This window comes from Salvelinus namaycush, chromosome 14, assembly GCF_016432855.1.
Source record: "Salvelinus namaycush isolate Seneca chromosome 14, SaNama_1.0, whole genome shotgun sequence".
Lineage (NCBI taxonomy): Eukaryota > Metazoa > Chordata > Actinopteri > Salmoniformes > Salmonidae > Salvelinus > Salvelinus namaycush.
Window position 1 is genome coordinate 1038778 of NC_052320.1, and position 70485 is coordinate 1109262.

Below are 70485 nucleotides of genomic sequence, written 5' to 3' on the forward strand. Positions count from 1 at the left end.
CTAGGTCAGCAAGGCACTGTACTGTAGACCCCCTATCACTATAGCAACCTCACCTCTATAACAACCATCACTAGGTCAGCAAGGCACTGTACTCTAGACCTCCTATCACTATAGCAACCTCACCTCTATAACAACCATCACTAGGTCAGCAAGGCACTGTACTGTAGACCCCCTATCACTATAGCAACCTCACCTCTATAACAACCATCACTAGGTCAGCAAGACACTGTACTGTAGACCCCCTATCACTATAGCAACCTCACCTCTATAACAACCATCACTAGGTCAGCAAGGCACTGTACTCTAGACCTCCTATCACTATAGCAACCTCACCTCTATAACAACCATCACTAGGTCAGCAAGGCACTGTACTGTAGACCCCCTATCACTATAGCAACCTCACCTCTATAACAACCATCACTAGGTCAGCAAGGCACTGTACTGTAGACCTCCTATCACTATAGCAACCTCACCTCTATAACAACCTTCACTAGGTCAGCAAGGCACTGTACTGTAGACCCCCTATCACTATAGCAACCTCACCTCTATAACAACCTTCACTAGGTCAGCAAGACACTGTACTGTAGACCCCCTATCACTATAGCAACCTCACCTCTATAACAACCATCACTAGGTCAGCAAGGCACTGTACTGTAGACCCCCTATCACTATAGCAACCTCACCTCTATAACAACCATCACTAGGTCAGCAAGACACTGTACTGTAGACCTCCTATCACTATAGCAACCTCACCTCTATAACAACCATCACTAGGTCAGCAAGGCACTGTACTCTAGACCTCCTATCACTATAGCAACCTCACCTCTATAACAACCATCACTAGGTCAGCAAGGCACTGTACTGTAGACCTCCTATCACTATAGCAACCTCACCTCTATAACAACCATCACTAGGTCAGCAAGACACTGTACTGTAGACCCCCTATCACTATAGCAACCTCACCTCTATAACAACCATCACTAGGTCAGCAAGGCACTGTACTGTAGACCCCCTATCACTATAGCAACCTCACCTCTATAACAACCTTCACTAGGTCAGCAAGGCACTGTACTGTAGACCTCCTATCACTATAGCAACCTCACCTCTATAACAACCTTCACTAGGTCAGCAAGGCACTGTACTGTAGACCTCCTATCACTATAGCAACCTCACCTCTATAACAACCATCACTAGGTCAGCAAGACACTGTACTGTAGACCCCCTATCACTATAGCAACCTCACCTCTATAACAACCATCACTAGGTCAGCAAGGCACTGTACTGTAGACCCCCTATCACTATAGCAACCTCACCTCTATAACAACCATCACTAGGTCAGCAAGGCACTGTACTGTAGACCTCCTATCACTATAGCAACCTCACCTCTATAACAACCTTCACTAGGTCAGCAAGGCACTGTACTGTAGACCTCCTATCACTATAGCAACCTCACCTCTATAACAACCATCACTAGGTCAGCAAGACACTGTACTGTAGACCCCCTATCACTATAGCAACCTCACCTCTATAACAACCATCACTAGGTCAGCAAGGCACTGTACTGTAGACCCCCTATCACTATAGCAACCTCACCTCTATAACAACCATCACTAGGTCAGCAAGGCACTGTACTGTAGACCTCTTATCACTATAGCAACCTCACCTCTATAACAACCATCACTAGGTCAGCAAGGCACTGTACTGTAGACCTCCTATCACTATAGCAACCTCACCTCTATAACAACCATCACTAGGTCAGCAAGGCACTGTACTGTAGACCCCCTATCACTATAGCAACCTCACCTCTATAACAACCATCACTAGGTCAGCAAGGCACTGTACTGTAGACCCCCTATCACTATAGCAACCTCACCTCTATAACAACCATCACTAGGTCAGCAAGGCACTGTACTGTAGACCTCCCATCATCTTTATGACACCTTATATATATATATTGTTTTTTATTGAACCTTTATTTAACTTTATTTAACGTGGGCCCTGCTCTTTATCAAGATCACTCATGAATTTACTGCAGGTCTGATGGCATTACTGCAGGTTACCACAGGAGAGATGTGAGGAGCAGAATTTTCTACATAAAATATCTTGGTGGTCAAATTTAGAGTAAATTTTAACGGTGAATGTAACAGATTAAAGGCATATTATTTTTAAAATGAACTATTTGCGTTGTGAAAGTAATGTAGATTTGCTTATAATATGATTAATACTCCCAACTGTTATTACTTTTTTGAAGAAATAAATTCTAAAATAAATATTTTTGTGGACCACATTCAGTAACCCCGCTGACCACAGGTTGAAAACCGCTCTCCTTAGGTGGCATTAGTTAAAACCAAGAGGATAATGTTGAGGTGCGGTTGCATCATCGTTCTCTTCTCTTGTTTTTTATCCCTCCATCTTTTTCATGCTGTTGAATTTGGCCAGCTGCCAGTTCCATGTATTATGCTGCATCAGGTAGTCTTTTTTCATTATCTTCCGTCCGGATCGCTCTCTCTCTCTCTCTGTCTCTCTCTCTCTCTGTCTCTCTCTCTCTCTCTGTCTCTCTCTCTCTCTCTCTCTCTCTCTCTCTCTCTCTCTCTCTCTCTCTCTCTGTCTCTCTCTCTGTCTCTCTGTTCCTCCCTCCCTCCTCTTTTCCTCCCTCTCTGTCTATCTGTGCACAGGAGGTGTAATTGTAGCAGCACTCTCCCCCATATTGTGACTTTTTAAAAGCTTTTTGCCTTGGCAGGGAGAGTGACTGCTTCATCATTTTTCGATTTCCTGACATGGTGTTGGGGGGATAAAAGGAGAAGATGAATGGCCATAGCAGTTCAGTAGCACAGTGCTAATCAGCCAGGGACCGTTCTGGGACCAGGGCCCGTTTCTCTCTCTCTCTCTCCCCACAGCCTCCGTGCAACGGCACACTGCTTTGATATCTCTGGCTCCTCTACAACCCATTTCATATTAACACTAAAGAGAAGGCCTGTTTCCCTGGTCCCCTCCTTTAGACCATCTGCCAAAACAAATGGTGCTTGAACAGCACTGTTGGCAGTGTTATGTCTATTGTACATTGGAGATTACAGACGTGTCTAACAGAGACAGGTGGTGCATCAAGATCACTGGGGATAGACTTGTATGTGATAGACTGTGGTGTGTCAATGTTAAGTGATTGTGATTGTCATCACCACTATCTTTGCCCTCTCCAGGACATCGGGTTGGATGAAAATGGCACTCTGGACCTGAGCATGAAGAAGCCCGTCAAACGAGAGGGTACCAGCCCTGAGTTGTGCTCCCCGGACCCTTCCTCCTCTTCCTCCCTGCACCATGGAGGCAGCAGTGGCATGACCTCGCCCCACACAGGCCACGCCTACAAACAGGAACACTGGGAGGAGCCTCTGGACTACACGAAACCCAACCGCCAGCGAGAGGAGGATGTAGAGGAGGTCTGTTCTCTACTATCTTCGTCGTCCTTCCTTTCCTCTTCTCCTCGTTAAGATCATGGAGGCTCGTTGCCATCTCTACACTCATGCCTAACAATTCAAATGTACCAAAGGATCGGATGTGTCCTCTAATCTTCTCATTTCCATTTGATTGCACAGCTGGAGCACCACACAGCGCGGTCGTTTGCCTCGTCCGACCCTGAGGACATGGACCTGATGCAGGACTACCCCCAGGAGAGGAAGTACCCTGGAGAGGTCACCACCCCAAACTTCAAGGTCCAGTTCCAACAACCCAAGGACTGCAAGAAAGATCTGCTCCTGTAAGTCAATGATCTATAGTCCTAGAAATAAAGATGTTATCTAGCACCAGAAAGGGTTCTTCGGCTGTCCCCATAGGGGAACCCTTTGAAGATCCTCTTTTGGTTCCATGTAGAACCCTTTCCACAGAGGGTTCTACTTGGAACCAAAAATGGTTTTCATATGGGGACACCTGCAGAACCCTTTTGGAACCCTTTTTTCTAAGACTTTGTCTATTCCCCCTGGAGGAGCGGCTGCACAAAGCATCCTTTTAGTCTACCACGTCTCTCTCTCCCTTTCCCCTGAGATACTGTCATTCACCATTCCTCTCCTCTCTCCTTCTCTCTGTTCCCCTCCTCCCCTCTCTCCTCCTCTCCTCTACTCTCCGCCCCTCTCTTCTCTGTTCCTCTCTTCTCTCCTCTCTCCTCTCCTCTCTTCTCCTTTTATCTCCTCCTATCCTCTCCTATCTCCTCTCCTTTCCTTTCCTATCCTCTCTATTTTTGTGTCCAGGTGCCCCACTCCTGGCTGTGACGGCAGTGGCCACATCACTGGAAACTATGCATCCCATCGCAGGTATGGTATGCCCCTCTATATAGCACAGGCCCTGAATGACCCTGAATGATGTAGTCACACTGTATACAGGAAGCACGGTGGCTACCTACTGATTTAGACGAAGATTGCATCAATAATAGAACATTTTCCTTCATGGCTGTTTTCTATTTTCAAAATACTTTTCCAATGACCTTGAATTATATTCTATCTTTGATTTGACCTCCCTCACGCTTTCTCTTCTCTTTCTCTTCTCTCTCTCTCTTTCTCTCTCCTCTATCTCCCTTCAGTCTGTCTGGCTGTCCTCTTGCTGATAAGAGTCTTCGTTCCCTCATGGCGGCCCACTCTGCTGAGCTCAAGTATGTCCGTTTCCAACTGGGCTTTCCCCTTATTCAAGTCATTGGCTCAATGCTAAATTCTATTTCCTTCTATTTCTGCTGTTTTTACTGGGACTGCTAACGCTACTGTTGCTGCATCTGTCCTTGTAATTCTCCTGCCCCCATCTCCACATAAAAAACACTACTCCTACACCCTCACACACATCGGTTGCTATGGTGCAAGTGTAACGGTTCTATTTGTCGGTGCGCTGACATTTAACCCGTTCCCTTGATTTCCCAGGTGCCCCACTCCAGGATGTGATGGTTCAGGACATAACACTGGAAACTACGCCTCCCACAGAAGGTACAGAGCTCATCAGTGAACTACCAACCTAAGTCCACCATCCCTACCTACCTTCCATCTTGTATGAGAAACAGTCGCAAAACGACCTTCTCTCCCTCTCCCTCTCCCTCTCCCTCTCCCTCTCTCTCTTTCTCTCCCTCTCTCTCTTTCTCTCCCTCTCTCTCTTTCTCTCCCTCTCTCTCTCCCTCTCTCTCTTTCTCTCCCTCTCTCTCTCTCTCTCCCTCTCCCTCTCCCTCTCCCTCTCCCTCTCCCTCTCCCTCTCTCTCTTTCTCTCTCACACACACAGACACACAAGGCCAGTGAAGCTTAGAAAGAGATCACGGTAGTTTCAGGCAGGACTCATACACCCAAACACAATTGTGAAAATTATTATTATATATATTTTTTTTATGTATATGCTTATGTTTTTTTGTTTTGTTTACTATTTTGTTGGATTTCAAATAGCTGTTTGGTTTCTTTTATTTTTTTATTTAAAAAAACATTGCACTTTCTTTCGGCATTCGAATCAAAACATTAAGATGCTTCCATATAATGTTCCATCCTTTTTGTCAAACAAAAACGTCACCACCATAACAGACGATTGTTCAAGGTGTTTTTCCACCCTTTTTTTATCGGCTTCATACTTTCTGTTTTCAGTTTGTCTGGGTGCCCGCGTGCCAAGAAAGGTGGATTAAAAACATCTCCCACCAAGGACGACAAGGAGGACTCCGAGCTCTTAAAGTTCGTACCACTAAAGAAAGCCACGGCCCTTTTTTCTTCCAATTAAGATATACGGTAAAAGTCACTTTCAAAAAGTTAAGGCAGTCACCCTGACCTCCGTGCAGAGGCAGGATGACCTGTCCCCAGTCTGTCTCCTAGAGATGACATCACACCTGCCTGAGACGCACTGCGCTGCCTGTGCTAACTCATAGTACTGTAGTTCATTGTAGTGTATTGCAGTGTAGATCACATGCCCCCCCCCCCCCCCCCCCAAAAAATATTACATCTCGCATTTCTCTGAAATTGTCGTCAACTCTAAATGTTTGTTGACGACAGCCAATAAAAGACCTTGGCGTCTGTGTTTGTTGAATGTGCTTGCTTGGTTATGAAACCACAACATGATGCCATGCAACAGGTAGAGTACCTATAGTGGGGTACCTATAATGTCAAACCTACTGCGGAGAAGTAACACTTTGTTTTTGAATCTGCCATGTTTTTGGACCCATAGTGAAATAGTACCAGCTACTGTAATGGCAGTCTTACATATATGTACTAAATATATGACATTATGTTATACCTATATGTATCGTTCACCTTGTGCTTTCCATCCCATCTCTCTCTATGAGTCTCATATCTATAGATATACTAACGTTACACCTCCCTCTCTTCCCCTCCCTCTCTCCCCTACAGATGCCCCGTGCCTGGCTGTGACAGCCTGGGTCACATCAGTGGGAAGTACGCCACTCATCGCAGTGCCTATGGGTGCCCGCTGGCTGCCCGCAGGCAGAAGGAGGGGCTGCTCAACGGTAACCCTTTCTCCTGGAAGGCCTTCAAGACGGAGGCCCCCAACTGCCCCACCCCCGGCTGTGATGGATCAGGACATGCCAACGGCAGCTTCCTCACACACCGCAGGTACGGACCAATCACAACACAGAACGCAGGGCAGCTTCCTCACACACCGCAGGTACGGACCAATCACAACACAGAACACAGGGCAGCTGACAGACAAATGATTACCACTGATTGCGTTACAATTGTAAATGTATCATTGCGTGGTTCATTCATAGTTTTAAATACTCAACTTGATGAAATTGTTCTTTCTGTTTGTAGTCTCTCTGGCTGTCCCAGAGCCTCCTTTGCCAGAAAGAAAGCCAAGATCCCTGGAGATGAATTCCTGAGCACCAAGTTCAGGGCCAGCGATGGTAAAAGCACAACTGAATAGGGAATACCTTTATGTGACAGTCAATGTCTAGTCAATACCCAGCTAACACATTTAGTTCCTTGGAGGTTATGGGAACGTATGCTTTTGGTTTTACATTGGTTGTGGGAACGTATGCTTTTGGTTTTACATTGGTTGTGGGAACGAAGTCATACATTAATCTGAATGTTGTTGTTTTTTGCGTTCTGAGAAAAGAAGTGAACATTTCCTATGTTCTGGGAACGTTTATCTTTGGTAGCAGAGAGGTTCTGAGAACGTTTTACTCTGGTTCCTTAAAAGGTTTTCTGGGAGGTTTTATCAATTATAGGTCATTTAGAGGTTTTTGAATAACTTCCTTAAAACGTTCACTGAATGTTTCATTAAGACTTTTATAATAACACTGCTAGCTTATTTTGGGGTTAACTTTTTTTAAACTCCAGGCACAGATAGGACCGATGATGTATATAAACTCTGGATTGCTGATGCTACTGTAGGTATTGGCCATTGAGAGGCTTTGAAACCACTGGTCGGCCATATTGGTACTCCCCAGTAGGAGCAGTCCTTCAAAGGAATGAATGGAATTCTACAGACCCCGTTTTTAAAGGAAACAAGCACTCATTAAGATCAGGTGTGGTCAATTAGTGGGCACGGCCAACACACCTGAACACACTTAACAAGAGAGAGGATAGAGAGTTTTGTTGATTCTGCGACAGGAATGTATATATTTTTAAATAATATTCTTAGAACTTTCTATGAACGTTACTAAAGTTTTCTTGTGGTTTTTATGGAAAGTTTTCTTATAGTTCTCGGAACAATTTGAGAACAGTACTTTAAATAGAACCATGAGGGAACGGTACACTGAAGTACTCAAATTCTCAAAGGAGAACGTTGTTTCTTAACGTTCTCTGAACTATTTGAGAACATTCCCAATGTCAAACCAGTTGCAGAACGTTCCTAAAACATTACCAACGTGTTAATTAAATGTCACCATATTTGAACTTTTAGGAAACGTTCTGTTCAAGTAATGAAATATCAAGAAAATATAAATGATAAATAAATATAAAGTTCCTTATACGTCCTGAGAATGTTCCAAAGCCAAGCAACTATCCTGCACCATTCTCAGAAAGTTGTGGGAAGGTTGTATGTAAAATAACCATAGAACAACCACGCTCTCGCCAAGCTTTAAGAAACATATGGTTCTCACTACATTATGTGCTAGCTGGGTACAGTTTATCAAACTAGGATGGCCCATTTCTCCTGTCCCCTCTTATGCATCTCAATCCTCTCTTCCCTTCCATCCTGTAGTTCTGAACAATGACGAGGACATCAAGCAACTCAACAAGGAGATCAATGAGCTCAATGAGACCAACAACGAGATGGAGACAGACATGGTGAACCTGCAAACACAGGTGTGTGTGTGTGTGTGTGTGTGTGTTGTGTGTGTGTGTGTGTGTGTGTGTGTGTGTGTGTGTGTGTGTGTGTGTGTGTGTGTGTGTGTGTGTGTGTGTGTGTGTGTGTGTGCGCGCACGTGTGTGTGAACGCTCATGTTTTAAAACCTCATACCCCCTACATTGTGATTTATTGTAAAATGCCTGAGCTCAAGTAAATGTATATACTGTATGTGTAAATAACTGTTGTGCTGTGGTGCAGATCTCATCCATGGAGAAGAACCTGAAGAACATTGAGGTGGAGAACAAGCTGATTGAGGAGCAGAACGAGACGCTCTTCATGGAGCTATCTGGCCTCAGCCACGCCCTGATCCGCAGCCTGGCCAACATACGCATCCCACACATGGTGAGTTATAGGCAATTTATATACAGTTACATACAGTACTGATAAAGCTGTGGCCCGAGTCTCGAACATGCAGACACACACTAATACACACACTGAACAGAAACTAACACAAACACACAAACACACACACACTAACACACAAACACACAAACACACTAACACACAAACACACAAACACACTAACACACTAACACACTAACACACTAACACACTAACACACTAACACAAAAACACAAACTAACACACACACACAAACTAACACACACACACACACACACACACACAAACACACACAAACAAACACTAACAAACACTAACAAACACTTACAAACACACACAAACACACACAAACACACACAAACACAAACAAAATCCCTTGTTTTTCGCATCACAGCAGGAGCCAATCACTGAGCATAATTTCGACAGATACGTGAGCACCCTGACTGACATGTACACCAACAAGGAGTGCTTCCAGAACCCAGAGAACAAGGCGCTTCTGGAGAGCATCAACAAGGCTGTGAAGAGCATCAAGGTGTGAAAACCTCCACGAGGAAGAAGAGTGAAAACATGTAAAAGGAGAGAGATGGCGTCAAGAGACTAGAGTATATTTAAAGAGAATACGAATACAAAAAGGGCATTCAGGTTTTATAAACGGCAACTTAAATTAAACCCAGGGAGCATTCTGAAAAGAAGAAAACGTTACTAGGACCAAAATCCAAACATGCTGCTGCTGGGATCGGAAGGAGGAAGTGGAATGGAACCAAATCCTTCGGTTTGAATTGATGAACAAAATATATATCTGGGGTTTTGTTTCTTTGTTTTATGTTACCTTCATGTATGTCCTGTTTTGGAGGCATCTCTGTTTTGGAGGCATCTCTGTTTTGGAGGCATCTCTGTTTTGGAGGCATCTCTGTTTTGGAGGCATCTCTGTTTTGGAGGCATCTTTGTTTTGGAGGCATCTTTGTTTTGGAGGCATCTTTGTTTTGGAGGCATCTCTGTTTTGGAGGCATCTCTGTTTTGGAGGCATCTCTGTTTTGGAGGCATCTCTGTTTTGGAGGCATCTCTGTTTTGGAGGCATCTCTGTTTTGGAGTTATCTTTTTGACTGTCCCAATTCATACTGTAATTCAAGCTTTAGTTCAGCAACAATTTGGAGAAGAAAGAGAGAAAGAAGGAAGGATGGAAGTAGTGGTATGATGTCAGATAAGACAGAGGGTATGACCTGCCGACCTGAGGTGAAGAAAACCCACTGGACAACTGTCCACATTGTGTCCCAGAGAAGACACGAAGGCTTCAGAAATGTTGTTCTGGCGCAGGATAAGGCGAGAGTGCTTGTGTATGAGTGGGTAGTGTGTGATAGTGAGCACTGCAGCACTCCTGTCGAGTAGAAGTGAATGGAGAATCCCTGAACTCTGGGTGCTTCTTGAGCAATGGTTCATGTGCTTCTTGAGCAATGGTTCATGTGCTTCTTGAGCAATGGTTCATGTGCTTCTTGAGCAATGGTTCATGTGCTTCTTGAGCAATGGTTCATGTGCTTAGTGCTGTTACTGCAGCAAGATGTCAACACGGCTCCATGTCGTGTCTCAATTCAGAGGAAAACAGCTCTTCAAGCGAAGATTAAGTCACAAATCACTGGTTTCCTTTTCCTCTTCTGAAAATCAACAACCTTGTCTATATATCTGATGGAAGATCTGAGAGCAACAGATGCAGCCTCCTTTCTTTGAACTGAATGAGGATGGTAATAGAGTGCACACTTGTCTATTCCTGTTAGTTTGTGGTACAATATTTATTGTTATATAAATTATTTAAATTTGTGAATGCGCAAATTGTAATGTATTGTCATTTTATGTGTATTTATTTGATTTGGTCTATTTATTAATTTTTTTAAAATTTATATTTAGTAAATCAAAAAATGCAACCCTGCTGGTCTATCATGGCCATAAAGATTTAAAATAGGGAGTCTTCTACATCAATATTTAAAAAGCTATATAGACAACTGTCCACACTTGATTATTTTATATATTTTATTTTAAATAATTTGTAAACATTTTTAATTACAAATATTTTATAACTGACAATGTTTTGATAATTTTATAAAAGTTTTCTCCTTCATTTATGTTATTTCCTTTATCTGTAAAGTATCTTCAGATACCCACGGCTTAAAAAGAAAGTATGTATTTACTATTTATTTAATATTAAATATTGATATGATTGTATATTTATTTTGTTATTTATGTGTGTGTTGTGATGGCTGAGTATCAGTAGTCTTAAAGTCCATTGCTAATATTTAAATTAAATAAAAAACCATGCTCAGAAAGAATAAATAGATTATTGTTTGATTACTTAGGCTTTCCTGGATATACCAGCAGTTGTAAAAGCAAAATAACCAACGAAAGCAATCACTGTTCTGTTGGTCTCAGTTGCTTTGTGTCATCGATGATTTATAGACAGATATAAGGATCAAATGTTACCTCTCCAAGCGCTTTGTAGCGGCCAACACTGGCTTACCCAAAACATCTTTAATGTACCAGAGATGTTTTAATGCCTTTTGATAAATTATTTTTCTCTTTTCATTATTTTTCTCAATGTGTTGAGCAGAAGCTCCATAGAGCTCTGTTCCAGAGTGTTCCATCTAGACTGGATGTCTGGGTCTAAAACACTTAAAGGACATCTTCAAGGAAAAACTAAACCATCAAGGAGGATGACCTCTTTGACAATTTATATCACATCCACTTCTACGCCCTTGTAGCCTTATTCTAGATGACATTTGTTGATGCACAAAGTGCCACTACCACTCAGTTTCTTTCCTGATTCTTTGCATTCTGCAATGTACGATGTCTGGTCACATGACATGACCAGGGCGTCACATGACATGACCAGGGCGTCACATGACATGACCAGGGCGTCACATGACATGACCAGGGCGTCACATGACATGACCAGGGTGTCACATGACATGACCAGGGCGTCACATGACATGACCAGGATGTCACATGACATGACCAGGGCATCACATGACATGACCAGGACGTCACATGACATGACCGAGAGTTGGGATTGTTTCAGATGCCTTTATTTCTTTGCCAAGATGGCCATAAGTACACTATATATACATTCTGTAGAAATAGAGTTTAAAATGCTATACGTATATATATATATATATATGAATAGAAACATACATATATTTTTCCAGTGTAATTGTTGACTATTTTTCTCTTGTATTAGCTTATCAAAGGAACAGTAGTTGTCTGAGAGTTGTGACGACTAGAGGTGGTTATGACTGTGGTTTTAAAGATACTCAACAAAACTGTCATTGTTTTTTAGGTTTCCTTTTCTTCTCTATCCTTGATCCAAACATGATGATAATAATAATAATAATAATAATAATACATGGGACTTATATAGTGCTTTTTCAAGGACCCAAAGTCGACATGTTGTAAATGCTAATGTCTGTTGTAATGAATCTGAAATGAGTGTCGTTTTAACTAAATGGTTGGCTCTTTGTTCAAGTGTCCTGTGAGTGAGTTCATGTATAGAGGACTCTTCATGGTGGTCACATTGGCTCTGTATTGTGCAGTACTGTGTCGTTATGATAAGGTTATGATCATGTCAGCCCACTGAGAGGAGTTTTTAAACACGGATCGCAACGTTAAAAAGCCAATAGGGAAAGTGTAGTATTTGCTCTGAGTGATCTGTTGCAGCTAGTGGGAGACCCTGTGATAATATGATGAGGTAGCCTAGTGGGAGACCCTGTGATAATATGATGAGGTAGTCTAGTGGGAGACCCTGTGATAATATGATGAGGTAGCCTAGTGGGAGACCCTGTGATAATATGATGAGGTAGCCTAGTGGGAGACCCTGTGATAATATGATGAGGTAGCCCAGTGGGAGACCCTGTGATAATATGATGAGGTAGCCTAGTGGGAGACCCTGTGATAATATGATGAGGTAGCCCAGTGGGAGACCCTGTGATAATATGACGAGGTAGCCTAGTGGGAGACCCTGTGATAATATGATGAGGTAACCTAGTGGGAGACCCTGTGATAATATGATGAGGTAGCCTAGTGGGAGACCCTGTGATAATATGATGAGGTAACCTAGTGGGAGACCCTGTGATAATATGATGAGGTAGCCTAGTGGGAGACCCTGTGATAATATGATGAGGTAACCTAGTGGTCATGGATGGTGTAATTAGCTTTTAGCCAGTGTAACGAAACTCTCTTGGGCACTTTTTTAAAAACCATTGAAAATGCGAGCATTTGAGTATGGACTTTTTAGAACACACTGGGTTATGGTCACTAGCAAAGTACCGGTATTCACCCCAGCAGAAGAAACAAAGAACTGCATATTTGACCTGTTTTGTTATATATAATGTAAATCTAAACACTGATATATGTAGAATGCCCTTTGCATCAGTGTCCGGGGGTTGATTCAATTGATGCTATCAGGTTTTTATACATGCCAGTAATACTTTTCAGACCAAACATTTTGTCCTACCCATCTATTATTTTTATAGATGGGAAACAGAGTTTGTCTCGCAGGTTACTGGAAAGAACGGACTAAATCTGCATAATAATACGATACTAGGGCATTAGCCAAAGCTTGCGGCAATAGCAGGGATTGGATCAAGCCCTCCAAGTGAAAAGAGAGGAACGTGTGGGAGTGGAGATTGATTTGCAGCATTAGAGGTCTCCCTCTTGGTTTGGAAGAAGTGTTTGTTGCATAAATATGTGTCCATTACTCAGAATGTCAAAACCTTTTAATGGCTTCTCCCTTTCTGTATTGTGTAACCTTTACTCAGGAAGGAGTTCTTGATGCATTTAGTTAAGAAAGTAGCTTATTCTTCGTCCTCCCTTTAATGCATGAGCATACAACACTATGAGAGTATTAAGGTTGTGAGTATTATCGTATCTTATTTGATATGGCATGACCGCTTTTAAACTAGTTGAACAAGCACTGAGATACTGAGATTAAAATAGCAAAATGACAGTCCAACACATTTATAAAGATAGGTACAGAACTCAATGTAATCAAGAGTGTTAACAACGACAGCTTGTCCATTTTGATAGTGAGTGATGGACATATTCTTCATATAAGGAGTTGATGTCTTCCGTATTTGGTAATGGTTCAATATTTTCTAAATGGTCGATTGTGATGGGGATAGAAGCACTGAAGCTGGACTGTGTCCCATAGGCACTGACTAGGGTGTTTGACTGGTCGGTAAAATACATGGTCACGTTACTCCAACCAAGGTAATGCTGTGTTGACACTACATTTGACTAAATGGATGATAACGTTCATGTCTGCGGATGAAACGTGATGGAGGAACATGGATGACATATTGTACCACGGCATGTGATTGTACCACGGCATGTGATTGTAACACGGCATGTGAAACCATCCATTTCAGTTGATAGTTGTGAATGATGTGGTCTCATGTAGTGGTTGTGAAAGCACAGTGTGTCTGTTTGCTCTGAGAAACAATGATCACATACCTGTGAATCTCCCTGGATAATGGTACATATAAAAAAAAAAATATCAATGACCCAATATGTCAGTCTGTGATAGGTCAGGATACACAGAGATCCTTCTCTTTCCTGGCCTCCTCCACCTGTTAAAGGGAGGACAGGCAGGGCCACAGTCGAGTACCCTGTGAACACGAGGGAAGATAGCCCAAAGTTCCCTATTCCGAGCTAGGTGCTGTACACATCTGGAGGCCCCTGAGAATGGTCCCCTGATTCTGTTCTCTTCAGGGAAAGACAAGGGAGGGACCCAATCATTAGGTGCCTATACTTCAAAACATTCTCATCCAATTCAGAAACTCAAAAATGTAAAAATAAAAAATAAAAATAAAAATGGAAGTAGATCACATGAAAGGCAGAAAGGCATGTCTAGTAGAATGGTATAACATGTTATTGAGCTAATCGAACCAAACTCCCTCTGTAGGTACTGTAGCTTAAAGCTGTGTGCTTTTATCATGTGTGCCTTTCTCGCTCCACTCATTGCAGGCAAAGGTATGTTTACATTTGAAGAAGCTGGCTCAAATCCTGCTCAGGAGGTTGGCAGGGGTGAAGACGCCTTTTTCAGAGGATAAGGGAGGGTTGGGGGGCTATTCTTAAAAAAGCTGATTAAATATGTCTTTGACAGGCAGGCAGGCAGAAGATACTACTACTGTTGCCGTGGTGACACATTCATGCTGTTACAGAGACACAAAACATCAATATGTTATAATGGTAAAGAAACTGTGACCTAATTACGTTGATTCAGGTACCGAACTGCATGGACAGTTTCTGTGAAGGAAAACTCAAATGAAAATAAACTTTATTATAGATAATGTGTAGGGTATTATTTTTTAAACAAGTTGAAGCCTCTGTACATATTTGTATTAAAGAACAGTGTTATTGTTGTTGTATTAAAGAAAAGTAAAAAATTAAAATTAAAAAAAGTACATAGAGTTAGTGACAAAATGCACAGCCAAGGGTTGTCCTGCCAGCCCATTTTTACAGAGATGAGCTATTTCTACTGGCCATTTTCTAGCCATTCATATTATTAAAATCCTTTTGGAAATTACAAACTTCCAAAATTACAAGCACTTCCACAATGATAGATAGTAAGGATTGTTGTTACTTTTGTAGAGGTGGTTGTTCCTCTGCTACCATGTTGGTGTAAATCAGGACAACCATTGGCTGTGTGTTCTCTGGGTCTCCTGTTATCTTTTGGAAGTTAACTCTGTAGTTGGGCTGAAATTGTGACTCTGTGTTTGTTCCCATGTTCCTGTGTCAGTGTCATAAACTAGAGAAGTGATGTCAGTTATTGTGGGCGTATCAACCATTTGAATGTTATCAATAAAAAAATTAAAAAACATGAATAAAGAATTATAGACAATAGTATCTGTCGCTTTCATTTATTAGTGTGTGTGTGTGTGTGTGTGTGTGTGTTTGGTTTCACTATTCTTGTGGGGACCAGAAGTCCGTCTTCACACGAATAGTAAAACAAGAGAAATTCAGACAACTGGGGACATTTCGCAGGTCCCCACAAGGAAAAATGTTATTTTAGGTTAAATCGTCTATTGGACTTTTGTCTTTCATACTTTTCGAATTCTCAGCGTAGCTCAAGCAATTTCTCTAACTGTCAACACCTTCAAATGAATAGAGGACGTTTACCGGATTGTGGAGAATTGCGGGTTCGGGCTGTGCGTCCCCTGTGCATTATGGTCTCAGAACCCTGTAGCTATGTCACAATGGGACTCCGGACTTTCGCGCTCTAGCATCTGTGGACTATGATTTACGCTTAACGGGGTCAGCTTTAGGGTTACAATTAGAGTTAAGGTTAGAATTATGGTTAGGGAAAATAGGATTTTGAATGGGAATCAATTGTTTGGTCCCCACAAGGGTAGTAAAACAAACGTGTGAGTGTCTGTGTCTATATGTGTGTAGGTGCCATACACTGTATTCTATGTCTGTGTCTAGGTGCCATACACTGTATTCTATATGTGTGTAGGTGCCATACACTGTATTCTATGTCAGTGTCTATATGTGTGTAGGTGCCATACACTCATTGCCGATATTGGCATGTAAATCTTGGTGGGGCAAACTCAACAAAGAAAAATGTTTTAGATGCATGCCAGCAAAGCTACTACACAACAACATTTAACAATGCATGAATTGCACTATAACGGTGACAAGCGGTTCCCACAAACTGTTAGGGCCTACATAGATCTGTCCCAACAGCAGAGCTTTCTTTTTAGTACTGTGGAGGGAATCTTTACCACCGCTACACCTGGCTATCAGCCGGAGCCTTGTCTGGCAGCTAAAAAGTTAATTCAGCCTCCTCAGAACCAAGGGCTCTCTATGGTCAGGGCATGACAGTAGCGGTGGCGGTGGCGGTTCCGGTGTAGGTCGTAGCCCCCGCCCAGACCCCGGATGCGGCCATCGCGCCGGGCTGAACGCTGTGCCTGGACTGGGCATCGGCACAGAGGAGGGCTCCGGCCATTTAGCTGGGTTGGACGCCATGCCTGGACTGAGCATGGTGCAGAAGAAGGCTCCGGCCATGGAACAGGACTGGACACCGTGCCTGGACTGGGCATCGGCGCAGAGGGAGGCTCCTGCCATGGAGCTGGACTGGACACCGTGCCTGGACTGGGCATCGGCGCAGAGGGAGGCTCCTGCCATGGAGCGGGACTGGACACCGTGCCTGGACTGGGCACCGGCATAGAGGAAGGCTCCGGCCTTGGAGCGGGACTGGACACCGTCGCCGGAAGCTCTGGACTGGGAACCGTCGCCGGAAGCTCTGGACTGGGAACCGTCGCCGGAAGCTCTGGACTGGGAACCGTCGCCGGAAGCTCTGGACTGGGAACCGTCGCCGGAAGCTCTGGACTGGGAACCGTCGCCGGAAGCTCTGGACTGGGAACCGTCGCCGGAAGCTCTGGACTGGGAACCGTCGCCGAAAGCTCTGGATTGGGAACCGTCGCCGGAAGCTCTGGACTGTGAATGTGCACTGGAGGCCTAGTGCGTGGAGCCGGTACAGGGGGCACCGGACTGGTGACACGCACTTCAGGGAGAGTGTGGGGAGGAGGCACAGGACGTACCGGACAGGGGAGGCGCACTGGAGTCCAGATGTGTGGAGCCGGCACAGGTTTCACCAGACTGCTAACCTGATCCTCTGGTCGAATGTTGAGCAGAACACACTTGCACAACATCTCTCTCCTCTCTCTCTCCCAACTTCTCCATTGCCTCCCTGACGGTCTCTGGTTCTTCCCGCGGCTCAGCCGCCAGCTCCATGTGCCCCCACAAAAAAATTATCTTGGGGTTTTGGCAGCGGACTGACGACACGCTCCTCATGGCGAGTGCGAGGAACCGGCACAGGACATACCGGGCTGGGGAGGCGCACTGGAAATCTGGTGCGTGGAGCCGTCACAGATGGCACCGGACTGATGACTCGCTCTTCAGCCCGCCTGCACTGCAGCCTACTCCATGCTAACCCCTCTCTCCGGTATCCTTCCTCACATTGTTCCATCGACTCCCAGGCGGGCTCTGGCACTCTCCTAGGCTCGACCGGCCACCCTTGTGCTCCCCCGGCCACCCTTGTGCTCCCCCCCCCCCCAAAGAAAAATCTTGGGGTTGTCCTTGGGCTTTCTGTGGCCGCGAACCCTGGCGTCGTCGCTGTCCTCCATTATTACCTTCAGTCTGCCGCCAAGGAAGGGTTTCACATTCACCCATCACTTCTTCCCATGTCCAAAACTCCTTTCCCTTTTGGGCACGCTGCTTGGTCCTGGTTTGGTGGGATATTCTGTCACGATCTTCAAAATGAGCGGACCAAGGCGCAGCGTGCATTGAGTTCCACATCTTTTTAATATAAAGTGAAACAAAACAACAAAACTTACAAAGAACGTGAAGTAGTAGTGCCAAAACACACTAACACAAACAATCAATATCCCACAAACCACAGGTGGAGAAATGGCTACCTAAATATGATCCCCAATCAGAGGCAACGATAAACAGCTGCCTCTAATTGGGAACCATATTAGCACCAACATAGAAATAGACATACTAGACCACCCCCTAGTCACGCCCTGACCTACTACACCAAGGGCTCTCTATGGTCAAGGCGTGACATGACCGTTCAAAATGTTAGCCACTGTTACCGATTCCTTCCAAACCACTCAATGTTGAATTTGCGATTGCCAATTTGTTGTGTAATGTTTATGTCCAATGGCCGATGAACACCGATGCGTTTTATCTGTAATTTATTTTCATTATTTCTCTTCATATGACAAGGATTAACAAGGATTTGCCAGTAGATTGTTGACTTGATTCATGATGATGACTGCTAGCTAAGATTGTGAAAGTATGATGTTGACATGATCAGTCCAATCAAAGCTGCAGTACATATAACGTGATTTGATGTCATTTTATCTGTGGCCAATGACCATGAGCCTTCTTGGAAGGGCACTTCTAATGTAACTCTATGGCAGCACCCAAAGGGCTCACATTCTTGATGTCTATCCTTACTAAAGGCGGGTGACATTGTTCCCATGAGTGACAGAACACTTAGCCATTCACGGTGCAATGCTGAGCCATTCACGGTGCAATGCTCCTATTTTCTGCTGGCCTGCCCCATCACCACAGAAAGCACTGAGCTAAGCTGAAACACCTGCATTTTGGAGCTGCCTGTTTGTATGCGGCTTTATTAACTCAATGATATATCATTGTTTTACATTGTTTACAAACTGATATGTGACACGTATTAATGCAAAAATAACATGCAAAACAGGCAAGCCCCCCCCCCCCCCAAAAAATATGTGGGGCTCAAAACAGGTGGGGCTCTGCCCTTCCCTGAATGACAGGTCGCCACTGCATACACTGTATGCTGTCTGTGTCTATGTGTGTAGATGCCATACACTGTATGCTGTCTGTGTCTATGTGTGTAGATGCCATACACTGTAGGCTATGGGTTGCCAGAAATAAAACAATTAAAACATCTCTCTCTTTTTTTGTTGATTGCCAAAATGGAGGACAGTGTTTGATGACAGGTTGCGCACTGACCTGGATGAGCACTGACCTGGATGAGCCCCGACATGGATGAGCACTGACATCTGCTGGGCTACATGGAATCTACAAGTAGTAGAATCTCAAATGTTGTGTTTACTGGGATATTTGAATCAGATATTTCAGTCAGCGGTAGAAATCATATAGGATCTATAAAAATAGAAATGACCATAGGCAATTTTTCTTCGGCTGCTATACATACAACAGGACATCATACATACTGTAATCTTGGGGTAGAGGTAGCCTACGACATCATTCAGCTCTTATATGATGTCCTAACTAACAACCCTAACCTTCTATATCAGGCGGTGTCAGAGTAAGGCCCTCTATATCAGGTGGTGTCAGAGGAAAGGCTCACTATATCAGGCGGTGTCAGAGGAAGGCCCTCTATAACAGGCGGTGTCAGAGGAAAGGCTCACTATATCAGGCGGTGTCAGGGGAAGAACCTCTATATCAGGCGGTGTCAGAGGAAAGGCTCACTATATCAGGCGGTGTCAGGGGAAGAACCTCTATATCAGGCAGTGTCAGGGGAAGAACCTCTATATCAGGCGGTGTCAGAGGAAGGCCCTCTATATCAGGCGGTGTCAGAGGAAGAACCTCTATATCAGGCGGTGTCAGAGGAAAGGCCCTCTATATCAGGCGGTGTCAGAGGAAGGCCCTCTATATCAGGCGGTGTGAGAGGAAAGGCCCTCTATATCAGACGGTATCAGAGGAAGGCCCTCTATATTAGGCGGTGTCAGAGGAAGGCCCTCTATAACAGACGGTGTCAGAGGAAGGCCCTCTATACCAGGCGGTGTCAGAGGAAGGCCCTCTATAACAGGCGGTGTCAGAGGAAGGCCCTCTATGGTCACGCTGTGTCAGAGGAAGGCCCTCTATATCAGGCGGTGTCAGAGGAATGCCCTCTATGGTCAGGCTGTGTCAGAGGAAGGCCCTCTATACCAGGCGGTGTCAGAGGAAGGCCCTCTATAACAGGCGGTGTCAGAGGAAGGCCCTCTATGGTCAGGGTGTGTCAGAGGAAGGCCCTCTATATCAGACGGTGTCAGAGGAAGGCCCTCTATATCAGGCTGTCAGAGGAATGCCCTCTATATCAGGTGGTGTCAGAGGAAGGCCCTCTATATCAGACGGTGTCAGAGGAAGGCCCTCTATACCAGGCGGTGTCAGAGGAAGGCCCTCTATAACAGGCGGTGTCAGAGGAAGGCCCTCTATAACAGGCGGTGTCAGAGGAAGGCCCTCTATGGTCAGGCTGTGTCAGAGGAAGGCCCTCTATATCAGGCGGTGTCAGAAGAAGGCCCTCTATGGTCAGGCTGTGTCAGAGGAATGCCCTCTATATCAGGTGGTGTCAGGGGAAGGCCCTCTATATCAGACGGTGTCAGAGGAAGGCCCTCTATACCAGGCGGTGTCAGAGGAAGGCCCTCTATAACAGGCGGTGTCAGAGGAAGGCCCTCTATGGTCAGGCTGTGTCAGAGGAAGGCCCTCTATATCAGACGGTGTCAGAGGAAGGCCCTCTATACCAGGCGGTGTCAGAGGAAGGCCCTCTATAACAGGCGGTGTCAGAGGAAGGCCCTCTATGGTCAGGCTGTGTCAGAGGAAGACCCTCTATACCAGGCGGTGTCAGAGGAAGGCCCTCTATGGTCAGGCTGTGTCAGAGGAAGGCCCTCTATATCAGGCTGTGTCAGAGAAGGCCCTCTATATCAGGTGGTGTCAGAAGAAAGGCCTTCTACCCAAGCCATTGACTGTACACTCTGCTACCATCCAGCAAATGGTACCGGAGCATCGGCTCTCGACTCAAAAGACTCTGAGACAGCTTCTACCCCCAAGCCATAAGACTTCTAATTAGTCAATGAATGGTTACCCGGACTATCTGCACTGACCTTATCTTGCACTGACTTTATGCACACTCACAAGACTATATATATACACTATACACACTATGCACACACACACACACACTCACACACACACACACACACACACACACACACACACACACACACACACACACACACACACACACACACACACACACACACACACACACACACACACACACACACACATACACACTACACTGACACTCTCACACAAAACCCACAGATATTCAAATAAACGACACACAGTCATTATTTCAGATGACTGGGAAAACAAACTATCCAGGAGGAATAGAGGATGTGGATGGCGTATCAGAGTCTCCACGTGAGACCTGGACAGGGAAAACATTTGAAAAATGAGCTCAGAAAAGCTGCAGATGGATCATAGGAAGATTGAGGTGAAGCCACGCCCACACGTCTGGAACACCTGTAACCAGCCCAGGTGACAGACCCAGGCCGATAGTGGTCAAGTTCCTAAGGTTCAAGGACAAGATGGCTGTTCTGGAGAGAGCCAAGAACTCCGATATGACAAGCTCGTTGTCCACCTTCCCTTCCAAAAGTCTGGGAGGAGTGAGAGAACCAAACTTCAGGTTCAGTAGCTTCAGCAAACATCACACACACACGCACGCACACATACACACACACACATGCACGCACGCACACATACACACACACACATGCACGCACGCACACATACACACACACACGCACGCACGCACACATACACACACGCACGCACGCACACACGCACGCACGCACGCACGCACACATACACACACACGCACACACGCACGCACACATGCACGCACGCACACATACACACACACGCACGCACGCACACATACACACACGCACGCACGCACGCACACATACACACACGCACACACGCACGCACACACGCACGCACACATGCACGCACGCACACATACACACACACGCACGCACGCACACATACACACACACATGCACGCACGCACACATACACACACACACGCACGCACGCACGCACGCACACACGCAAGCACGCACACATGCACGCACGCACACATACACACACACACGCACACATACACACACACACGCACGCACGCACACATACACACGCACGCACACGCACGCACACATGCACGCACACATATACACGCACACACGCACGCACACACGCACACACGCACACATACACGCACACACGCACGCACACATGCACACATACACATGCACGCACGCACACATACATACACTAACTGACACTCACAAGTACCTGATTGACTGACTCGATTAGCTAAGATTAGGCCTAAAGTAATTTAAAATGTCTTCTCAGGACACTTGTTGAAGACATAAAGAAATGTATGTTGGTCTGATGTGAATGAGGAAGTCAATCCAGACGCAGCACTGGAAGTATTTGTAAAATGATTCATGCCAATTGTTGACAAGCAAGCAGCTGTTAAGAAATGAGCTGTGAAAACTGTTTGAGCCCTCTGGATTGATGATTCGTTTAGAGCCTTCTGGATTGATGATTCACTTAGAGCCCTCTGGATTGATGATTCGTTTAGAGCCCTCTGGATTGATGATTCACTTAGAGCCCTCTGGATTGATGATTCGTTTAGAGCCCTCTGGTTTGATTATTCGTTTAGAGCCCTCTGGATGGATGATTCGTTTAGAGCCCTCTGGATTGATGATTCGTTTAGAGCCCTCTGGATTGATGATTCGTTTAGAGCCCTCTGGATTGATGATTCGTTTAGAGCCCTCTGGATTGATGATTCATTTAGAGCCCTCTGGATTGATGATTCACTTAGAGCCCTCTGGATTGATGATTCGTTTAGAGCCCTCTGGATTGATGATTCACTTAGAGCCCTCTGGTTTGATGATTCGTTTAGAGCCCTCTGGATTGATGATTCATTTAGAGCCCTCTGGATTGATGATTCGTTTAGAGCCCTCTGGATTGATGATTCGTTTAGAGCCCTCTGGGTTGATGATTCATTTAGAGCCCTCTGGATTGATGATTCGTTTAGAGCCCTCTGGATTGATGATTCATTTAAAAAAAGATATGATTCAAAGAAATTATGCAAAAGAGGTGGCAGGCTGCTCAGCTGATTGGTTGACATACTATCAAGTGAGAAACGGTGTGACTAAACCTAACAAAAAAGAATAATAAATGATATTCCCAAACCAAGATAAATGACATGAAACACAATGGAAAAATACTGTGGAGTACCTTAACTGATTTCATGGGCAGAAAACCCAATTCAGCTCCATCGTTCGTTGAAGTTATTGTTTCATTTATAACAAGACCATATTGCCAATCGTTTCAACGACTTTTTCACTAGTAAAGTAGACAAACGCAAAAGTGAACCATATTATTTTGTATGAAAGATCTAATAATGAAATGGTTTGAATTTGTTCAAATTAATGTGGGAGAGGTGCTAAACTGTTGTTATCCATCAATAATGATAAGCCACCAGGTATAGACAACCTTGATGGGAAACTATTGAGAATGGTAGCAGGCTGTATTGCCACCCCTATTTTCTATGTCTTTAACCTAAGACTAAAGGAGTCTGTTTGTCTACTGGCGTGGAAGGAAGCTGAAGTCATTCCACTGCTTAAAATAGTAAAGCACCCTTTGCTGGCTCCAACAGCCACCCAATCAGTTTGAGTTTTTCATTTTTATTTTATTTAACTAGGCAAGCCTACCCCGGCCAAACCCGGACGACACTGGGTCAATTGTGCGCCGCCCTATGTGACTCTCAATCACGGCCTGATGTGATGCAACCCAGGGACTGCAGTGACACCTCTTGCACTGAGATACAGTGCCATAGACCGCTACGCCACTTGGGAGCCCAAGTTTATTTATTCTTGCTCACAGATGAAACTGAAAAAATGCATAATTTACATTACTAATAATTGCAAAACACTCATTTAAAATACATAACACACAATACGTGACATAAATAAAATATTGAACAATTGTAAACATTACATGACATTTTTAATGATGGAAATTTAAATATTAAAATGTGATTTAAAAAAATAGAATTATCTGTTGAAGTTGAGACTTGTGTTTTGCGGGTACTGTTTTAATGAAGCTGCCAGTTGAGGACTTGTGAGGCGTATGTTCCTCAAACTAGACACTCTTATGTACTTGTCCTCTTGCTCAGTTGTGCACCGGGGCCTCCCACTCCTCTTTCTATTCTGGTTAGAGCCAATTTGCGCTGTTCTGTGAAGGGAGTAGAACACAACATTGTACGAGATCTTCAGTTTCTTGGCAATTTCTCACATTGAATAGTCTTCATTTCTCAGAACAAGAATAGACTGACAAGTTTCAGAAGAAAGGTCTTTGTTTCTGGCCATTTTGAGCCTGTAATTGAACCCACAAATGCTGATGCTCCAGATACTCAACTCGTCTAAAGAAGGCCAGTTTTATTGCTTCTTTAATCAGTACAACAGTTTTCAGCTGTGCTAACATAATTACAAAAGGGTTTTCTAATGATCAATTAGCCTTTTAAAATGATAAACTTGGATTAGCTAACACAACGTGCCATTGGAACACAGGAGTGATGGTTGCTGATAATGGGCCTCTGTACACCTATGTAGATATTCCATTTAAAAAATCTACTGTTTCCAGCTACAATAGTCATTTACAACATTAACAAAGTCTACACTGTATTTCTGATCAATTTGATGTTATTTTAATGGACAAAAAATGTGCTTTTCTTTCAAAAACAAGGACATTTCTAAGTGACCCCAAACTTCTGAACGGTAGTATATGTGTGCAGAGGATTCCACACTCTACATGTCAGCACCCAAAGCCAGTGAGCTCATTGAAATTCTAAATAAGTATTTACAGTCAGTATCAGAATGGGTGATTCATAATAAGCTGGTCTTAAATACATCTTCAACTAAAAGCATTGTATTTGGTTCAAAACATTCTCGAAGACATAAACTTCAACTGTTTTTAAATTTTTAAAAATATTTGGATAATTAATAGGCTGACACGTTACTTTTAGCTACATAATATATCACCACTGTGAGTTTCCATCAAATCAAATCAAAGTTTATTTGTAACGTGCGTCGAATACAACAGGTGTAGACCTTACAGTGAAATGCTTACTTACAGGCTCTAACCAATAGTGCAAAAAAGGTATTAGGTGAACAATAGGTAAGTAAATAAATAAAACAGTAAAAAGACAGTGAAAAACAGTAGCGAGGCTATATACAGTAGCGAGGCTATAAAAGTAGCGAGGCTACATACAGACACCGGTTAGTCAGGCTGATTGAGGTAGTATGTACATGTAGATATGGTTAAAGTGACTATGCATATATGACGAACAGAGAGTAGCAGTAGTGTAAAGAGGGGTTGGCGGGTGGTGGGTGGCGGGACACAATGCAGATAGACCGGTTAGCCAATGTGAGGGAGCACTGGTTGGTCGGGCTAATTGAGGTAGTATGTACATATGTACATACTATGTATAGTTAAAGTGACTGTGCATATATGATAAACAGAGAGTAGCAGCAGCGTAAAAGAGGGGGGCACACAATCTCCTCCTCTCCTTCATTCCTTTCTCCAGCACACAGAGCGAGGGGCTGTCAACAGTTTAATGAAATATGTTGCGTTGTTTAAACATGTTACTATCGATGTTCCTGAACAGTTTTCACTTGGTTTCCCAAATGAAGGCATTCTAAGGTTTGTATCATTCACAAATGAAGTTGCCAAATAGCTTTTTAAAATGATCACTTTTATGCTCAACATAGCCAGTTCATATGCACACTCTCGCTCTACAATGGAAAAAATATCCTTTCTATTCAGATAAGTTCAATAATATTCTTCTTACTATAAACTTATAGAATATAAAATAATGGCACGGGACTTCAAAAAATAACTTGTTAGTTAAATGAACAAGTCTACAGCCTATGGCAATAGAGCATAGGCCAATTCATATTCTGTTCTTCTGAAATAGATTTTCGTCATATCCGAATGTCTCTTTAGACCTGCCGAAAATAAAGAACGGATTTATTGTGATGGTGTATATTGATTTATTAGACCTTTTTAAATGTAGATGTTCCATCAGAGGCTTGTATGTGTGGAGGCCTGGAGACGCTAAACGTGTTTATGTTCATTAACGGTCAATTACCGTGAGACCGACAGTCTTTTGCATGACAATAACCGTCTGACAGAATTTCATGACCACCACAGCCCTAAGCACCCTGTCGTGTCTTTGCTATCGTTAAATTGAAGACTTATAGTTTTTATCATAGATTCCTGTAATTAGGGCTTACGCTATCACTTGAGTAATAACGTAACTAATTAACTATGAATTCGAGGGCACCAGGGAAAGTTATTAGATTACAAAGTTATAATTTCCCAATATAACCTTTCAGATATTTTCATATCTGATCAATAGTCTTCTGATTAATGATTTATTTACTGTACCTCACGTCAGTCTCATTCCAAACGTCGTAAATCGTTGATTATCTGCACGAACCCAGTCTTCACTATGAGTCATACATACATCAATTGTCTTAAATCATGTATTTATTACTAACTAATTAATTCACAGAAATGCATAAACAAACAAACAAACTTAAAATAGTTACATGAAATGATGGGAGCAATATGCCCTAGTGGGCTGAACCGGCATGGCGGCTTGTTAGACAAAAGGGATGGATGGGGGGTCGATTCAGAAGTCACTACAGAGTATACTCTTTATAACAATTGACATGCTAATCCTTACACATGAACGCTCACTCATTCGGGAACAATTGCAATCAATATATATATAGTTACGCTCATTGTGTGTCGTCTTGATCGTTGGAGAGAAGTTAGTTTCTGTTGGAGTGAAGTTAGTTTCTGTTGGAGATTCGTCGGTCTCTGTCTTGGCTATTGTGGATAGTTCAGAGTGACATTCGTTATAGAATGATTGTTTCGGCGGTTGTCTTTCTTCGCGTTCAATGATACCGAATTCCTAGCTGCAGACTAGTAGTCAATATCAAAGACTTGTTCTCATTCGTCTTAAGAGTTTAACCACGTGGTATGGTTAAAGATGCACCAATGGTACTTTAACCTTCGTTCTCCTCCTAATGGAGAAAAGCATGGTCTGAATGGTAATTTCTTAGAGTGGGCTTTTATTCAGATAGCAGAGAGGGGTGGTTCCATGGTCTCTGACCCAACTGGCTCAGGGGCGGTCCTTGGATTTAGTTCAAATACAACAGGGAGTTGTATTTTCCTTCATTAAACAGTTCAAAATCATATTACACAATTATACAAACAGTATCATACTCACTCATTCATTTTATACAACACACAGATGTAAACCTCATATCTGAGGTTATTATATAAACAGCGGTATGGTAATGTGGTCCCACAGTCTCACATGAGTTTCCCACGTGGTGACAAATGGACCGGTTCATAGCTGGACTGTCCACCGATCTTTCATACTTTTGCAGGAATATGAAATATGTTCGTACCCCAAGTTCTGTGAGGTGGAAGAGAATTCCTTTGTCCTGAAAGTTTACCCTCTCTCTTAATACTGTTTGTGGTGGGGGGATTCTCAGGAATTTACGACATCTCTCTGTGATCACCACATGGGTTGTGGTAGGAAAGGGAGAGGCAGAGAGAGGGGGATGGGGTTTGAAGTACCCAAGCAGGCAACATCATGACAACCCCTTGCCCTTAACTGAACATACAGAACTAACATCAACAATAGACAAGCCAGTCTTTCCTGGCTGAGGGTTGACAAGACATTAACTGCTTCTCTTCTAGTTTTAATGAGAAATATTACTGTGATGAAGATTCCACATTGTCTGCATAATCAAATAACATTCAGCTCGGACACCCATACATACCCCCCACCAGACATGCCACAAGGGGTCTCTTCACAGACCCCAAGTCCAAAACGAATTCACGGCAACTCACAGTATTATACAGAGCCGTGATCACATGGAACTCCCTTCCATTTCCAGTTACTCAGCAAACAGAAGAATTACCTTTAAAAAAAAACGGATTAAACAACATCTCATGGAACAGAGGGGACTGTGAGGTGACACACACACACACACACACACACACACACACACACACACACACACACACACACACACACACACACACACACACACACACACACACACACAGACAGACAGACAGACAGACAGACAGACAGACAGACAGACAGACAGACAGACAGACAGACAGACAGACAGACAGACAGACAGACAGACAGACAGACAGACAGACAGACAGACAGACAGACAGACAGACAGACAGACAGACAGACAGACAGACAGACAGACAGACAGACAGACAGACAGACAGACAGACAGACAGACAGACAGACACACACACACACACACAGATAGACACACAGAAAGACAGAAAGACAGACACACAGACACACAGACACACACACACACACACACACAGATAGACACACAGACAAACACACACACACACATGCACGCAGACAGACAGACAGACACACACACACACACTAACACACAGACACTCTAACACACACATTATATTTTAGATGTATTGTTTGTACATCGTTGTATTTTAATGTGACTGTCCCTGTGTATCAGTGTATCAGTGTTTTGCTACTTGTCATGTTTTTTTTTCTTTTGTGGAACCCAGGAAGAATAGATGCTGATTCTGCAAACACTAATGGTGATCCATGTGCATATCTACCTCAAATACCTCGTACCCCTGCACATTGATCTGGTACTGGTACTCCCTGTATATAGCTCTGTTTTACTATTTTTATTTATATTATAATTGTTTAACTATGCATCATTGGGAAGGCTTGTAAGCAAGCATTTCACAGTTTAGACTACACCCGCTGTATTCAGGTTGATCAACCTAACCCTAGTTTAATGTCCACGTCCCAGCTCAACCCTAAACCTAACCCTAGTTTAATGTCCACATCCCAGCTTAACCCTAAACCTAACCCTAGTTTAATGTCCACGTCCCAGCTCAAGCCTAAACCTAACCCTAGTTTCATGTCCACGTCCCAGCTCAACCCTAAACCTAACCCTAGTTTAATGCCCACGTCCCAGCTCAAGCCTAAACCTATAGCTTCATGTCCACATCATCCCAACTCAAGCCTAAACCTAAAGTTAAGTACAAAACTCGTATTCAACTGATTGGTGTACTATATTAATCAGGAGTGATGAAATGTGAGCAATCATACAGCCCTACAATATACTGAAGTTCCTTCTGTAAAAAGAAAGTTATTCTCCATCACATTCACTTTAGCATTGTGCTTGTTAAATTACTATTTTATGTTTAGGACAATTAATTTCAGAAATGGTATTAATCAATACCCAATCAGAACGTTTATTCGATTGTAAAAATATTATATTTGAAGTAAAAATGTGTCGGATTTACATAACGTACGTGTGACGTAAGCACGTCGACTGGTTGAACGTTTACATCTAGCTAGCAGTGCACTGTGTGAGCGTTTCCGAACAAAAGCCTGAAGACGAGCTAATCAATAGCAGCAATCGGCATTTTAAAACGAAACAATTGATTATCAAGTTGTAGGTAATTATATATTACAGTTATTTTGGTGTGTGTGTATTGTCTGTCGTCCTTGCCTTGTACCGAATCTTTGTTTTGTTGTCTGCGTGCGTGGAAGACTCAGATTACGATTGTTGTTGGCTGTTTGTCTTTTTTCAGATTTCCAATATGACAACCATTTTTTTTAAACTATGTAGATAGTAACTAAGCCATTTAAATGACATGGGTTTGCTCATATGTTGTTGATATATTCTGGTCAGAGTTGGATTGGGTAAGACTTTTCTCTTAACCCAAGGCACAGGTCCGTCAGGTTCTACAGCGCCATCCTATGGTCGTTTTTTTGTCATATCTGAAAAATGTGTACCTAATGTTATTCTGAAATAGTTATTACCATCGAGGAAAATGTTATCCTACATTTCACACTTTATTTATTGTGCTTGCATGAGTCATTTGGCAATCAAACACAATGTCTCTTGGGCATCAAAGGAACCAGGCATCATTCAAGTGGCCAGGCTCCTTCTCTATTGCTTTGACACAGCAGGCCCAGTAAACATTTGGCTGGTAGCCCTATCTCCCCATTGGCGTCGTTCACAGGGGCAAGCCACAGGTACACACACCTAATGTGTTGAGGAAGACGTTTTAGGTAGCTCTTTCAGTATTGGTCATTAGAATGTAAAAAGGGATGGCTGGTTTAATCTGAAATTTACAAAATATGACATGGAGGAGGCGGTTTTGTTGAAGTTTTTATTTAGTTAAAGTGGTCGCAATGCAAGAGACACTTTTGAATTCAATTACAGATAACTTAACCATTTCTCTTCTTCAGATAAAGGCCCAGAAGTTACCCTTCTCTCCAGCTAAGATGGGAGGGGCTGTGAGCGCTGGGGAGGATAATGACGAGTTGATTGACAACCTGAAGGAGGCACACTACATCCGTTCGGACCTGGTGGAGCGGGCCTTCAGGGCCATCGACCGGGCCGACTACTACCTGGAGGAGTACCGTGACAGCGCCTACAAGGACCTGGCCTGGAGGCACGGCAACATCCACCTATCAGCCCCCTGTATCTACTCGGAGGTGATGGAGGCCCTGGACCTTCACCCTGGCCTGTCCTTCCTCAACCTGGGCAGTGGGACTGGGTACCTCAGCACTATGGTGGGCCTCATACTGGGTGAGTTACTGTAGCACACGGTACCACCACTCTGGGCTTCATACTGGGTGAGTTACTGTAGCAGACGGTACCACCACTCTGGGCCTCATACTGGGTGAGTTACTGTAGCAGACGGTACCACCACTCTGGGCCTCATACTGGGTGAGTTACTGTAGCAGACGGTACCACCACTCTGGGTGAGTTACTGTAGCAGACGGTACCACCACTCTGGGCCTCATACTGGGTGAGTTACTGTAGCAGACGGTACCACCACTCTGGGTGAGTTACTGTAGCAGACGGTACCACCACTCTGGGCCTCATACTGGGTGAGTTACTGTAGCAGACGGTACCACCACTCTGGGTGAGTTACTGTAGCAGACGGTACCACCACTCTGGGCTTCATACTGGGTGAGTTACTGTAGCAGACGGTACCACCACTCTGGGCCTCATACTGGGTGAGTTACTGTAGCACACGGTACCACCACTCTGGGCCTCATACTGGGTGAGTTACTGTAGCAGACGGTACCACCACTCTGGGCCTCATACTGGCTGAGTTACTGTAGCAGACGGTACCACCACTCTGGGCCTCATACTGGGTGAGTTACTGTAGCAGACGGTACCACCACTCTGGGCCTCATACTGGGTGAGTTACTGTAGCAGACGGTACCACCACTCTGGGCCTCATACTGGGTGAGTTACTGTAGCAGACGGTACCACCACTCTGGGCCTCATACTGGGTGAGTTACTGTAGCACACGGTACCACCACTCTGGGCCTCATACTGGGTGAGTTACTGTAGCAGATGGTACCACCACTCTGGGCTTCATACTGGGTGAGTTACTGTAGCAGATGGTACCACCACTCTGGGCTTCATACTGGGTGAGTTACTGTAGCAGACGGTACCACCACTCTGGGCTTCATACTGGGTGAGTTACTGTAGCAGACGGTACCACCACTCTGGGCCTCATACTGGGTGAGTTACTGTAGCAGACGGTACCACCACTCTGGGCCTCATACTGGCTGAGTTACTGTAGCAGACGGTACCACCACTCTGGGCCTCATACTGGCTGAGTTACTGTAGCAGACGGTACCACCACTCTGGGCCTCATACTGGGTGAGTTACTGTAACAGACGGTACCACCACTCTGGGCCTCATACTGGGTGAGTTACTGTAGCAGACGGTACCACCACTCTGGGCCTCATACTGGGTGAGTTACTGTAGCAGACGGTACCACCACTCTGGGCCTCATACTGGGTGAGTTACTGTAGCAGACGGTACCACCACTCTGGGCCTCATACTGGCTGAGTTAATGTAGCAGACGGTACCACCACTCTGGGCCTCATACTGGCTGAGTTACTGTAGCAGACGGTACCACCACTCTGGGCCTCATACTGGGTGAGTTACTGTAGCAGACGGTACCACCACTCTGGGCCTCATACTGGGTGAGTTACTGTAGCAGACGGTACCACCACTCTGGGCCTCATACTGGGTGAGTTACTGTAGCAGACGGTACCACCACTCTGGGCCTCATACTGGGTGAGTTACTGTAGCAGACGGTACCACCACTCTGGGCCTCATACTGGGTGAGTTACTGTAGCAGACGGTACCACCACTCTGGGCCTCATACTGGCTGAGTTACTGTAGCAGACGGTACCACCACTCTGGGCCTCATACTGGCTGAGTTACTGTAGCAGACGGTACCACCACTCTGGGCCTCATACTGGCTGAGTTACTGTAGCAGACGGTACCACCACTCTGGGCCTCATACTGGGTGAGTTACTGTAGCAGACGGTACCACCACTCTGGGCTTCATACTGGGTGAGTTACTGTAGCAGACGGTACCACCACTCTGGGCCTCATACTGGGTGAGTTACTGTAGCAGACGGTACCACCACTCTGGGCCTCATACTGGGTGAGTTACTGTAGCAGACGGTACCACCACTCTGGGCCTCATACTGGGTGAGTTACTGTAGCAGACGGTACCACCACTCTGGGCCTCATACTGGGTGAGTTACTGTAGCAGACGGTACCACCACTCTGGGCCTCATACTGGCTGAGTTACTGTAGCAGACGGTACCACCACTCTGGGCCTCATACTGGGTGAGTTACTGTAGCAGACGGTACCACCACTCTGGGCCTCATACTGGGTGAGTTACTGTAGCAGACGGTACCACCACTCTGGGCCTCATACTGGGTGAGTTACTGTAGCAGACGGTACCACCACTCTGGGCCTCATACTGGGTGAGTTATTGTAGCAGACGGTACCACCACTCTGGGCCTCATACTGGCTGAGTTACTGTAGCAGACGGTACCACCACTCTGGGCCTCATACTGGGTGAGTTACTGTAGCAGACGGTACCACCACTCTGGGCCTCATACTGGGTGAGTTACTGTAGCAGACGGTACCACCACTCTGGGCCTCATACTGGCTGAGTTACTGTAGCAGACGGTACCACCACTCTGGGCCTCATACTGGGTGAGTTACTGTAGCAGACGGTACCACCACTCTGGGCCTCATACTGGGTGAGTTACTGTAGCAGACGGTACCACCACTCTGGGCCTCATACTGGCTGAGTTAATGTAGCAGACGGTACCACCACTCTGGGCCTCATACTGGGTGAGTTACTGTAGCAGGCGGTACCACCACTCTGGGCCTCATACTGGGTGAGTTACTGTAGCAGGCGGTACCACCACTCTGGGCCTCATACTGGGTGAGTTACTGTAGCAGGCGGTACCACCACTCTGGGCCTCATACTGGGTGAGTTACTGTAGCAGACGGTACCACCACTCTGGGCCTCATACTGGGTGAGTTACTGTAGCAGACGGTACCACCACTCTGGGCCTCATACTGGCTGAGTTAATGTAGCAGACGGTACCACCACTCTGGGCCTCATACTGGCTGAGTTACTGTAGCAGACGGTACCACCACTCTGGGCCTCATACTGGGTGAGTTATTGTAGCAGACGGTACCACCACTCTGGGCTTCATACTGGGTGAGTTAATGTAGCAGACGGTACCACCACTCTGGGCTTCATACTGGGTGAGTTACTGTAGCAGACGGTACCACCACTCTGGGCCTCATACTGGCTGAGTTACTGTAGCAGACGGTACCACCACTCTGGGCCTCATACTGGGTGAGTTACTGTAGCAGACGGTACCACCACTCTGGGCCTCATACTGGCTGAGTTACTGTAGCAGACGGTACCACCACTCTGGGCCTCATACTGGCTGAGTTACTGTAGCAGACGGTACCACCACTCTGGGCCTCATACTGGCTGAGTTACTGTAGCAGACGGTACCACCACTCTGGGCTTCATACTGGTTGAGTTACTGTAGCAGACGGTACCACCACTCTGGGCTTCATACTGGTTGAGTTACTGTAGCAGACGGTACCACCACTCTGGGTGAGTTACTGTAGCAGACGGTACCACCACTCTGGGCTTCATACTGGGTGAGTTACTGTAGCAGATGGTACCACCACTCTGGGCCTCATACTGGGTGAGTTACTGTAGCAGACGGTACCACCACTCTGGGCCTCATACTGGGTGAGTTACTGTAGCAGACGGTACCACCACTCTGGGCCTCATACTGGGTGAGTTACTGTAGCAGACGGTACCACCACTCTGGGCCTCATACTGGGTGAGTTACTGTAGCAGACGGTACCACCACTCTGGGCCTCATACTGGGTGAGTTACTGTAGCAGACGGTACCACCACTCTGGGCCTCATACTGGGTGAGTTACTGTAGCAGACGGTACCACCACTCTGGGCCTCATACTGGGTGAGTTACTGTAGCAGACGGTACCACCACTCTGGGCCTCATACTGGCTGAGTTAATGTAGCAGACGGTACCACCACTCTGGGCCTCATACTGGCTGAGTTACTGTAGCAGACGGTACCACCACTCTGGGCCTCATACTGGGTGAGTTACTGTAGCAGACGGTACCACCACTCTGGGCCTCATACTGGGTGAGTTACTGTAGCAGACGGTACCACCACTCTGGGCCTCATACTGGGTGAGTTACTGTAGCAGACGGTACCACCACTCTGGGCCTCATACTGGCTGAGTTACTGTAGCAGACGGTACCACCACTCTGGGCCTCATACTGGGTGAGTTACTGTAGCAGACGGTACCACCACTCTGGGCCTCATACTGGGTGAGTTACTGTAACAGACGGTACCACCACTCTGGGCTTCATACTGGGTGAGTTACTGTAGCAGACGGTACCACCACTCTGGGCCTCATACTGGCTGAGTTACTGTAGCAGACGGTACCACCACTCTGGGCTTCATACTGGGTGAGTTACTGTAGCAGACGGTACCACCACTCTGGGCCTCATACTGGGTGAGTTACTGTAACAGACGGTACCACCACTCTGGGCCTCATACTGGGTGAGTTACTGTAGCAGACGGTACCACCACTCTGGGCCTCATACTGGGTGAGTTACTGTAACAGACGGTACCACCACTCTGGGCCTCATACTGGGTGAGTTACTGTAGCAGACGGTACCACCACTCTGGGCCTCATACTGGGTGAGTTACTGTAGCAGACGGTACCACCACTCTGGCCTCATACTGGCTGAGTTACTGTAGCAGACGGTACCACCACTCTGGGCCTCATACTGGGTGAGTTACTGTAGCAGACGGTACCACCACTCTGGGCCTCATACTGGGTGAGTTACTGTAGCAGACGGTACCACCACTCTGGGCCTCATACTGGGTGAGTTACTGTAGCAGACGGTGCCACCACTCTGGGCCTCATACTGGCTGAGTTACTGTAGCAGACGGTACCACCACTCTGGGCCTCATACTGGGTGAGTTAATGTAGCAGACGGTACCACCACTCTGGGCCTCATACTGGCTGAGTTACTGTAGCAGACGGTACCACCACTCTGGGCCTCATACTGGGTGAGTTACTGTAGCAGACGGTACCACCACTCTGGGCCTCATACTGGGTGAGTTACTGTAGCAGACGGTACCACCACTCTGGGCCTCATACTGGGTGAGTTACTGTAGCAGACGGTACCACCACTCTGGGCCTCATACTGGGTGAGTTACTGTAGCAGACGGTACCACCACTCTGGGCCTCATACTGGGTGAGTTACTGTAGCAGACGGTACCACCACTCTGGGCCTCATACTGGGTGAGTTACTGTAGCAGACGGTACCACCACTCTGGGCCTCATACTGGGTGAGTTACTGTAGCAGACGGTACCACCACTCTGGGCCTCATACTGGGTGAGTTACTGTAGCAGACGGTACCACCACTCTGGGTGAGTTACTGTAGCAGACGGTACCACCACTCTGGGCCTCATACTGGGTGAGTTACTGTAGCAGACGGTACCACCACTCTGGGTGAGTTACTGTAGCAGACGGTACCACCACTCTGGGCCTCATACTGGGTGAGTTACTGTAGCAGACGGTACCACCACTCTGGGTGAGTTACTGTAGCAGACGGTACCACCACTCTGGGCCTCATACTGGCTGAGTTACTGTAACAGATGGTACCACCACTCTGGGCCTCATACTGGGTGAGTTACTGTAGCAGACGGTACCACCACTCTGGGCTTCATACTGGCTGAGTTACTGTAGCAGACGGTACCACCACTCTGGGCCTCATACTGGCTGAGTTACTGTAGCAGACGGTACCACCACTCTGGGCCTCATACTGGGTGAGTTACTGTAGCAGACGGTACCACCACTCTGGGCCTCATACTGGGTGAGTTAATGTAGCAGACGGTACCACCACTCTGGGCCTCATACTGGGTGAGTTAATGTAGCAGACGGTACCACCACTCTGGGTGAGTTACTGTAGCAGACGGTACCACCACTCTGGGCCTCATACTGGGTGAGTTAATGTAGCAGACGGTACCACCACTCTGGGTGAGTTACTGTAGCAGACGGTACCACCACTCTGGGCCTCATACTGGGTGAGTTACTGTAGCAGACGGTACCACCACTCTGGGCCTCATACTGGGTGAGTTACTGTAGCAGACGGTACCACCACTCTGGGCCTCATACTGGGTGAGTTACTGTAGCAGACGGTACCACCACTCTGGGCCTCATACTGGGTGAGTTAATGTAGCAGACGGTACCACCACTCTGGGTGAGTTACTGTAGCAGACGGTACCACCACTCTGGGCCTCATACTGGGTGAGTTAATGTAGCAGACGGTACCACCACTCTGGGCCTCATACTGGGTGAGTTACTGTAGCAGACGGTACCACCACTCTGGGCCTCATACTGGGTGAGTTAATGTAGCAGACGGTACCACCACTCTGGGCCTCATACTGGGTGAGTTAATGTAGCAGACGGTACCACCACTCTGGGCCTCATACTGGGTGAGTTACTGTAGCAGACGGTACCACCACTCTGGGCCTCATACTGGGTGAGTTACTGTAGCAGACGGTACCACCACTCTGGGCCTCATACTGGCTGAGTTACTGTAGCAGACGGTACCACCACTCTGGGCCTCATACTGGGTGAGTTACTGTAGCAGACGGTACCACCACTCTGGGCCTCATACTGGGTGAGTTACTGTAACAGATGGTACCACCACTCTGGGCCTCATACTGGCTGAGTTACTGTAACAGATGGTACCACCACTCTGGGCCTCATACTGGGTGAGTTACTGTAGCAGACGGTACCACCACTCTGGGCCTCATACTGGGTGAGTTACTGTAGCAGACGGTACCACCACTCTGGGCCTCATACTGGGTGAGTTACTGTAGCAGACGGTACCACCACTCTGGGCCTCATACTGGGTGAGTTACTGTAGCAGACGGTACCACCACTCTGGGCCTCATACTGGGTGAGTTACTGTAGCAGACGGTACCACCACTCTGGGCCTCATACTGGGTGAGTTACTGTAGCAGACGGTACCACCACTCTGGGTGAGTTACTGTAGCAGACGGTACCACCACTCTGGGCCTCATACTGGGTGAGTTACTGTAGCAGACGGTACCACCACTCTGGGTGAGTTACTGTAGCAGACGGTACCACCACTCTGGGCCTCATACTGGGTGAGTTACTGTAGCAGACGGTACCACCACTCTGGGCCTCATACTGGGTGAGTTACTGTAGCAGACGGTACCACCACTCTGGGCCTCATACTGGGTGAGTTACTGTAGCAGACGGTACCACCACTCTGGGCCTCATACTGGGTGAGTTACTGTAGCAGATGGTACCACCACTCTGGGCCTCATACTGGCTGAGTTACTGTAGCAGACGGTACCACCACTCTGGGCTTCATACTGGCTGAGTTACTGTAGCAGACGGTACCACCACTCTGGGCCTCATACTGGCTGAGTTACTGTAGCAGACGGTACCACCACTCTGGGCCTCATACTGGGTGAGTTACTGTAGCAGACGGTACCACCACTCTGGGCCTCATACTGGGTGAGTTAATGTAGCAGACGGTACCACCACTCTGGGCCTCATACTGGGTGAGTTAATGTAGCAGACGGTACCACCACTCTGGGTGAGTTACTGTAGCAGACGGTACCACCACTCTGGGCCTCATACTGGGTGAGTTAATGTAGCAGACGGTACCACCACTCTGGGTGAGTTACTGTAGCAGACGGTACCACCACTCTGGGCCTCATACTGGGTGAGTTACTGTAGCAGACGGTACCACCACTCTGGGCCTCATACTGGGTGAGTTACTGTAGCAGACGGTACCACCACTCTGGGCCTCATACTGGGTGAGTTACTGTAGCAGACGGTACCACCACTCTGGGCCTCATACTGGGTGAGTTACTGTAGCAGACGGTACCACCACTCTGGGCCTCATACTGGGTGAGTTAATGTAGCAGACGGTACCACCACTCTGGGTGAGTTACTGTAGCAGACGGTACCACCACTCTGGGCCTCATACTGGGTGAGTTAATGTAGCAGACGGTACCACCACTCTGGGCCTCATACTGGGTGAGTTACTGTAGCAGACGGTACCACCACTCTGGGCCTCATACTGGGTGAGTTAATGTAGCAGACGGTACCACCACTCTGGGCCTCATACTGGGTGAGTTAATGTAGCAGACGGTACCACCACTCTGGGCCTCATACTGGGTGAGTTACTGTAGCAGACGGTACCACCACTCTGGGCCTCATACTGGGTGAGTTACTGTAGCAGACGGTACCACCACTCTGGGCCTCATACTGGCTGAGTTACTGTAGCAGACGGTACCACCACTCTGGGCCTCATACTGGGTGAGTTACTGTAGCAGACGGTACCACCACTCTGGGCCTCATACTGGGTGAGTTACTGTAGCAGACGGTACCACCACTCTGGGCCTCATACTGGGTGAGTTACTGTAGCAGACGGTACCACCACTCTGGGCCTCATACTGGGTGAGTTACTGTAGCAGACGGTACCACCACTCTGGGCCTCATACTGGGTGAGTTACTGTAACAGATGGTACCACCACTCTGGGCCTCATACTGGGTGAGTTACTGTAGCAGACGGTACCACCACTCTGGGCCTCATACTGGGTGAGTTACTGTAGCAGACGGTACCACCACTCTGGGCCTCATACTGGGTGAGTTACTGTAGCAGACGGTACCACCACTCTGGGCCTCATACTGGGTGAGTTACTGTAGCAGACGGTACCACCACTCTGGGCCTCATACTGGGTGAGTTACTGTAACAGACGGTACCACCACTCTGGGCCTCATACTGGGTGAGTTACTGTAGCAGACGGTACCACCACTCTGGGCCTCATACTGGGTGAGTTACTGTAACAGATGGTACCACCACTCTGGGCCTCATACTGGGTGAGTTACTGTAGCAGACGGTACCACCACTCTGGGTGAGTTACTGTAACAGACGGTACCACCACTCTGGGCCTCATACTGGGTGAGTTACTGTAACAGACGGTACCACCACTCTGGGCCTCATACTGGGTGAGTTACTGTAGCAGACGGTACCACCACTCTGGGCCTCATACTGGGTGAGTTACTGTAGCAGACGGTACCACCACTCTGGGTGAGTTACTGTAGCAGACGGTACCACCACTCTGGGTGAGTTACTGTAGCAGACGGTACCACCACTCTGGGCCTCATACTGGCTGAGTTACTGTAGCAGACGGTACCACCACTCTGGGCCTCATACTGGGTGAGTTACTGTAACAGACGGTACCACCACTCTGGGCCTCATACTGGGTGAGTTACTGTAGCAGACGGTACCACCACTCTGGGCCTCATACTGGGTGAGTTACTGTAGCAGACGGTACCACCACTCTGGGTGAGTTAATGTAGCAGACGGTACCACCACTCTGGGCCTCATACTGGCTGAGTTACTGTAACAGATGGTACCACCACTCTGGGCTTCATACTGGCTGAGTTACTGTAGCAGACGGTACCACCACTCTGGGCCTCATACTGGGTGAGTTACTGTAGCAGACGGTACCACCACTCTGGGTGAGTTAATGTAGCAGACGGTACCACCACTCTGGGCCTCATACTGGGTGAGTTACTGTAGCAGACGGTACCACCACTCTGGGCCTCATACTGGGTGAGTTACTGTAGCAGACGGTACCACCACTCTGGGCCTCATACTGGCTGAGTTACTGTAACAGATGGTACCACCACTCTGGGCTTCATACTGGCTGAGTTACTGTAGCAGATGGTACCACCACTCTGGGCCTCATACTGGGTGAGTTACTGTAGCAGACGGTACCACCACTCTGGGCCTCATACTGGGTGAGTTACTGTAGCAGACGGTACCACCACTCTGGGCCTCATACTGGGTGAGTTACTGTAGCAGACGGTACCACCACTCTGGGCCTCATACTGGGTGAGTTACTGTAACAGATGGTACCACCACTCTGGGCCTCATACTGGGTGAGTTACTGTAGCAGACGGTACCACCACTCTGGGCCTCATACTGGGTGAGTTACTGTAACAGATGGTACCACCACTCTGGGCCTCATACTGGGTGAGTTACTGTAGCAGACGGTACCACCACTCTGGGTGAGTTACTGTAGCAGACGGTACCACCACTCTGGGCCTCATACTGGGTGAGTTACTGTAGCAGATGGTACCACCACTCTGGGCCTCATACTGGCTGAGTTACTGTAGCAGACGGTACCACCACTCTGGGCCTCATACTGGCTGAGTTACTGTAGCAGACGGTACCACCACTCTGGGCCTCATACTGGGTGAGTTAATGTAGCAGACGGTACCACCACTCTGGGCCTCATACTGGGTGAGTTACTGTAACAGATGGTACCACCACTCTGGTCCTTATTGGGACTGAAATGGGGAAATCAGCAGGCCAACTGATTGGAAAAGTGTATTTTCTTTATTAAAATTCATTGTGGATCGTACAAAACTCACATGGTGGTTCTGTTGTTATCCTGGTTCCAGGTCCATTTGGTGTGAACCATGGGGTGGAGTTGCATGCTGATGTGATTGAGTATGCCTACCAGAAGCTTGCCTACTTCATCAAAACCAGCGAAAGCTTTGACAAGTGAGACACTTTACCTCTGATTTCCTTCCCCATCTAGAGCAGTCTTGTCTGTCTGTCTTGTCTGTCTGTCTGTCGACATCAGTGACTTGTTGAATATCAGGTTAGAGTTTTCATGTGTAGCCTGTATATGCATTTTTTTTGTCTTTTGTTTATGCTGTATCTGTGTTTTTTAGGTTTGAGTTCTGCGAGCCTTCCTTTGTGATGGGGAACTGCCTGGAGATTCCCTCTGAGAGCAGGCAGTATGACAGGGTGTATTGTGGGGCGGGGGTGCAGAGAGACCATGAAGAATACATGATGAACCTGCTGAAGGTGGGGGGTGTTCTGGTACTGCCCCTAGAGGAGAAGGTGTGTATAAACACTCACACTGAAATGCATACATGTTAATTGAGTACTATTACCTGACCCTTACACATCAAGGATGTACCCTACCAAACTGTTTTACTAGACGTGGGGGGGGAACATACCCCCCCCCCACGTCTATTTCTACAGGCACAAGCATTGTTCATGACACAAACTGTTCACACCCCTCTTGTTGGTGGAGAGAGAATGTATCAGGTTTAAATCCCATAGTCTTCCAGGTCAATACATTTTACCATGTCTAATGTGTATTCATGGGATATCTGAGTGACTCAAACATTACAAAAACATCTAAGGGCTAAAAAAAACTGACATGTGCTGGTTGATCTGGACATTTCTCTAACAGTCTGTAATGACTGACATGACAAAAGGAACTGATGATGCACTACCCAACCACAGAATGGCACCTTGTGCATTCTGCTATTACAACTTTCAACAGTAAATTGAAAGCCGGACTGAGTTCCTTTAAAAAAAAAACATGTTTTTATTATTATAAAAAACAATTTTGGGGGGGGGGGGGGGCACAGTTTGAGAACCACTGCTCTAATGTACCCTCTTGTTGTGCCCTCATAACCTCTTGTTGTGCCCTCATAACCTCTTGTTGTGCCCTCATAACCTCTTGTTGTGCCCTCATAACCTCTTGTTGTGCCCTCATAACCCCTTGTTGTGCCCTCATAACCCCTTGTTGTGCCCTCATAACCTCTTGTTGTGCCCTCATAACCCCTTGTTGTGTCCTCATAACCTCTTGTTGTGTCCTCATAACCTCTTGTTGTGCCCTCATAACCCCTTGTTGTGTCCTCATAACCTCTTGTTGTGTCCTCATAACCTCTTGTTGTGCCCTCATAACCTCTTGTTGTGCCCTCATAACCTCTTGTTGTGCCCTCATAATATCCTCTTGTTGTGTCCTCATAACCCCTTGTTGTGCCCTCATAACCTCTTGTTGTGTCCTCATAACCCCTTGTCGTGCCCTCATAACCTCTTGTTGTGCCCTCATAACCTCTTGTTGTGCCCTCATAACCTCTTGTTGTGCCCTCATAACCTCTTGTTGTGCCCTCATAACCCCTTGTTGTGCCCTCATAACCTCTTGTTGTGCCCTCATAACCTCTTGTTGTGCCCTCATAACCCCTTGTTGTGCCCTCATAACCTCTTGTTGTGCCCTCATAACCCCTTGTTGTGCCCTCATAACCCCTTGTTGTGCCCTCATAACCCCTTGTTGTGCCCTCATAACCCCTTGTTGTGCCCTCATAACCTCTTGTTGTGTCCTCATAACCCCTTGTTGTGCCCTCATAACCCCTTGTTGTGCCCTCATAACCCCTTGTTGTGTCCTCATAACCCCTTGTTGTGTCCTCATAACCTCTTGTTGTGCCCTCATAACCTCTTGTTGTGCCCTCATACCCTCTTGTTGTGCCCTCATAACCCCTTGTTGTGTCCTCATAACCTCTTGTTGTGTCCTCATAACCTCTTGTTGTGCCCTCATAACCTCTTGTTGTGCCCTCATAACCCCTTGTTGTGCCCTCATAACCTCTTGTTGTGCCCTCATAACCCCTTGTTGTGTCCTCATAACCTCTTGTTGTACCCTCATAACCCCTTGTTGTGCCCTCATAACCCCTTGTTGTGCCCTCATAACCCCTTGTTGTGCCCTCATAACCTCTTGTTTTGCACTTTCTAGCTAACCAAGATCACGCGTACAGGCCTGAGCAGCTGGGAGACCAAAAAGATCATTGCTGTGTCCTTCGCTCCCCTGGTGCTCCCCAAAGATTACACCAGTAACATCAACCCCAAGACCGTCCCACTACGTGAGTGCCTCATCAGTTTGTTATACATGGGAGTCAGTTCAAAGGACATGACTCACCAGACCGATTGTCGCTCTGCATAGTACGGGGGCCGTTCGCTTGCTTTTCGGTGCGGCGTGTTACAAGGACTACCCGCCGTTGCCGACTGACAGCAGTTATTTCGCCCATTTCTACATGTAGAATCGGTCTGCAAATTTCTACCGTCGCTGTTCAGAGGTGCTAAGTACTCTCGGCCGGCAGACACTCGGCCATCCTAGTGGTCTGTCCGTACCTTTTTTTTATAGAGTTGAGTGACGATAGAAAACCCCAAAATAACTTTTTGTCACCATGGAAACAATACTCACGGTAACCGTTTTCTAACTTTCCCATCATTCTCTGTGTCCTTTCCTTTCGATCATCTCTCTGGTGACCCACGGAGCAGCCATGTTTGAGGTGCGGACGCTGCAGGAGCTGGCTCGTATAGCCATCCGCCACACCCTGAGAGTGACCATGGACAATGGGGAGGGTCAGCCACGGGGCCGGGGCTCTTTTGGAGGAGGCAGGGGCCTGGGAGTCAGTGGGCTCCACAAGTACGGCCCACGCTTTAAACGCCGGCGCATTCATCGGCGCCACTGCACCTCTGTGGTACTGAGCAGTGCCCTCCCTACCTCCGCCCTCATGGACAACAACAATAACCGCGGGGGCCAGGAGGAGGAGAAGCAGGGAAGGGCAACCCGGGGAGCGGGAGAGGAGGAGGAGGAGGAGGAGGCTGCGGAGGAGGAAGAAGAGGAGGAAGCAGAGAGGGAGACAGGGGAGCTACTCCGGGCAGAACCACCTATAAACATCCTGAGAGAGAGGATTCTCTGTTTGCCCCTCCCGGAGCCTCTGAAGATGTACCTGCTCTACTACCGGGAGAGATGACTTCTCCACAGATAGAACTAACAGCAGAAAACAACCAAGCAACCAGCCTTGGGCATCTACAACCCCTGACCCCTACCACTCTTCTAGGCACGGCAACAGGCCCCCTGTTACTGACTCACTGACTGGGTCTGTATCCCTCTTGTCCTCTACATCATCCTCTCTATCTCTGTGTGTGTTTTTCTTACTCAATGCCTTTCCTGTATGTGTAAGAAGCATACATATTTGACCAGTGTAATGGTAAGGGTTTCACCTCTGTGATAGAATGGCTCCCTGGGAATCTGTAGCTTAGCTTTCTCAATGGCACAGATAGCTTTCTCTGACAGCCAAACAGATCCATTTTTGTTGCAGTAGTTGGGAGAGGAGGATCATTGTGATATTTTTTTATTTTTTTCCATTTTAACTCAACTCAACAGAGGGTTGGGTGGGTGTGAGTTTGTGATCTATCATTATGTGATGTGATTGAGCGCTGGACATATGGTGGTGTCTGTTATCTTGTTGGAAGACTCTTCTTATTGGACATTACGTGCAGCCACAGGTTCCAGAGCACACAGAGCACAGGGTTCAGGTCTTAAATAAAGGTAAACCACTGGATATTGCTTTAGTCTTGTGCTTTATAAATGGCATAGCATCCGAGCCGGAGGAGAAATAGTTTGTAATTTCAGTCGTGTCCAGAAGCCAGAGAGACTTTGTTTGGCATAGTGGACAGGGATTTGAGACCACAAAGCTGGGATTTTCCCTATTAGACCCCCCCCCAAGTTCCCATAACATCATAGATCTGTTCAGGGGAGCTGTTTGTGTGGAGTTTGCACAATGAGTATCAGGTAGGATTCCACAGTGAGGCCATTTTGTTTTTGATATTGCACATCGCAACATTGGTCTGATCTGGTGTGGCTGAGTGGAGCTGGTAGAGGTGCCTGGTGAAGACGTGGTATGTCTGAAACTGTTGACCTACATTAGGTTTAGAGACCTATATCTAAAGTGATGCTATTGGTTGACTCTATTCTGTTAGCAGGTTGACCTTGGCAGACTGGCAGTGAAGACTAGGTGTGTTTTTGAGAGTCAGCATTCCAGAGAATAACTGTAGTCGACACTATGATATGATAAAGTCCAGAAGATGTTTCAACATGATCATGAGACTAAGGTTGGCAATGCTTCTTCAAATGTGATGATGGATTCTGCTCATTTCCAAATTCAAAAGCACCTACTAGAGATCAAATTCTCTTTTTATGTTTAGTAGATTTATTTTCCAAGAGGTCCTATGAATATTTCCTAGCTCGTCCGTGTTGGGTTCAGTGACATTTTTAATTCTGTCAATTCGGGGGGGGTAATACATTTGATTCATAGGTAGATTTAAATTTAGTTGAATTTCATTAGCTTCTGAATTGATTGGATAAAGGTGAAATTGACTCTAACCCTGGCATGTACATTTATCTAAATATGCTCATTTGGTTTACTCCATAATCAATAGTGAAAGCTTGCAGAGGATCATGTTTTTTTCCCTACATACTATTTGTGTTTTCCTATTGGTCGAAAACCGCATGCAGGGGGGGGGGAACTGGTTGATGCCAATTCATTTTGTTGATGTGTGGAGGTTTGCTTCACTTTCCTCCTGTCATTCAAAACTATCTGTTTTGTTAATATACATTTTGAAGTGGAGTTTGGTGTTCATCAGCACATGGAACATTGTTTCTGTGTAGTATTTGGTTTGTAATGCAACAGGAAAATTAAAAACGGACTAAAATAAAAAAAAAAATTAGATCATAATCGCTACAGATATTCCTTAAGTTACAGACCTGGATGTTTTAACCTTTCACCCTTCAGTGCCAAACCTACAGTATGTCGCATGAAACTTTCATTCTAGTTATAACTATTTTGATTTGTCCTTTTTAATAGAACATTTGGAAATATGCTTTCTCATTGATAAATCTTTATAGTGACTTGGCCAGGCAGATTGCTTTGGTCGTCCAACTGTGTAACAGTACACATCTTGAGTTTTGTCATGTTCATTTTCAATATTGTGGTAGATGACAATAAAGGCCTTAAGTCTTTCCCAGTCTGCCTTTTATTCTGTGCTGTAGAACCATTCCTTTGGCTTCTTTGAATATTGCTTCTTCTTTTTTTCTGTCAAAGCTTATTATTTTGTGAATGTTTGTGTTGTACTTCAGCAGTTTAAGGATGTTTTGGAATTTGAGCTGTACTATTGAATGCTGTTAATAAAATCATTTATGCAAAGTTGAGAATGTATAGCACTTTAGTTAAACACCAGATTCACTCATTTTAAATTAACATGGAACAATGTGTAATTTAAGTCTTTATTAAAAGAAATGTACAAGAAAAAGGACTTCTGCTTTCCCAGTCAGCACCAGATTGTAGTGCACCAGCACTCTTAACTTGGCTAAAACAATATCAGAGATTCATCTCGGTCAAACGTCTTCTACACGGATACATGGAGTCTGGGTGTGGTGCGGTTAAAATTGAGGGATTATCAAGCAATTCACATTTACCAAATTCCATGGCTTGGTGACAATTGGTAAGAATTTTCTAAAATCATGCAATATGTAGTGTAATTGTTAGCTTTCATAAGATCAGAGAATTTAAATCAGGGGCTAACCATTGTATAAAGATTCTCATGGCAAATGTACAGTGTACAAAACCATTAAGAACACCTGCTCTTTCCATGAGACTGACCAGCTGAAAGCTATGATGTCATTGTTAAATCCACTTCAGTGTAGATGAAGGGGAGGAGACAGGTTAAAGAAGGATTTTTAAGCCTTGAGACATGGCTGGTGTGTGCCATTGAGTGTGAATGGGCAAGACAAGAGCCTTTGAACGGGGTATGGTAGTAGGTGCCAGGCACACCGCTTTGTGGCAAGAACTGCAACGCTGCTGGATTTCACAACAGTTTCCCGTGTGTATCAAGAATGGTCCACCACCCAAAGGACATCCAGCCAACATGGGCCAATATCCCTGTGGAACGCTTTCGACACCTCGTAGAGTTCATGCCCTGACGAATTGAGGCTGTTCTGAGGGTAAAGGGGAGGGATGGATGCAACTCAATAGGTGTTCCTAATGTTTGCTATACTCTGTGTATACATGTCCCAACATATGCTTTCTCACACAATCTGAGTGAACATCACATTAAGAGAACACATAAAACATTGCAGTTGAGCCAACATTAAAATATAAATTACATTTAACCTAAAGATTTGAACTAAAGCCATTTATTAAATGTGTACTGTGTCGGGGGGGGGGGAAGTAACCAATAAAACAAAATGTGTACATAAAGTTGAAATTATACAAATCCAAAAATAAAACTTAAAAAAAACATTTTAATCTACACTTGTTTATAAAAATGAAAAGTGGTAATAAGTTAACTTCTCCACTATTGACAGCTATTTACTTGTATAATTTCTACAACTGAAAAGGTGCTGCAGGATTATCTATGGACATGTTGCTCTCTATATATACACTATGTCACAGGGTAGTAGAACCCAGTAGCAGCAGCAAGCGGCAGCACAGCCCTCACAGTGACAGGTGGGAACAGTAGTCAGACATGCAGGTTTCAACCGTGTGAATTAAGACTGCATATTTATCCAAAACATACACGGAAAGCTACCTTCATTTTCCAGACCAAGTCTATTTTATTTTGATGGAGGCCTCTGATATAGTAGGTAGAAGAGCTCCTGCTTTAGTAGGTTTTAATGTACAGTATTTCAGCCTGCTCTTGTTAACCTATAAATGTTTTACGGACAGTATGTTTTACATTAGTTATTCGTCCCAACCTTCAGCTCCATTCAATCTCTCTCAAGTACAAGAAATCAGTTGATTCCAAGGAACACAGCCAGATGTGAGGTTGATAACGATGAGGCTGGGGAAACGATCCAACCCCTCCATCCTCTCCTTTAGCCTGTCCCTGTAGGAGAATATAAAGGCACCTTGGAACCCTGATAGATTTGGTTTGTGTTGACCTCTCGTTCCCCACTATCCTGTTGTCGCGTCATCTTCTCCCTGTCGTCGTCATATCATCCATCATGTGCGCCAGAAAGAACAGCATCTAGTGATTCCAGCAGCAAGCGGCCCCCACCACGCGACAGAGACGTGCTGTAGTGTGCTTCACCCTCCAGCCTGTACACTTCACCATGCAGTACAGACAGACTCCCCACTTATCTAGGGCAACAGACAAAGCGCAGACAGACCTCCTGGATAACAGCACTCCATTGTAAACCTAAAGTAGGAAGCACAACCACTTCTGGACAGACATGCAGCACAGAAACACACAGCATGTCAATGACATGTAACAGCTGTCATGTGCCCCATCAGATGTCAGCCCCCCATGTCCACATCCCATCATACTGCAAACCTGGGAGGGGCCCAGGAGGAAACGTGCAGCTCAGAAAAGTATTGGTCCAGAAACCATTTGGGATGGTAAGATTGTAACAAATCTCTTAAAAAACAAACATTATAAACAGCTACGTTCTCAGGTAAAATAAAAATAAGCTTTAATCTGAGTCTCCTTTACTTTCTCTGCAAATCAGTCTCCAAGACTCAGCAGAGGAACAAAACAAAAAGCAGTCTGAGTCCCAAAACAGAAAGGTGTGGGGTGATCACTTGGGCACCAGCCCACGGGATTGTGGGTATAAAGGATGTCCTGGGCTGGAGGGGCTGTATGGAGAGGTGGGGGTGACAGTCTTCTTACCCGTTTTAGGTCGGCTGGAGGAGATAGGAAGATCAATATTTTGTTGGGGGAGAATGTTGATGTGGAAACATTGGTTTTTAAATTATGATTATTGCTTTTATAACCCTGTGGTATCGAGTGTAGCAAACATCTGCTAACCGTGTGCATGTGACTAATAAAATTTGATCTGTGACACTAAACAGGCAGAAACACTCCCTACTGAAATAACTGATTAAACCCAGAGCTGATTTGTACAGAACAGGACAGACCCTTACCCAGACTTTGGTTTCTTGCCGGCCCCAGTGCTGGTGGTCTGGGTGGGTCCGAGGCTGCTGTGGAACCCGGAGGCATCCACCTGAATCTCATCTTCTTCACGCAGTGCATCCTCCAGCGCTGCTGCTACCATGGGCGCTATGACTGGCTCCTCATACTCCTTAGTGGTCCGAGCGGGCAGGTCCATCTCCAGCATCAGGATATTCTCAGCCTGGGGGGAGGGAGAGAGAGGGGAGGTCAGAGGTCAGGACACTGCTACCGCCCAGAGGACAAGGACTAAGTCACATTCACCGAGGAGAGAGAGGACAGAACATCATACCTTGTACCTGACGTCAGCCTTCATCACCATGGAGGTACGGGCGTGCTGACTCAGGGGTCGTCTGTAGCCCACCGCTGACACTGGCCTGGTCATCATCTGCTGGTCACTGAGACAGCGAGACAAGAGTTATTAAGAAGACAATCTGTACGTGTTCCTACACACGAGGGATTTACCAACCACTTCTTCCAAACCCTGTGTTTGTATTCAGCATGGTTTTCAGCATGTTTGTATGTCTAAATGTCTCTCTACTGGATAATTAAAATGTGCATATACTCCTCTATGCGTGTGATGGGACGCATCTTCCAGTGGTCGTCCTCCTCGTCCAAGAACGCCCTGTTCACAATCTTATTCTTCTCCTCCACGGGGATGAAGTTCTCAATGATGAGATGCCTGGAAGACAGAACAACGAGGTCAGTTCCGCTGAGGATACAGACAGAACAACGAGGTCAGTTCCGCTGAGGATACAGACAGAACAACGAGGTCAGTTCCGCTGAGGATACAGACAGAACAACGAGGTCAGTTCCGCTGAGGATACAGACAGAACAACGAGGTCAGTTCCGCTGAGGATACAGACCGAACAACGAGGTCAGTTCCGCTGAGGATACAGACCGAACAACGAGGTCAGTTCCGCTGAGGATACAGACCGAACAACGAGGTCAGTTCCGCTGAGGATACAGACAGGACAACGAGGTCAGTTCCGCTGAGGATACAGACCGGACAACGAGGTCAGTTCCGCTGAGGATACAGACCGAACAACGAGGTCAGTTCCGCTGAGGATACAGACCGAACAACGAGGTCAGTTCCGCTGAGGATACAGACCGAACAACGAGGTCAGTTCCGCTGAGGATACAGACCGGGGCCTCCCGGGTGGCGCAGTGGTCTAGGGCACTGCATCGCAGTGCTAACTGCGCCACCAGAGTCTCTGGGTTCGCGCCCAGGCTCTGTCGCAGCCGGCCGCGACCGGGAGGTCCGTGGGGCGACGCACAATTGGCACAGCGTCGTCCGGGTTAGGGAGGGTTTGGCCGGTAGGGATATCCTTGTCTCATCGCGCTCCAGCGACTCCTGTGGCGGGCCGGGCGCAGTGCGCGCTAACCGAGGGGGGCGGGTGCACGGTGTTTCCTCCGACACATTGGTGCGGCTGCCTTCCGGGTTGGAGGCGCGCTGTGTTAAAGAAGCAGTGCGGCTTGGTTGGGTTGTGCTTCGGAGGACGCATGGCTTTCGACCTTCGTCTCTCCCGAGCCCGTACGGGAGTTGTAGCGATGAGACAAGATAGTAATTACTAGTGATTGGATACCACAAAAATTGGGGAGAAAAGGGGATAAAATTTATTAAAAAAAAAAAAAAGAGGATACAGACCGAACAACGAGGTCAGTTCCGCTGAGGATACAGACAGAACAACGAGGTCAGTTCCGCTGAGGATACAGACAGAACAACGAGGTCAGTTCCGCTGAGGATACAGACCGAACAACGAGGTCAGTTCCGCTGAGGATACAGACAGAACAACGAGGTCAGTTCCGCTGAGGATACAGACCGAACAACGAGGTCAGTTCCGCTGATACAGACCGAACAACGAGGTCAGTTCCGCTGAGGATACAGACAGAACAACATGGTCAGTTCTGCTGTGACGGGAGACCTCTAACAGCTTGAGGGTACTATCATTGATAATAGGAGGTGGTCTAGGCAGTCATGGGGGATGAGGGAACTACAGTACAGTCTGCTAATCTAGACCAATCAATAACTAGCTCTGACAGCTACGTTAGAGGAAAAATGTAATTCGTATGACTGATGTGTGGTTGTCTCACCTAGCTATCTGAAGATGAACGCAAAAGTAAAACGGGGACGCATGTGCCCCTCGTCACAACGGGGACGCATGTGCCCCTCGTCACAACGGGGACGCATGTGCCCCTCGTCACAACGGGGACGCATGTGCCCCTCGTCACAACGGGGACGCATGTGCCCCTCGTCACAACGGGGACGCATGTGCCCCTCGTCACAACGGGGACGCATGTGCCCCTCGTCACAACGGGGACGCATGTGCCCCTCGTCAGAGGGCAATAACCAAAATACACCATAGTGATTTTTGTTTTCCTGTGTGTGCGGCCTGGCGGCTCCATACTTGAGTTTGAGATCCCTGGTCAACTCATTCTGGGTCTGCTCCAGCTCCTGTCTCTCCTTGCTGTGCAGCTCCTGGACTTCATGGATATCAGTTTTCACTGCCTGCAGCTTCGCAAACAGCTGAGGGGAGAAACACAGGGTAGTGAGGCAAAGAGAAGAGACAAAAACACCATGGGGTTTGATTCAGTGCAGCAAACACATTTACAAGGAAAAAGTTATGCACAATTTCCTTTGAACTTTTTGTATGCTAAACTGACAACGTAAAGGACAGCTTTCTAAGGAATCATATACAGCCGTTTTCTAATGTCCTACCTTTTTCAGCTTCTTGGTCTTGATGTCTACTTCCTGTTGTAGAGAGCTGTAAGTCTCCTTCAACTCCAGGGTCTCCTCGTCACGATTCTCCACCTGCTGTTTCATCTCCCTCTCTCTGCGTTTCTGCACACAAACACACAGAGCGTCACGGTAAGAAGGGCAGGGCTGTGTAAATCACACTAACTAATCAAATGTTTGTGTGTGGGCAAATCAATACTATTAGATTGACGTCTATTGAGAGTTTAATTCTCTCTATCAATAACCTAAGTCTAAACATAAACGTTACCTGCTCAGCGATTTCCTGTCTCTTCTGTTCCAGGATCCTTTGTTGCTCATTGGTGTGGTCTACTATGTTCTTCCCACCCATCAGAAGCTTACTCTCCATCGCCTGGAAGACGACACAATCATGAGGCGTGAGGGGGAAACACAATCATGAGGCGTGAGGGGGAAACACAATCATGAGGCGTGAGGGGGAAACAGGTAGAATGAAGCAACAAAATGGTTTGGGTTTAAAGACCATGAAAAAGGACCAGAACGTAGTCTCCTCACCTTAACTTTGGCAGTCAGCATCTCGCCTGCCTCCTGCTCCTTTTTCAGGGCATCCATCTTCCTCTCCTTCTCTTTTAGCAGCCTCTGTTTCTCCTCTGCCACCAGACTGTGATCCTCCATGATGGCCTTCCTCTCCCTCTCCAACTTCTCCTGCTGTACACGCCAATAATCTGCACCCACTTTATCAGATGGTTCTACACCATCATCATCCTCCTCCGTCTCTCCATCCTCTGTGTCCTCTTCTAGTTCATCCCCAGCTTCTCCAACCCCCCTCCTCCTCCTCTTCTTCTTCTTCTTCCCTGAGCGTTTCTCTAACTGCTCTTTGAGCCGAGCAATCTCTTCCTGGAACTCCCTGAGCAGAGCATCTTTAGGGTCCTCGTTGACGCGGGGCTTGTTCTTGATGTTCTTGGCGCGGTTTGAGTAGCGTAACGTGGTCAGTGTTTCCTCCACGTTGTAAGAGGCTGGTCCGATGTTAGCCACCATGACTGTGCGGGCATTGCCCCCCAGGGAGTCCTGTAGCAGGCGGGTGAGCTTGGAGTCGCGGTAGGGGATGTGGGTACTCCTGCCGTCCACTAGGGCAGAGATGACATTCCCCAAGGCTGACAGGGACAGGTTGATCTTGGTAGCCTCCTTCAGGCGCTCTCCTTGGGCTCCTGTCTTGGTCTGCCTCTCACTGCCAGCCAGGTCCACCAGGTTCAGTTTGCCAACTCTAATGTGGTTCTCTCCGTCGACACCCAGCTCGCTGCACTCGACGGTAATAAGAAAGATGGCATGTGATCGGGAACTGTGCTCGTTCATGTTGGTGGAGCCCACCGAGCGGTTCTGGTTCCCCACGTTCATGACGTGCTCTATTTCTCGTACGCTCTTAGTGACGAAGGAGGACAGGTCCTTGACGTATACACCTGTGTCTGGCCTCTCTTTCAGCTCCAGCCGGCGGGACTGGTCCTTGGACAGCAGGTCCCTGATCTCCTCCTGGTAGATCTCCAGGTACGAGGCCCTCACCAGGTACTGCTGGTTCTGGGAGCGGGAGATGTGTGTGAAGACGTGCTCAAAGGAATTGGGGATTACACCCCTTCTCTCTGGGTCATTGCGCACCCCCTCCATAGTGTAGGTCTTTCCTGTACCCGTCTGGCCGTATGCAAATATGGTCCCATTGAAACCAAGCAAAACGGAGTCTACCAGGGGCCTGAAGGTTTCATCATAGAGATCTACCTGTTTGGAGTTCCAGTCGTACACAGAGTCAAATGTAAAGACCTTGGGGTGTTCGTGGGCTGCAGCCCCCCGGGGGTTTCGCACGGCCACTTGGCCCAGCTTCACATCCACCTGCACCACCTTCTCAAAGTTGGCTGCCCGCTCCTTCTCATTCATGGGTCGACAGCGGACCACCACCTTCACCGACTCTCTGGTCTTAGACATCGTGACGGTCCCCAGACAAACTGACCTTGTCCCACTGGCTTGTGTCTATGTCCTTCAAGTATTGTACAAGTCTGAGATCACAATGTCAGACCTGCCAGTATCAGAACCTGTAAAAAGAGAGGGGGGGGGAATGATCATATGCTGATTTTCAAATAGCTATTCCCAACACCATTAGTTACTGTTCATGTTTCTTTTGTGATTATGAAGACCTTATTTTGTGCACTGTGCCTCAAACTAGCTTACTGGCTACAGTGGTGTTAGATACTGTAGCAGCTAGCTAGCAAGCTAACATTAACAAGACTAGCTACCTAGGTTAACAACAGAGCACAAGATCAAAGATACTGCTGGTAACTAGCTAATGCTTCATCTGAGACATAGAATTAAAGTTACCTAGCTAGCTAGCTACATGACCATAAGTATGTGGACACCTGCTCGTCGAACATCTCCTTCCAAAATCATGGGCATAAATATGGAGTTAGTCCTCCCTTTGCTGCTATAACAGCCTCCACTCTTCTGGGAAGGCTTTCCAATAGATGTTGGTACATTGCTGCAGGGACTTGCTTCCATTCAGCCACAAGAGCATTAGTGCGGTCGGGCACTGATGTTGGGCGATTAGGCCTGGCTCGCAGTTGGCGTTCCAATTCATCCCAAATGTATTCGATGGGGTTGAGGTCAGGGCTCTGTGCAGGCCAGTCAGATTCTTCCACACCGATCTCAACAAACCATTTTCTGTATGGACCTGGCTTTGTGCAGGGGGGCATTGTCATGCTGAAACAGGAAAAGGCCTTCCCCAAACTGTTGCTACAAAGTTGGAAACACAGAATCATCTAGAATGTCATTGTATGCTGTAAAGTTAAGATATCCCTTCACTGGAACTAAGGGACCTGAACCATGAAAAACAGCCCCAGACCATTATTCCTCCACCACAAACTTTACAGCTGGCACTATGCATTGGGGCAGGTAGCATTCTTCTGGCATCCGCCAAACACCTAGATTCATCTGTCGGACTGCCAGATGGTGAAGCGTGATTCATCACTCCAGAGAGCACGTATCCACTGCTCCAGAGTCCAATGGCAGCGAGCTTTACACCACTCCAGCCGACACTTGGCATCGCATATGGTTATCTTAGGCTTGTGTATTGCTGCTCAGCCATGGAAACTAATTTCATGAAACTCCCAAAGAACAGTTATTGCGCCGACGTTGCTTCCAGAGGTCGTTTGGAACTCGGTAGTGAGTGTTGCAACTGAGGACAGATACGCTATGCTCTCAACACTCCCGTTCTGTGAGCTTGTGGCCTACCACTTTGCAGCTGAGCCGTTGTTGCTCCTAGATGTTTCCACAATAACAGCCCTTACAGTTGACCAGGGCAGCTCTAGCAGACCAGACATTTGATTTACTGACTTGTTTGAACGGTGGCATCCTATAACAGTGCAACGTTGAATGTCACTGAGCTCTTCAGTAAGGCCATTCTACTGCCAATGTTTGTCTACGGAGATTGCATGGCTGTGTACTCTATTTAATACACATATCAGCGACGGGTGTGGCTGAAATAGACGAATACAGTAATTTGAAGGTGTGTCCACATACTTTCGTATATATAGCGAGACTAGACCATTTCGCTAGCAAAACGTTGTAAATGTATGGCCTACTAACTTAGCTAACTGGCTAAAAATGTCACGTTCTTTGGCAAGCTAGCTAGGTAACGTTACTTATCACTCAGTGCTCCCTAACGATAGCGACGAAACAGAACTGATGGCATTTCCAGTGCTACTGTAGCTAGTTAGCTAACGTTAGTTGATTGATGCAAATTCAAATCAATGGTTACAGCTTTTCGGTTTTCTAATTGTGACAATTAGCTATATTAACGAGAATACAGCTAGCAAACTGGATAAATATGTTCACGTAACCCAACAGAATGTTAGATTTAGTTAGCCAGCTGGTTTACAAAGAACCGGGACAGCACCCCAAACTCGATCAGACGGCCTAGCAACGGCAAAACACATCCATCCTCAGAGGGCAAGAGACAAGACCGTGTATTTTGATGATGGAGGCGTCTCCTTATCCAGTTTATAAGAACAAGCACACCATTCTGGTGAAATTCATTTTGACATTATTAAACTGCAACATCCATGACAGCGTAAACGTTGTCAGCTAGTTACCATTTAATCCAGTGCTTCCACCCAGTCAGCCATTACCGCCGCCGTCCCCGCATCCCAGAAAACTATCCCGGATGGAATGGAGATGCTGGTTGATAGCTTTCAACATCACAGCCAATCTTCTTCTTAGGTATAATGGCATTTGCAACAATTATATGTGCATTCTGCCACCTACTGTGCGGGTGGATAATAAAGATCCTCAAAATGAAATAATGCGGTGTAAATAATAATAAATATATATAGTACCAGTCAAAAGTTTGGACACATCTACTCGTTCAAGGGTTTTTCTTTATTTTTGACTATTTTCTACATTGTAGAATAATAGTGAAGACATCAAAACTATGAAATAACACATATGGAATCATATAGTAACCAAAATGTCATGTTCCCGGTCATTTTCATCACAGAGCAATAATACAACTAGCTAGCAGGTACAACTTTTCAAAAATATCAGAAACCCAATGACAAAATCTGATACAGTAATCATTTATATATTAGAGTACATTAGAAAAATGTAAGAGGAAGACTGTCAACCTCCCCTTTATAATTAGTATCTGCAGGATCAGTTACTGCACTCATGAGAGGGATATTACCCCCCCCCCTCATTCACCAGGTCGCCTTTACATCGTATTAAAGAAGGATAGGAGGGAGGGAGAGCAACACGTAAGAGCTGGAGCACGTGATCAGACAGGGACATTACACCGGAAGTCTTGCCCACCCAGGGTTCAACAGGGTGATCTGAGCTCCTGCTAACTTGGCTGGTATGCAAATTGAGACGACATATATATATAGCTGTGGCTGTAGAAAGTATTGTGGAAATTGAACACCCTCTTGATGCTCTGCAGAGTTATGTAATAGTGTAACTGATTGTTTAATAGCAGTGGTGTACTAGAGGCTAAACCCAAGTAAACGCAGTTTACGCAACTTTTTTATTTTTTACCTACCTTTTGCAGGAAACATGCATTGAAAGCGTTACTTTATTCACAGTGAACGGTGATCTGAGCCCCCCCCCCCCCCCTAAAAAAAAGTATTACTACATCACTGTGTAATATGAGGATGGAGTCGATCACATTCCCACAATGCAATGTCCAAGTCCTCACCCAAGATTCAAAAGCCATTTGTCATCTTTCTTCAGAATGGACTACGCAGAAACGGAAAATCTTCACAGCTCCTGTTTCTTGTCCATTTTTCCAGCGTAGTCCATTCCGAAGAAAGACGACGGACGGGAATGGACATCCCGGTCTCGTTTGACAAAAGCAGAGAACGAGGACACACAATTCCCAACGAAGTGGTCAGCTTGGCTTAGGATGTACAGGTCCAACTGGGCAGAGTCCGGCCTGAGGCTCACCACCTTCACCTGGGCATGGACAGACAAACAAACGATACACTGAACATGCAGTATAGAAACAAAGCATGTTTACCAACAGCGTAACACCTGCGAAAAATGGATGTACTGTGTGTGTTTATAGAGTGTATTCGGAAAGTATTCAGACTCCTTTACTTTTTCCACAGTTACGTTACAGCCTTATTCTAAAATTGATTACATAGTTATCTACACACAATACCCCATATTGACAAAGCAAAAACAGTTTTTTTGAATTTTTTTGCACATAAAAACAACAAAAATTACTGAAATATTACATTTACATACATGTTAATTGAAATGCATTCCAGGTGACTACCTCATGAAGCTGGTTGAAAGAATGTCAAGAGTGTGCAAAGCTGTCATCAAGGCAAAGGGTGGCTACTTTGAAGAATCTCAAATATATTTGATTTGTAAAACAGTTTTTAGTTACTACATGATTCCATATGTGTTATTTCATAGTTTTGATGTCTTCCCTATTATTCTACAATGTAGAAAATGGTAAACATATAGAAAAACCCTTGAATGAGTAGGTGTGTCCAAACTTTTGACTGGTGCTGTCAGTATTCAGGATCTTTACTCAGTACTTTGTTGAAGCACCTTTGGGAGAGATTACAGCATCGAGTCTTCTTGGGTATGACACTACAAGCTTGGCACAGCTGTATTGGCACACCATTCTGTATTGGCACACCAAACATATTTTATTTAAACCATTTTAGAAAAAGGCTGTAACATAACAAAATGTGGAAAAAGTCAAGCGGTCTGAATACTTTACGAATGCGCTGTATGTATGTATGTATGTATGTATTATATATATATATAAATAACTGACAAATAAAATCAATAAATCAAACAAAGCTCACCTTATCCTTGAAGAGGTTTTGGATCTCCACGAGGTGGGACTCTGAGTCTGTGGCGATGTAAACAGAACGGGCAGAGGTTTTCTTGACCCAGAGCTTGAGGGCCCGGCGGATCTCAGCCAGGTCAGGGAGGCACATGGTCATGGTGAGGGGCAGAGCGGTGTGACGGTTATAACCCACACACTGAGGAGAGGCCATGAAGTGAGGCCCAGTATCCCCACTCTGGAGCAGCTTACAGGCATTAACCTACAAGGACAATTAAATCGGGGAATACAACAGGGAAACAGAATGGGTCTGGGCAGCCAAAAAAGTATTGTCAAAGTGTCAATAACTATTTTTTTTTTATTCTGTCGACTATGTGTCTGTGTGTGTTCCCAGCTCACCCAATCAGAGCCGATCCTCAGATGTATGGCCACGTATGGCCTGGGCAGCAGAGCAGCGATGTGTTCCTGTCCCTCCTGCACCATCCTCTCTGTCCAAACTACATACCGCTGTAGACCCACATATTCCTCTATGACAGGGAACTGGGCCGGGGCACCAGGCAGGGCCAGGACAGGGTGCTCTGACGGAGGGAACCTGCACAGGGAAAACCACAGAGGCAAGGAATTTGGGACTGCAGATGAAAATTAGCTGGCTGGCTAAAACTTGCACTTCTACAGTGATGTTCATTAAATGGGCACCGTCCCTGTAAAACTACATTTAATGTAATACATTGGTTATGGTAATACGAGGTGTAATTATTCTGTTATATTACATTACATTTAAGTCATTTAGCAGACGCTCTTATCCAGAGCGACTTACAAATTGGTGCATTCACCTTATGATATCCAGTGGAACAACCACTTTACAATAGTGCATCTAACTCTTTTAAGGGGGGGGGGGGGGGGTTAGAAGGATTACTTTATCCTATCCTAGGTATTCCTATTTATTTATTACCAGTAGGTTGAGCAAAAAACATGCTTATGTTTCACTAACAGTAAAACACAAAGACTTACTTGTTGAGCCAATGAGGTTGGTGGTAGGAACTGAAGGACAAGCCGTCAAACAGGACAGACCTGTCAAACTCCACTCCTACGTGGTCCCAAAATGGACCAAAAGGATTCCCGTCCTGATAATGACAGCATGTGATGGTTCATAAAACCCCTTGAGCAAGGCTTGACGTGACATTTATACCAGATCTTATGATTTTTCACCACTTGGTGGTAAACATGCGAAATAGATGATATGGAAGAGATTTTAATGTAAAATACAGTTGTAGTAACATTCCATCGGGGGGCAGTGTTCTGCTCTGCCATGGCATTCTTTCCATTAACATGAACAACACTAAATCAATTAATTTCTTATAAGTAATTTAACTATATAAAAGACAATAGAGCCAAAGCTATGGCCTCTGTTTCAGGACCTGGCTTTTATATCATCTTTCTTGACCAGTTTCAACATTTTTTTCTTTCACTTACCAGGCTCAATACCCGAACAACTGTCTCAGTTACCTCCGACTCTCTGAACCTCAATCACAACACTCACCTTCATGGGGCAGGACTTCTTGTCCACGCTCCTCTGGGCAGCTGACTCAAAGCAGTAGGCTGCCCTCTTTCCCTTAGGCCAGTGTGTTGGTGCAAGCTGCTCCATGAAGTCCTCCAGGCTTACCACACGGTGGTAGTGGGTCAGGGCTTCCAGCTGGAAGAACTCACTGTAGGGGACATGTACCTGTTGAAAGGGAGACACAGCTGTGAGTGTGATCATCGCTGCATCACAATTCTCTGTCCTTTCTCCCAAAGTGTGCTCTTGTTCACTTCGTGGATTTAAAAGAAAGGGACTGGTGATATCAACACCAGGAAACATGAATCCTGCACTTACATTTGAGTATGGTGGCGCGTGGTGCCGGTACACTATGAAGGGGGGAACTGCCAGTGTGCGATTCAGGATTTTTGCGAATGCCAAAGAACCCAGAAAGTGGTCGGCTTGGTTTCCAAATCGACCTGAGTAACGAAATTGGTCCCATTAGCAACGAATTTTAAACACTACATTTATATTTGGAAAATACAAATCTAGATAGCATAAATACATAACATCTGCATTAATAAATTAACTGTAAGGAAAACATAGCCGGGCTAGTTACACATCAGATATCAAGGACACCCGAGTATCTAACGTTACAATGCTTCTGATTAAAGTTGATCAAATTACCCATGCAAGGACAATATAAAATGTAACCATTTTCGTCCCACGTTAACTCTGTAGCACACGTTAGACTAATTTGTAGCAATATTGCTATAAGCGAATAATAGACCACAAAAAGTTGCAAACAATTCAGTTTCGCCGCCATTGTGTTTCATGCTACATCCCAGAATGCATTGGATGTTGAAAAAAGCTTAACCCCTGAGGTGCTGCTTCCGCTTGTATACGCGGGTCTGCTACATCACTCTGAAACGTCCAATGAATTTGGAATTTGAACTTCATATGATCTTGGAAAGTTGATGGAATATTTAGACATAAATCTATTTCATGGAATCTTTAGACATGTGTGTGAGGAAAGTGAGGGGGTGGGGAGAGAGAGAGAGAGAGAGAGAGAGAGAGAGAGAGAGAGAGAGAGAGAGAGAGAGAGAGAGAGAGAGAGAGAGAGAGAGAGAGAGAGAGAAAATAATATATTATCTGTTGTTTTAATTTCAGATTCATATGTGAGGCAATCAGTCTTCATGAAATTTGAATTTATTAGCCAAAGAAATGTGTGATTCTCTATTTTTAGTAGTCACAGAATTGACTCATTTGTCTGGCAGTAACTGCTCTTATACAAAAACTATTTGGAACAGACTATATCACAAAACTGCGATGTGTAAACGACATACAGAGCTGATGACAGAAGTATTGTACTTTTTTCTTTTTGAATCTGAGTATTCTGATGAAAAGTTCAATTAAAGAGTATGAACAGATTCAAATAGTCATCCAATAGGCCCATACAAATCCCACAAAACCCACACATATTGCTCACACACATGTCTTGTAGCTTAGTTTGGGGGAAAAACAACAACATCATGCTTCTAAACATAACCGCAAGTGAGTTCATCATCATAGATGTACCAGTATTTGATTGTGTTTCTTCATTAATTAACAACAGGGTCCTCGTGAAATCTTCAGCGGTGACAGAGAAGACCCTGAGTAACTGGCTTCCTGACCATAGTGCCTTGAACTGGAATGGAGTCAATCAAAATGGAGTCAATGTTATTTTCACTGATAAAGACCCAGAAGAAACAAGTACTAAGATTGAACCCAGAGTTCTGTGATTAAACTCTTCAATAAAAGCAAAATCTGTGTGCAACATGCCTCAACCCATATAAACACTTGGTTTGGGTGTGGCCTCAACCCATATAAACACTTGGTTTGGGTGTGGTCTCAATTCATATAAACACTTGGTTTGGGTGTGGCCTCAACCCATATCAACACTTGGTTTGGGTGTGGCCTCATCCCATATAAACACTTGGTTTGGGTGTGGCCTCAACCCATATAAACACTTGGTTTGGGTGTGGTCTCAACTCATATAAACACTTGGTTTGGGTGCAGTCTCAACCCATATAAACACTTGGTTTGGGTGTGGCCTCAACCCATATAGGTGTGGCCTCAACCCATATAAACACTTGGTTTGGGTGTGGCCTCAACCCATATAGGTGTGGCCTCAACCCATATAAACACTTGGTTTGGGTGTGGTCTCAACCCATATAAACACTTGGTTTGGGTGTGGTCTCAACCCATATAAACACTTGGTTTAGGTGTGGTCTCAACCCATATAAACACTTGGTTTGGGTGTGGTCTCAACCCATATAAACACTTGGTTTGGGTGTGGTCTCAACCCATATAAACACTTGGTTTGGGTGTGGTCTCAACCCATATAAACACTTGGTTTGGCCTCAACCCATATAAACACTTGGTTTGGGTGTGGTCTCAACCCATATAAACACTTGGTTTGGGTGTGGTCTCAACCCATATAAACACTTGGTTTGGGTGTGGCCTCAACCCATATAAACACTTGGTTTGGCCTCAACCCATATAAACACTTGGTTTGGGTGTGGCCTCAACCCATATAAACACTTGGTTTGGCCTCAACCCATATAAACACTTGGTTTGGGTGTAGTCTCAACCCATATAAACACTTGGTTTGGGTGTGGCCTCAACCCATATAAACACTTGGTTTGGTGTGGCCTCAACCCATATAAACACTTGGTTTGGGTGTGGCCTCAACCCATATAAACACTTGGTTTGGCCTCAACCCATATAAACACTTGGTTTGGGTGTGGCCTCAACCCATATAAACACTTGGTTTGGCCTCTACCCATATAAACACTTGGTTTTGGCCTCTACCCACATTATATAGTGCTGTGTGTGTGTGTACATATGCCACAGAGAAAGGGTCTGTATGGATGTTTGTGCACTGTATGGGGCATAAAAATAAAAAATAAACATCACCACTGCTGTCAATGAAGCCAATTTGTCTTAATTAATTGAAAGATCATTTTATCATGTCTTATAACAATTGTAATTTAGACAGCAGAAAGGCCGATTGGGCAAGTTCCTGGGGTGGCTTGAACTTTAGAATGCAAATTGTAGGTTGACAGACCGACCATGAGCAGTTGATATCTTCATAGGGGAACTCTCCCATCCCACTCCTCACACAACCACGTAAGTACTCATGCACACACACACACATACACACATGCAGGTACAGATGTTCCTCAAAATACTACCCCTGTTCTATGTGTATGTGAACCTTTCTTACTCTGAATGTAGTTCATTCATAGAGGTCCATGACATGTATGTGACCGTGCAGAATACCTTATGAAATATGTGCTGTAACGAGCTCTGGTCAATTGATGGATTGGCTGTTCGTCCCATTGCTTGAGGGGAAAAGCCCACCGCTCATAGGTTCAAATTCAGTCAATGCAATTCAAGGTGTTTTCTCAGTCTTTATTTCATGTGTTTTCTTCTGTCTCTGATCAGGCCTCTCTTTCCCTCTTTTCCTGTCTGGCTCTGCTCCGCCCCCATTCACTGTTTTTCATTGTCAGAGATGACAGCGATGATAACGAAGCAGAGAGCCACAACTCACCACCCTGAGACTTCCTCCAGGTGGATAACTGAAATAGATTAACAAACGGCGGGTGGAAACAAAAACTAACTGTGCAATATAGTAGGTGCACTTTAAAAAAAAAAAGTGCTTTCTAGAACCTAAAAGGGTTATTTAGCTGTCCTCATATGAGAACCCTTGGAAAACCTATTTTTGGTTCCAACGTAGAACCCTTTTGGTTCCAGGTAGAACCTTTCTGAGTTACGTTTAGAATCCTTTCCACAGAGGGTTCTACATGGAACCCAAAATAGTTTTTTCTAAGAGTGTGTATGAGTGTTCCACAGATTAATGTTTTTATTTTTATCTCTATTTCCCTGTCTCTTTCTCTCGTTCAGCCTCACCGTTTCTCTCGTTCAGCCTTCAGCCTTCAGCCTCACTGTTTCTCTCTTTCAGCCTCACTGTTTCTCTCTTTCAGCCTCACTGTTTCTCTCTTTCAGCCTCACTGTTTCTCTCTTTCAGCCTCACTGTTTCTCTCTTTCAGCCTCACTGTTTCTCTCCTTCAGCCTCACTGTTTCTCTCTTTCAGCCTCACTGTTTCTCTCTTTCAGCCTCACTGTTTCTCTCCTTCAGCCTCACTGTTTCTCTCTTTCAGCCTCACTGTTTCTCTCTTTCAGCCTCACTGTTTCTCTACTTCAGCCTCACCGTTTCTCCCCTTCAGCCTTCAGCCTCACTGTTACTTTCTTTCAGCCTCACTGTTTCTCTCCTTCAGCCTCACTGTTTCTCTCTTTCAGCCTCACTGTTTCTCTCCTTCAGCCTCACTGTTTCTCTCCTTCAGCCTCACCGTTTTTCTCTTTCAGCCTCACTGTTTCTCTCCTTCAGCCTCACTGTTACTTTCTTTCAGCCTCACTGTTTCTCTCCTTCAGCCTCACTGTTTCTCCCCTTCAGCCTTCAGCCTCACTGTTACTTTCTTTCAGCCTCACTGTTTCTCTCCTTCAGCCTCACTGTTTTTCTCCTTCAGCCTCACTGTTTCTCTCTTTCAGCCTCACTGTTTCTCTCCTTCAGCCTCACTGTTTCTCTCCTTCAGCCTCACTGTTTCTCTCTTTCAGCCTCACTGTTTCTCTCTTTCAGCCTCACTGTTTCTCTACTTCAGCCTCACCGTTTCTCCCCTTCAGCCTTCAGCCTCACTGTTACTTTCTTTCAGCCTCACTGTTTCTCTCCTTCAGCCTCACTGTTTTTCTCCTTCAGCCTCACTGTTTCTCTCCTTCAGCCTCACTGTTTCTCTCTTTCAGCCTCACTGTTTCTCTCCTTCAGCCTCACTGTTTCTCTCTTTCAGCCTCACTGTTTCTCTCCTTCAGCCTCACTGTTTCTCTCCTTCAGCCTCACCGTTTTTCTCTTTCAGCCTCACTGTTTCTCTCCTTCAGCCTCACTGTTACTTTCTTTCAGCCTCACTGTTTCTCTCCTTCAGCCTCACTGTTTCTCCCCTTCAGCCTTCAGCCTCACTGTTACTTTCTTTCAGCCTCACTGTTTCTCTCCTTCAGCCTCACTGTTTTTCTCCTTCAGCCTCACTGTTTCTCTCTTTCAGCCTCACTGTTTCTCTCCTTCAGCCTCACTGTTTCTCTCCTTCAGCCTCACTGTTTCTCTCTTTCAGCCTCACTGTTTCTCTCTTTCAGCCTCACTGTTTCTCTACTTCAGCCTCACCGTTTCTCCCCTTCAGCCTTCAGCCTCACTGTTACTTTCTTTCAGCCTCACTGTTTCTCTCCTTCAGCCTCACCGTTTCTCCCCTTCAGCCTTCAGCCTCACTGTTTCTCTCTTTCAGCCTCACTGTTTCTCTACTTCAGCCTCACTGTTTCTCCCCTTCAGCCTTCAGCCTCACTGTTACTTTCTTTCAGCCTCACTGTTTCTCTCCTTCAGCCTCACTGTTTTTCTCCTTCAGCCTCACTGTTACTTTCTTTCAGCCTCACTGTTTCTCTCCTTCAGCCTCACCGTTTCTCTCTTTCAGCCTCACTGTTTCTCTCCTTCAGCCTCACTGTTTCTCTCCTTCAGCCTCACTGTTTCTCTCTTTCAGCCTCACTGTTTCTCTCTTTCAGCCTCACTGTTTCTCTCCTTCAGCCTCACTGTTTCTCTCCTTCAGCCTCACCGTTTCTCCCCTTCAACCTTCAGCCTCACTGTTTCTCTCTTTCAGCCTCACTGTTTCTCTCCTTCAGCCTCACTGTTTCTCTCCTTCAGCCTCACTGTTTCTCCCCTTCAGCCTTCAGCCTCACTGTTACTTTCTTTCAGCCTCACTGTTTCTCTCCTTCAGCCTCACTGTTTTTCTCCTTCAGCCTCACTGTTTCTCTCTTTCAGCCTCACTGTTTCTCTCCTTCAGCCTCACTGTTTCTCTCCTTCAGCCTCACTGTTTCTCTCTTTTAGCTTCATCAAAAGAGATTCACAAATGTTAGGTGCGGGAACTACATGTTTTAGGCACAGGAGAGATTGCAGGGCACCAATAAGAGAAAAACAATTCCATGAACTGCAAACCTCTATGTATCTATTTACATAGAAACTACACTGTTTATGAGCTATGTGCATGTTATATAGATGTCTTTTCTTCCCATCCCTTTCTATGCTCACAATCGTCTTATCTACCTGTCCCCCCCCCCTCTACTTTCTCGTTTAATAAAACCCCCTTCTCTCTACCTTCTCTTAATGAAACCCCCCTCTCTCTCTACCTTCTCTTAATGAAACCCCCTCTCTCTACCTTCTCTTAATGAAACCCCCTCTCTCTCTACCTTCTCTTAATGAAACCCCCTCTCTCTCTACCTTCTCTTAATGAAACCCCCTCTCTCTACCTTCTCTTAATGAAACCCCTCTCTCTCTCTACCTTCTCTTAATGAAACCCCTCTCTCTCTCTACCTTCTCTTAATGAAACCCCCTCTCAATCTCTACCTTCTCTTAATGAAACCCCCTCTCTCTCTACCTTCTCTTAATGAAACCCCCTCTCTCTACCTTCTCTTAATGAAACCCCTCTCTCTCTCTCTCTACCTTCTCTTAATGAAACCCCCTCTCTCTCTACCTTCTCTTAATGAAACCCCCCTCTCTCTCTATCTTCTCTTAATTAAACCTCTCTCTCTCTACCTTCTCTTAATGAAACCCCCTCTCTCTACCTTCTCTTAATGAAACCCCCCTCTCTCTCTATCTTCTCTTAATTAAACCTCTCGCTCTCTACCTTTTCTTAATGAAACCTCCCCTCTGTCTACCTTCTCTTAATGAAACCCCCTCCCTCTACCTTCTCTTAATGAAACCTCTCTCTCTCCTTTGGGCACAACAATCAGCCTTTAGTCCTCCTGCTTATGTTGAATAGGTGGTTGACCCCAGAGACCATTGACCTTTCCTACGGTCGACTAGCAGTGATGCCACACCGTCCTGCCACACCGTCCTCGCTTCCATCGTCCTTTGGTATTTAGTGTTGTGCTAGGATCCCTGTTATCTGTTGCTGAAGCAGCAGCTACTCTTCCTGTGGTCCACACAAAACATAAAATATGACATAATACACAACATCAACAGACAAGAACAGCTCAAGGACTAAACTACCTACATTTAAAACAAGAACAGCTCAAGGACTGAACTACCTACATTTAAAACAAGAACAGTAGAACCATTAATGATTCTACAGACAGTTACACACATGCTTACTGTACGTTGGTACATACACACATGCTTACTGTACGTTGGTACATACACACATACCTACTGTACGTTGGTACATACACACATACCTACTGTACGTTGGTACATACACACATACCTACTGTACGTTGGTACATACACACATACCTACTGTACGTTGGTACATACACACATGCTTACTGTACGTTGGTACATACACACATGCCTACTGTACGTTGGTACATACACACATACCTAATGTACGTTGGTACATACACACATACTTACTGTACGTTGGTACATACACACATGCCTACTGTACGTTGGTACATACACACATACCTACTGTACGTTGGTACACACACATACCTACTGTACGTTGGTACATACACACAATCTTACTGTACGTTGGTACATACACACATACTTACTGTACGTTGGTACATACACACATACTTACTGTACGTTGGTACATACACACATGCCTACTGTACGTTGGTACATACACACATACCTACTGTACGTTGGTACATACACACATACCTACTGTACGTTGGTACATACACACATGCCTACTGTACGTTGGTACATACACACATGCCTACTGTACGTTGGTACATACACACATACCTACTGTACGTTGGTACATACTTACTGTACGTTGGTACATACACACATGTCTACTGTACGTTGGTACATACACACATGCCTACTGTATGTTGGTACATACACACATACTTACTGTACGTTGGTACATACACACATGCCTACTGTACGTTGGTACATACACACATACTTACTGTACGTTGGTACATACACACATACTTACTGTATGTTGGTACATACACACATACTTACTGTACGTTGGTACATACACACATACTTACTGTACGTTGGTACATACACACATGCCTACTGTACGTTGGTACATACACACATACCTACTGTACGTTGGTACATACACACATGCCTACTGTACGTTGGTACATACACACATACTTACTGTACGTTGGTGCATACATGCATACTGTACATTGGTACATACACACATACTTACTGTACGTTGGTACATACACACATGCCTACTGTACGTTGGTACATACACACATGCCTACTGTACGTTGGTACATACACACATACTTACTGTATGTTGGTACATACACACATGCCTACTGTACGTTGGTACATACACACATACCTACTGTACGTTGGTACATACACATATACTTACTGTACGTTGGTACATACACACATGCCTACTGTACGTTGGTACATACACACATGCCTACTGTACGTTGGTACATACTCACATACTTACTGTACGTTGGTACATACAATAATACTTACTGTACGTTGGTACATACACACATACTTACTGTACGTTGGTACATACACACATACTTACTGTACGTTGGTACATACACACATACCTACTGTACCTTGGTACATACACACATGCCTACTGTACGTTGGTACATACACACATACTTACTGTACGTTGGTACATACACACATACTTACTGTACGTTGGTACATACACACATACCTACTGTACGTTGGTACATACATGCCTACTGTACATTGGTACATACACACATACCTACTGTACGTTGGTACATACACACATACCTACTGTACGTTGGTACATACACACATGCTTACTGTACGTTGGTACATACACACATACTTACTGTACGTTGGTACATACACACATACTTACTGTACGTTGGTACATACACACATACTTACTGTACGTTGGTACATACACACATACCTACTGTACGTTGGTACATACACACATACTTACTGTACGTTGGTACATACACACATACTTACTGTACGTTGGTACATACACACATACTTACTGTACGTTGTTACATACACACATACCTACTGTACGTTGGTACATACACACATACCTACTGTACGTTGGTACATACACACATACTTACTGTACGTTGGTACATACACACATACTTACTGTACGTTGGTACATACACACATACTTACTGTACATTGGTACATACACACATACTTACTGTATGTTGGTACATACACACATGACTACTGTACGTTGGTACATACACACATACCTACTGTACGTTGGTACATACACACATACCTACTGTACGTTGGTACATACACACATACTTGGTGTACGTTGGTACACACACACATACCTACTGTACGTTGGTACATACACACATACTTACTGTACATTGGTACATACACACATGTCTACTGTACGTTGGTACATACACACATGCCTACTGTACGTTGGTACATACACACATACATACTGTACGTTGGTACATACACACATGCCTACTGTACGTTGGTACATACTAACAAACTTACTGTACGTTGGTACATACACACATACTTACTGTACGTTGGTACATACACACATACTTACTGTACGTTGGTACATACACACATACTTACTGTACGTTGGTACATACACACATACTTACTGTACGTTGGTACATACACACATACTTACTGTACGTTGGTACATACACACATACCTACTGTACGTTGGTACATACACACATACCTACTGTACGTTGGTACATACACACATGCCTACTGTACGTTGGTACATACACACATACTTACTGTACGTTGGTACATACACTAATACCTACTGTACGTTGGTACATACATGCCTACTGTACTTTGGTACATACACACATACTTACTGTACGTTGGTACATACACACATACCTACTGTACGTTGGTACATACACACATACTTACTGTACGTTGGTACATACACACATACTTACTGTACGTTGGTTCATACACACATACTTACTGTACGTTGGTACATACACACATACCTACTGTACGTTAGTACATACACACATACCTACTGTACGTTGGTACATACACATACCTACTGTACGTTGGTACATACACACATGCTTACTGTACGTTGGTACATACACACATGCCTACTGTACGTTGGTACATACACACATACCTACTGTACGTTGGTACATACACACATACTTACTGTACGTTGGTACATACACACATGCCTACTGTACGTTGGTACATACACACATACCTACTGTACGTTGGTACATACACACATACATACTGTACGTTGGTACATACACACAATCTTACTGTACGTTGGTACATACACACATACTTACTGTACGTTGGTACATACACACATACTTACTGTACGTTGGTACATACACACATGCCTACTGTACGTTGGTACATACACACATACTACTGTACGTTGGTACATACACACATACACTGTACGTTGGTACATACACACATGCCTACTGTACGTTGGGGTAGTTTGGTACATACACACATGCCTACTGTACGTTGGTACATACACCACATACCTACTGTACGTTGGTACATACACCAATACTTACTGTACGTTGGTACATACACACATGTCTACTGTACGTTGGTACATACACACATGCCTCTGTATTACGAAAAAAAGGGGGAAAGGGGAAGAAGGGAGGGGCAATTGGCTCTCC

General features: G+C 45.6%; 4 protein-coding genes across 5 annotated transcripts in view; 2 read left to right on the plus strand and 2 right to left on the minus strand.

Moving 5' to 3' along the window:
* The window catches only part of LOC120059538 (myelin transcription factor 1-like), a 34693-nt gene extending 25506 nt beyond the window's left edge, over positions 1 to 9187 (plus strand). The window contains exons 2-12 of the mRNA XM_039008670.1: positions 3198 to 3434; positions 3591 to 3751; positions 4239 to 4301; positions 4568 to 4636; positions 4896 to 4958; positions 5595 to 5678; positions 6348 to 6569; positions 6768 to 6859; positions 8161 to 8264; positions 8506 to 8649; positions 9047 to 9187. Coding sequence (XP_038864598.1) covers positions 3198 to 3434; positions 3591 to 3751; positions 4239 to 4301; positions 4568 to 4636; positions 4896 to 4958; positions 5595 to 5678; positions 6348 to 6569; positions 6768 to 6859; positions 8161 to 8264; positions 8506 to 8649; positions 9047 to 9187 — 1380 coding nt within the window. The remainder of the gene's footprint in view (positions 1 to 3197; positions 3435 to 3590; positions 3752 to 4238; positions 4302 to 4567; positions 4637 to 4895; positions 4959 to 5594; positions 5679 to 6347; positions 6570 to 6767; positions 6860 to 8160; positions 8265 to 8505; positions 8650 to 9046) is intronic.
* Positions 9188 to 29475: 20288 nt separating this feature from the next.
* On the plus strand, positions 29476 to 46472 carry LOC120059017 (protein-L-isoaspartate O-methyltransferase domain-containing protein 2-like). Of its 2 annotated transcripts, none has more exons than XM_039007776.1 (6): positions 29476 to 29598; positions 30398 to 30740; positions 41083 to 41185; positions 41359 to 41530; positions 43212 to 43338; positions 43757 to 46472. In XM_039007776.1, exons 2-6 carry the CDS (start codon positions 30434 to 30436, stop codon positions 44233 to 44235), a joined length of 1188 nt encoding a protein of 395 aa, XP_038863704.1. In that variant the 5' UTR covers positions 29476 to 29598; positions 30398 to 30433; the 3' UTR covers positions 44236 to 46472. The 2 variants fall into 2 exon arrangements, with proteins under 2 accessions (XP_038863704.1, XP_038863705.1); XM_039007777.1 differs by having other exon boundaries at positions 29476 to 29594.
* A 2367-nt stretch (positions 46473 to 48839) lies between these two features.
* On the minus strand, positions 48840 to 56123 carry LOC120059018 (kinesin-like protein KIF3B). Its single transcript, XM_039007779.1, has 9 exons — positions 56054 to 56123; positions 52479 to 54001; positions 52216 to 52317; positions 51930 to 52052; positions 51619 to 51737; positions 49776 to 49892; positions 49503 to 49608; positions 49186 to 49394; positions 48840 to 48945 (listed from the first exon to the last, which is right to left on the minus strand). Exons 2-9 carry the CDS (start codon positions 53892 to 53894, stop codon positions 48840 to 48842), a joined length of 2298 nt encoding a protein of 765 aa, XP_038863707.1. The 5' UTR covers positions 53895 to 54001; positions 56054 to 56123.
* A 206-nt stretch (positions 56124 to 56329) lies between these two features.
* On the minus strand, positions 56330 to 60615 carry pofut1 (protein O-fucosyltransferase 1). Its single transcript, XM_039007508.1, has 7 exons — positions 60461 to 60615; positions 60131 to 60252; positions 59798 to 59980; positions 59269 to 59381; positions 58657 to 58849; positions 58277 to 58519; positions 56330 to 57407 (listed from the first exon to the last, which is right to left on the minus strand). Exons 1-7 carry the CDS (start codon positions 60597 to 60599, stop codon positions 57213 to 57215), a joined length of 1188 nt encoding a protein of 395 aa, XP_038863436.1. The 5' UTR covers positions 60600 to 60615; the 3' UTR covers positions 56330 to 57212.
* Positions 60616 to 70485: the final 9870 nt, after the last annotated feature.

What these genes read in the sequence shown, in the direction of transcription:
- LOC120059017 (XM_039007776.1), top strand. Translation starts at nt 30,434, where the DNA reads ATGGGAGGGGCTGTGAGCGCTGGGGAGGATAATGACGAGTTGATTGAC. An exon ending in ACCAGCGAAAGCTTTGACAA is followed by an intron (nt 41,186 to 41,358) that starts GTGAGACACTTT and finishes TGTGTTTTTTAG; the next exon opens with GTTTGAGTTCTGCGAGCCTT. An exon ending in CCCCAAGACCGTCCCACTAC is followed by an intron (nt 43,339 to 43,756) that starts GTGAGTGCCTCA and finishes CCCACGGAGCAG; the next exon opens with CCATGTTTGAGGTGCGGACG.
- LOC120059018 (XM_039007779.1), bottom strand. Translation starts at nt 53,894, where the DNA reads ATGTCTAAGACCAGAGAGTCGGTGAAGGTGGTGGTCCGCTGTCGACCC. An exon ending in AGACCAAGAAGCTGAAAAAG is followed by an intron (nt 51,738 to 51,929) that starts GTAGGACATTAG and finishes TTCTCCCCTCAG; the next exon opens with CTGTTTGCGAAGCTGCAGGC. An exon ending in ACCAGGGATCTCAAACTCAA is followed by an intron (nt 49,893 to 51,618) that starts GTATGGAGCCGC and finishes TCTGTCTTCCAG; the next exon opens with GCATCTCATCATTGAGAACT.
- pofut1 (XM_039007508.1), bottom strand. Translation starts at nt 60,599, where the DNA reads ATGGCGGCGAAACTGAATTGTTTGCAACTTTTTGTGGTCTATTATTCG. An exon ending in CAACCTCATTGGCTCAACAA is followed by an intron (nt 58,850 to 59,268) that starts GTAAGTCTTTGT and finishes TTCCCTGTGCAG; the next exon opens with GTTCCCTCCGTCAGAGCACC. An exon ending in AAAACCTCTTCAAGGATAAG is followed by an intron (nt 57,408 to 58,276) that starts GTGAGCTTTGTT and finishes GTCCATGCCCAG; the next exon opens with GTGAAGGTGGTGAGCCTCAG.